General features: G+C 41.2%; 1 protein-coding gene across 4 annotated transcripts; it reads right to left on the bottom strand.

The window, feature by feature from the left end:
* Positions 1-1813: 1813 nt before the first annotated feature.
* On the bottom strand, positions 1814-41464 carry LOC126292300 (uncharacterized). Of its 4 annotated transcripts, none has more exons than XM_049986233.1 (4): positions 41302-41464; positions 40936-41037; positions 20330-20449; positions 1814-1997 (listed from the first exon to the last, which is right to left on the bottom strand). In XM_049986233.1, the coding sequence occupies exons 1-4, from the start codon at positions 41431-41433 to the stop codon at positions 1944-1946; spliced, it is 408 nt and encodes a 135-aa protein (XP_049842190.1). In that variant the 5' UTR covers positions 41434-41464; the 3' UTR covers positions 1814-1943. The 4 variants fall into 4 exon arrangements, with proteins under 4 accessions (XP_049842190.1, XP_049842191.1, XP_049842192.1 ...); XM_049986234.1 differs by lacking the exon at positions 1814-1997 and adding an exon at positions 19043-19262; XM_049986235.1 differs by lacking the exons at positions 1814-1997; positions 20330-20449 and adding an exon at positions 19043-19262.
* Positions 41465-55039: the final 13575 nt, after the last annotated feature.

A 55039-nucleotide genomic window follows, 5' to 3' on the forward strand; every position in this document is an offset into this window, starting at 1 on the left:
ACATTACACAAGTAGTTCTCCACAGATGTCCGTAGCTCGTGGTCTCGTGGTAGCATTCTCGCTTCCCGGATCCTGGGTTCGATTCCCGGTGGAGTCATGGGGTCAGGGATTTTCACCTGCCTCAAGATGGCTGGGTGTTATTTTGTCGTCTTTATCGTCATCACTCATCCCCATTACGGTCAGAGGAAGGCAATGGGAAACCACCTCTGCTAGGACCTTGCCTAGTACGGCAGTGCACGTCTCCTGTATCGTTCCCCTATACTCTGTCAAGGAGTATGGGACTTCATCATCTGCACAGATGGTCCTTTGTTGCTCTCTATGGTCTTCTGCCAGGCTATGAGGAAAGGGTGGACGAGTGTTTCAGCACTGGCAACAAAGACATGAGAGTTTCCGCCACGTTCCAACATTGCAGGGGTCACAGCTGTGTGCAGTCAGCTGGCACGTGAGAGATCAGAAAGGTTTGCGCGACCAAGTCGCAATGATGACAGTCGCCTTGTCCAATGACTCACTGTGCTTTTGTTGACTACCAGGTATCCGTAGACATTCTGCAAGTGCCTATGAATATCTGCGATGGTCTGGTTTTCCATCAAAGGCAACTCAATGCACCTCTCTACTTAGAATGCACCTCCATTACAGACGCCATTTTGAATCTGGCATATAGCACTGCCACCTATTGGAAGTACTTGAAACAATAGGGCCAGAGGCACGAATATTCCACGTCGTCCAACAACAACAACTACTGCATTTTTTCAACCGAAATTGGTGGAGAAAAGAATGTGTTGCATTACTTATTGAATGCCCCTCGTAACTGGACAGTGGTAGTAAGAAAACTGCCACAAATTCTAAAATGCAGTTCCTGTATGTTGTGTACATAGTTCCACGTAGTCAGCGTGTACACAACTTTCCCACTAGAGCGCGCCCCGCTAAGCACAACAGCGCAGGCGCAGCGTTCGTCCGTCTCCACACTACAAGATGGCGCTGCCATATAGACAGACCAAATTTTGCTTCCACTGATCTGTGTATTAATATGTAACGCAGTCAATGAGATTGCTGCTAATATAGAACCTTTTTTCCTTGCGGATCACACTCGCACAGTGATTCATGAACGTGCGAGGTATTATAACGAGTGTACAGACTTCCGATGACCAGTCTGCATTTGTCTGCACCAGTCTCTAGTCTAGTTTCAGTCTGCACCTAGCAAGATTATCAGATTCCTGTACATAGCCATGAAGATAAATGTATAGACACTTTTGTCAAGTATCAGAGATATATGTGAGAACAAGATTAACGTACCAATACCAAACGAACTTCAGATTGTCAGTTGTAAATAGCATCCAGAACCAAGTTAAGTAATTTTTTATGCTTGTTATTATTTAAAAATGTGTGTGACAATTAATCAAGTTCTGTTTAAAATTGGTCACCGTCAGTCTGCAACTCTAAACGTACAAGTGGCATTTCTATCGTCTGACCCAACGGCAGAAATAAACATGCCACGATAAGACCACGAGACATATATCTGACACTCGCCTACTTCGTTAGAACGACAAGTCAAATAATCTGATGGTGTGTGTACTGAATGTCTACAGTACGCACACCACACTGTAAAATACTCCTAAACAGCTGAAGGCACTCGTCTCTTGATTTATATGTATTGGTAATTTGTGGAATATCTTAGAACTTTACACTAAATTATACACTGATATGCAAAATCTGGATGGTGTTTGAACCAATTTGGATGCAATTGGAGGACTGGGTATTAATTGTCGAGGCTGGATTGAATGAAGTCTCTTTATATCTTTAAACAATTCCGAGTAATAAGAAGATCAAGCTCTCCAGGATGGTCGGCAGATGCTGGTTGATTAGAAGATGGAAAGCACCCTCTCGTTGTTCCTGCAGCCGGAATCCTGAATGTCGGTCGAATCTCAGGGAGGCAGCCCACAGGACTAACTGGTAAGAGTTGACCCTGGCCAAAACTGCCAACACGCTGCGGCAGGGCCCTGAAATCACCATCTCAATTACTACTATAAACCTGCAAGTGTCTTACCACAATCAAAAGTCTGGCGCCAAACACCACGACGACAACAAAAAAATTTGAAATTCCTGTAACATAAACATAAGGACTTAAAATTCAATAAGCGTATGATTATCATTCAACCTGCCCTCCTTTAAAAATTACGAATATGCCCATTAAGGCCTGTCTGCGCTGGAAACCCAACAGATCAACACTACTACGGAGTGTTCAAACAGTCTCTCCGCAGTGCCGTTTGATTGTTAGCCACGCTTGCCGTATGCCGCAGTGAATATACCGAAATGAAACTCAGATACAAGTTATAAATTTATTGAACATTCATTTTTACTTACAAATTTTCACATTAAATGTTGAAAGTGTCTTCCCTGTTGTTGAAAACGCAATTCAATCGTCTAATCATGTTTCCAAACACAAGCTGTAACATTTCTTCTGTAACAGAAGCAGTGAATGTGGATATTATAGCTTTCGATGGATTTTGGACGGTTTTTATAGACAGTTGCTTTCGCTGCACCCCAGAAGAAAAAGTCAGGTGGTGTTAGGTCAGGCGATTGTGGAGGCCAAAGTCCCTGTGAAATTGAGCGATCACCAAAAACGTCAGCAAGAAGTGATAGTGAAACGCGAGCTGTATGCGTGGTTGCACTATCTTGTTGACAATAACGGTTCAGTATTTCACTTAACACAAGTTATCCTATGAATGGGTACAGAATATCACTGCAGTATCGTTGTGCGCTTATTGTTTCGCTGAAAAATATGAGACCCACAATCCGACGTCTAGAAATTGCAATCCTCCTATTTTCACAGAATGAAGTGGTTCCTCAATAATACACAATGGATTTGCAGTACTCCACATACGAGAATCTCCCGAGTTCACGTACCCGGATGAATGAAACCACGCCTCATCAGTGAAAAACGTTTCATTACGAATATCCCTTCCATTTTGATGAACGAAATTTTGAACCATTGAAAATAATGCAGTCTCTTGCCATGGTCAGTATTTTTTAGTTCTTGCACGACTGCCACTTTGTATGCGAAAAGATCTATTTTTTCCTTACAGCTGTGTGGGCCGTTCAGACACTAACATCGATTTCCTGGGCGAGTTTTCTTACTGACTTGTTCGGACTCTTGGACATTTTATCGGAAATATCGAGTATTTTATCCTCAGATAAAACGCTAGGACGACCACTTCTCGGTGCATCTGTCACTGAACCGTACTTTGAAATTTGTTAGTCAAATCTCGCACAGTATCGCGATGTGGGAGTGTTGTCTCCGGGAAAACTGAATTATATGTTTGACGAACAGGAACTGTGTATTTACCGCCAGCTTTGAGCACTTGTTCGACTAAAAAAACACGTTTTTCAATTGTTAGCATTGTAACAGTGACAAAAACGAAACAAACGCTCAAAGGTACTAAACTTTAACGTTCCCGTCAACACGTAACGACACACGCCAACGATACTGCTGCACTGGCTGAGATAAACGAAACAGTGGAATGTTGGGAGAGTCCACTTGAAGGGAAATAACCCAGGCAGGCGAACAATCATACGGCACGCGCGGCTAACAATCATACGGCACTGCGGTGAGACATTAGAACACCCCGTATATGTTTATGTATGGCGGATCTCAAGGGCGGCAGGCAGTTCAAATACCAAGACTTAATGTTATCAATCAAACAATTTAAAATGCATCTAAAGTTTTAGCAACAAAACTTTTAAAACTTACTATACATTAAAAAAAGGCTTGGGGGTGGCCAGGCTCATAGCTACTCTGTTCAAATACAAATGCACTACTGGCCATTAAAATTGCTACACCACGAAGATGACGTGCTACAGACGTGAAATTTAACCGACAGGAAGAAGATGCTATGATATGCAAATGATTAGCTTTTCAGAGCATTCACACAAGGTTGGAGCCGGTGGCGACACATACAACGTGCTCACATGACGAAAATTTCCAACCGATTTCTCATACACAAACAGCAATTGACCGGCGTTGCCTGGTGAAACGTCGTGATGCCTAGTGTAAGGAGGAGAAATGCGTACCATCATGTTTCCGACCTTGATAAAGGTCGGATTGTAGCCTATCGCTATTGCGGTTTATTGCATCGCGACATTGCTGCTCGCGTTGGCCGAGATCCAATGATTGTTAGCAGAATATGGAATCGATGGGTTCAGGAGGGTACTACGGAATGCCGTGCTGGATCCCAACGGCCTCGTATCACTAGCAGTCGAGATGACAGGCATCTTATCCGCACAGCTGTAACGGATCGTGCAGCCACGTCTCAATCCCTGAGTCAACAGATGGCGATGTTTGCAAGACAACAACCAACTGCACAAACGGTTCGACGACGTTTGCAGCAGCATGGACTTCCAGCTCGGAGACCGTGACTGCAGTTACCCTTGACGCTGCATCACAGACAGGAGCGCCTGCGATGGTGTACTCAACGACGAACCTGGGTGCACGAATGACAAAACGTCATTTTTTCGGATGAATCCAGATTGTGTTTACAGCATCATGATGGTCGCATCAATGTTTGGCGACGTCGCGGTGAAGACATATTGGAAGCGTGTATTCGTCATCGCCATACTGGCGTATCACCGGGCGTGATGGTATGGGGTGCCATTGGTTACACGTCTCGGTCACCTCTTGTTCGCATTGACGGCACTTTGAACAGTGGACGTTACATTTCAGATGTGTTACTACCCGTGGCTCTACCCTTCATTCGATCCCTGCGAAACCCTACGTTTCACCAGGATAATGCACGACCGCATGTTGGATACAGAATATGTTCGACTGCTGCCCTGGTCAGCACATTCTCCAGATCTCTCACCAATTGAAAAAGTCTGGTCAATGGTGCCCTAGCAACTGGCTCGTCACAACAAGCCAGTCACTACTCTTGATGAACTGTGGTATCGTGTTGAAGCTGCATGGGCAGCTGACCTGTACACGCCATCCAAGCTCTGTTTCATTCAATGCCCAGGTGTATCAAGGCCGTTATTGCGGCCAGAGGTGGTTGTTCTGGGCACTGATTTCTCAGGACCTATGCACCTAAATTGCATGAAAATGTAATCACATGTCAGTTCTAGTATAGTATATTTGTCCAATGAATACCCGTTTATCATCTGCACTTCTTCTTGGTGTAGCAATTTTAATGGCCAGTAGTGTAAGTTACACAGGCTTCCCAGTGCGCGCACAGAATCACAAAATCAGCTTTATAAACTTAACCATAAATGGATGTGGCCGTGCAAGCAAGGGCAAACACCGGACAGGCTTTAGCATAACTGGTTCTAGGGCGCTGTGCAGAACAAGTCACGTAAGACAGAGCGACCGTATCCATATCAGTTCAAATGGTTCAAATGGCTCTGAGTACTATGGGACTTAACTGCTAAGGTCAACCGCCCCCTAGAACTAAGAACTACGTAAACGTAACTAACCTAAGGACATCACAAACATCCGTGCCCGAGGCAGGATTCGAACCTGCGACCGTAGCGGTCGCGTGGTTCCAGACTGTAGCGCCTAGAACCGTTCGGCCACACCGGCCTGCTATCCATATCAGTGCTTACAATCAAACATCTTTAACTAAAATAACTAACTACCGTGGTGCATCATTTCATCATTCTACTCAAGCCAAGCGTCCTACTTAACACAAATGTGCTCCGGAACAACATCCTCAACAAAAGGCAAAAAACAACACTACAATAGCCTTTGAAATCAACGCAACAAAACCAATACTATTGACAAACAAGACAGCTGATCTCACATATCCCTGCGCTGCCGGGAACAGTATGGTCACGTGACAGCACATCGGAGTGATGCTTCAACGTTTCGCACTCTGTCACCGTTTTGCAAACTTTACCTTGGTGGCGGCAGCTTGCCGGTTCTTCCCTTTTTTAGTAATACAATAACGACAACAAGACAGAGAAAATCGACGTCTATTACACTCTTGATAGGTGACAGTCGTCACTTTACGACGGGAAGTACGGGTTGTAACACTCGTTTGCAAATGACAGACTAAAATAACCCATGTTACTGTCGCGGCAGTCCTTATGGCAATCTACAACAGCAACACAACACTACTACTTGACAGCAGAGAACTACTGGGTGGCTGCAATTAAACTTACCTATTTAACAGGAAAACTAATTACCATACAGCTGGCCGGGGTAGCCGAGCGGTTCAAGGCGCTTCAGTCTGGAACCGCGTGACCGCTACGGTCGCAGGTTCGAATCTTGCCTCGGGCATGGATGTGTGTGATGCCCTTAGGTTAGTTAGGTTTAAGTAGTTCTAAGTTCTAGAGGACTGATGACCTCAGAGGTTAAGTCCCATAGTGCTCAGAGCCAATTACCATACAAGTATCAAACTTGGCAGCATTAAGGTCAAGGCATGGGGAAGAGAAATAATGCATTATCAATTCAATTGAAACACTTTTAATGTGCTGCTACAGTACATCATACTACAACACAGTGACACAATTACTGCTACAAAAGGAGCTCAATATGGCACCTATCAGTGTCCAGAAGAGTCTTGAAAGTGCAGGGTTGCGTTCTGTACAGCAGAATAAACCAGAAACCACAGAGAGTGAGATCAGGTGATCATGCCACGAAACGCCGGCCAGAGTGGCCGAGCGGTTCTAGGCGCTGCAGTCCGGAGCCGCGCTACCGCTACGGTCGCAGGTTCGAATCCTGCCTCGGGCATGGCTGTGTGTGATGTCCTTAGGTTTAATTAGTTCTAAATTCTATGGGACTGATGACCTCAGAAGTTAAGTCCCATAGTGCTCAGAGCCATTTGAACCATGCCACCAAACATTTGGAAACGATCAGCTGATAATTCGATCGTTTACAAATATGTTTCAGAGAAGGTGGCGAACTTCAAGAGCGATGTGCAGTGAAGCCCATCTCGTATGAAAAGTGTTGAGTTCGCTCTCCTCTAGGGCGGGTATGACATGGTGGCAAAGCAAATCACAGTAACGCTGGCCATTCACACTGCACGCGTTTGGTCCTTGAGTGCCAACTTGTTCTAAAAAGAATGGGCCAATGATCATAGTCACCGTAAGCCATAGCATATGGTGACACATTCACCATACAGAGTAACTTCTTGCACAGCGACTGGAGGTGAAGATCCCCACACTCGGCAATTCTGTGTGTTCACCTCACCTGTCAGAGAAGGAGAGCGAAGCCAACACATCGTTATGCATCCTGTGGTGCAAGCTGCTGTAAGATATGGATCTTGTACAGATACCATTTCAGCATGGTTCAAAGTAACTTCTGTACAGTGGGCCACAGGATCTTCAGCTGTCGTGAAACAGCACGGGAATTACGCACAGTGTTGTCTGCCATAGCAACAGCGACTTCATCAACCACCTGTGGTACAACCGGTCGTCATCCTCTTCCCTGAATGATGCCCAATTCTCCAGTTGATTCGAACTTCTTTAATATGTTCCACACAGCAGGTGGAGAAAGAGGACCCTTTTGTAATCCTTTCAGTCGGCGATATTTTCGAAGTGCAGCTGCAGCATTACTGTTGTTTTGAGAACAGAGCTTCGCCAATAATACCCTGCTCCTTTTGTCCAAGCTCATGATGCTGCACATCAACAAGTGCACTGTGACTGAACAGGTGTACGGGGCTATGAATCACGATGACTGATCATGGCACCTGGTGACCATAGCTGGAACTGGACAGTGGTGCTGTGATGCATGGAAATCCTCCATCACATACTCTGGACATTAATGCTACCAAGTTTGGTACTCATACAGTAATTACACTGGAGTACCAAAGAAGCGTATTCAAATACAGAGATAACTGAATCTGAACGTAGTGCTATAGTCGGCGCGCGAGCGATGGGACACAGCATCTCCAAGGTAGCTATGAAGTGGGGATTTTCCCATATGACGATGTCACAAGTGTACCGTATATAACAGGAATCCGGCAGAACATCAAATCTCTGACATTGCTCTGGCTGGAAAAAGATCCTGCAAGAACGGATGAACGACGACTAATGAGAAACGTTCCACATCACAAAAGTGTAACCTTTCCGCAAGTTGTTGCAGATTTCAAATCTTGGCCATCAACAAGGGTCAGCGTGCGAACCATTCAACGAAACATCATCCATATCGGCTTTCGAAGACGAAGGCCCACTCATTTATCTTTGATGATTGCATGACGCGAAGTTTTACGTCTCCCCTGCATCCATCAATACCGACGTTGGACTGTTGATGACTAGAAACACATTGCAAGGTCGCACAAATCTCGTTTCAAGCTGTATCGAGCGGATGGACGTGTACAGGTATGGGGACAATCTCATGAATGCATTGACTCTGCATATCAGATGGTGGATGCTCTGTAATGGTATGGGGAATGTACAGTTGGGGTGATATGGGACCGATGATGATACGTCTAGTCGACTCTCACAACCTGGTGACACGTATGTAAGCATCCTGTTTGGTCACCAGCAACTGTTCATGTTCACTGGGCAATTCCAGCAGGACAATGCGGAACCCTACACGTCCAGAATTTTTACAGAGAGGCTCCAGCGACACTCTTCAGACTTTAAACGCTTCTGCTGGCCGTCAAATTCCCCAGACATGACTTTATTGAGCATATCTGGGATGACGTTCAGAAGAGATCTACACTCCCTCTTACTCTTACGGATTTATGGACAGCCCTACAGGATTCATGATGTCAATTCCCTTCAGGGATACTTCAGACATTAGTCGAGTCCATGCCACGTCGTGTTGCAGCACTTCTGCATTCTCGAGGGGGGCCTACACGATATTAGGCACGTGTACTAGTTTCCCTGGGTCTTCAGTGTAGTTTCTGTGTTAAAATGTGTTAAAACGGGAATGTTTAATCATAAACACCTGGTATATGTAAAATAGGGTATAATTTCATGTTTAATATTACCTATAACAATATCTCCCCCATGAACCATGGACCTTGCCGTTGGTGAGGGGGGCTTTCGTGCCTCAGCGATACAGATAGCCGTACCGTAGGTGCAACCACAATGGAAGGGTATCTGTTGAGAGGCCAGACAAACGTGTGGTTGCTGAAGAGGGGCAGCAACCTTTTCAGTAGTTGCAGGGGCAACAGTCTGGATGATTGACTGATCTGGCCTTGTAACACTAAACAAAACGGCCTTGCTGTTGTGGTACTGCGAACGGCGGAAAGCAAGGAGAAACTACAGCCGTAATTTTTCCCGAGGGCATACAGCTTTACTGTATGAATAAATGATGATAGCATTCTCTTGGGTAAAATAGTCCCCCATTCGGATCTCCGGGCGGGGACTACTCAAGAGGATGTCGTTATCAGGAGAAAGAAAACTGGCGTTCTACGGATCGGAGCGTGAAATGTCAGATCCCTTAATCGGGCAGGTAGGTTAGAAAATTTAAAAATGGAAATGGATAGATTAAAGTTAGATATAGTGGGAATTAGTGAAGTTCAGTGGCAGGAGGAACAAGACTTTTGGTCAGCTGAATACATGGTTATAAATACAAAACCAAAGAGGGATAATGCAGGAGTAGGTTTAATAATGAATAAGAAAATAGGAATGCGGGTAAGCTACTAAAAGCAGCATAGTGAACGAGTTATTGTGGCCAAGATAGATACGAAGCCCACACCTACTACAGTAGTACAAGTTTATATGCCAACTAGCTCCGCAAATGACGAAGAAATTGATGAAGTGTATAATGAGATAAAAGAAATTACTCAGTCATACAAGGGAGGCGAAAATTTAATAGTCATGGGTGACTGGAATTCGACAGTAGGAAAATGGAGAGAAGGAAATGTAATAGAAGAATATGGCTTGGGGGTAAGAAATGAAAGAGGAAGCCGCCTGGTAGAATTTTTCACAGAGCATAACTTAATCATAGCTAACACTTGATTCAAGAATCATGAAAGAAGGTTGTATACATGGAAGAACCCTGAAGATACTAGAAGGTATCAGATATATTATATAATGGTAAGAAAGAAATTCATGAACAAGGTTTTAAATTGTAAGACATTTCCAGGGCCAGATGTGGAATCTGACCACAATCTATCGATTATGAACTGTAGATTAAAACTGAAGAAACTGCAAAAAGGTGGGAATTTAAGGAGATGGAACCTGGATAAACTGAAAGAACCAGAGGTTGTATAGAGTTTCAGGGAGAGCATAAGGGAACAATTAACAAGAATGGGGGAAAGAAATACAGTAGAAGGAGAATGGGTAGCTTTGACGAATGAAATAGTGAAGGCAGCAGAGGATCAAGTAGGTAAAAAGACGAGGGCTAGTACAAATTCTTGGGCAACAGAAGAGATACTGAATTTAATTGATGAAAGGAGAAAATACAAAAGTGCAGTAAGTGAAACAGGCAAAAAGGAATTCAAACATCTCAAAAATGAGATCGACAGGAAGTGCAAAATAGTTAAGCAAGGATGGCTAGAGGACAAATGTAAGGATGTAGAGGCTTATCTCACGAGGGGTAAGATAGATATTGCCTACAGGAAAATTAAAGAGACCTTTGGAGAAAAGAGAACTACTTGCATGAATATCAAGAGCTCAGAGGAAACCCAGTGCTAAGCAAAGAAGGGAAAGCAGAAAGGTGGAAGGAGTATATATAGAGCCTATACAGGGGCGATGTTCTTAAGGAAAATATTATGGAAATGGAAAAGAAGGTAGATGAAGATGAAATGGGAGATATGATACTACGTGAAGAGTTTGACAGAGCACTGAAAGACCTAAGTCGAAACAAGGCCCCAGGAGTAGACAACATTCCATTAGAACTACTGACAGCCTTGGGAGAGCCAGGCCTAATAAAAATCTACCATCTTGTGACTAAGATGTATGAGGCAGGCGAAATTCCTTCAGACTTCAAGAAGAATGTAGTAATTCCAATCCCAAAAAAAGCAGGTGTTGACAGATGTGAAAATTACCGAAATATCAGTTTAATAAATCACAGCTGCAAAATACTAACACGAATTCTTCACAGACGAATGGAAAAACTGGTAGAAGCCGACCTCGGGGAAGATCAGTTTGGGTTCTGTAGAAATGTTCTAACACGTGAGGCAATACTGACCCTACGATGTATCTCAGAAAATAGATTAAGGAAAGGCAGACAACAATACAAGACTAGCCATATTTCCTACATGGGTTACAAGATTGCATTGCTCAGATCTGGTCTCCCATGCCCTGCAGGCATCATATGCCAGCATGGCATGAGAACGACTTGTTGCATCACAATTCAGAAAGTTGCTCATGTGACATGCTCTGGGCTGTCAGTGTCAAGAGACATTTGCAGTCCCCTCACATCGGCCCGTATCATGTCTTAAGAAGAAATACGCAGATGCTGCACAGTGTTGTAAATTACATTCCTGGAAATTGAAATAAGAACACCGCGAATTCATTGTCCCAGGAAGGGGAAAATTTATTGACACATTCCTGGGGTGAGATACATCACATGATCACACTGACAGAACCACAGGCACATAGACACAGGCAACAGAGCATGCACAATGTCGGCACTAGTACAGTGTATATCCACCTTTCGCAGCAATGCAGGCTGCTATTCTCCCATGGAGACGATCGCAGAGATGCTGGATATAGTCCTGTGGAACGGCTTGCCATGCCATTTCCACCTGGCACCTCAGTAGGACCAGCGTTCGTGCTGGACGTACAGACCGCGTGAGACGACGCTTCATCCAGTCCCAAACATGCTCAATGGGGGACAGATCCGGAGATCTTGCTGGCCAGGGTAGTTGACTTACACCTTCTAGAGCACGTTGGGTGGCACGGGATACATGCGGACGTGCATTGTCCTGTTGGAACAGCAAGTTCCCTTGCCGGTCTAGGAATGGTAGAACAATGGGTTCGATGACGGTTTGGATGTACCGTGCACTATTCAGTGTCCCCTCGACGATCACCAGAGGTGTACGGCCAGTGTAGGAGATCACTCCCCACACCATGATGCCGGGTGTTGGCCCTGTGTGCCTCGGTCGTATGCAGTCCTGATTGTGGCGCTCACCTGCACGGCGCCAAACACGCATGCGACCATCATTGGCACCATGGCAGAAGCGACTCTCATCGCTGAAGACGACACGTCTCCATTCGTCCCTCCATTCACGCCTGTCGCGACACCACTGGAGGCGGGCTGCACGATGTTGGGGCGTGAGCGGAAGACAGCCTAACTGTGTGCGGGACCGTAGCCCAGCTTCATGGAGACGGTTGCGAATGGTCCTCGCCGATACCCCAGGAGCAACAGTGTCCCTAATTTGCTGGGGAGTGGCGGTGCGGTCCCCTACGGCACTGCGTAGGATCCTACGGTCTTGGCGTGCATCGTGCGTCGCTGCGGTCCGGTGCCACGTCGACGGGCACGTGCACCTTCCGCCGACCACTGGCGACAACATCGATGTACTGTGGAGGCCTCACGCCCCACGTGTTGAGCAATTCGGCGGTACGTCCACCCGGCCTCCCGCATGCCCACTATACGCCCTCGCTCAAAGTCCGTCAACTGCACATACGGTTCACGTCCACGCTGTCGCGGCATGCTACCAGTGTTAAAGACTGCGATGGAGCTCCGTATGCCACGGCAAACTGGCTGACACTGATGGCGGCGGTGCACAAATGCTGCGCAGCTAGCGCCATTCGACGGCCAACACCGCGGTTCCTGGTGTGTCAGCTGTGCCGTGCGTGTGATCATTGCTTGTACAGCCCTCTCGCAATGTCCGGAGCAAGTATGGTGGGTCTGACACACCGGTGTCAATGTGTTCTTTTTTGCATTTCCAGGAGTGTATATGTCAAGCATCACGATTCCACAACCTTCACTGGAGTTGCAACAAGTGGCTGATGCAGAACAACGACAAGGACACACAACCCAGTTTGGTCGATATGTGCATTTTCTCCAAGAAAGTTCTCCACTTCCAAGGAGCTGATGTAGCAATTGCTACATGGGTCATGGCGTCATGTAAGATTAGCACTAACCAGTGATGTTATATATATATTTGGTGGTGGAGGGTCATGTACGAGTGGCAACAAGTGAATCACAGCTTTCAAGCAGTCTCTGCACGACCCACCAGGGACGCTATGTTTTGTTTGCGTCCTTATGTTTCTTAGAAGAAAGCTTAAGGAAAGGCAAACCTACGTTTCTAGCATTTGTGGTCTTAGAGAAAGCTTTTGACAATGTTGATTGGAATACTCTCTCTCAAATTCTAAAGGTGGCAGGGGTAAAATACAGGGAGTGAAAGGCTATTTACAATTTGTACAGAAACCATATGGCAGTTATAAGAGTCAAAGGGTATGAAAGGGAAGCAGTGGTTGGGAAGGGAGTGAGACAGGGTTGTAGCCTCTCACTGATGTTATTCAATCTGTATATTGAGCAACCAATAAAGGAAACAAAAGAAAAATTTGGAGTAGGTATTAAAATCCATGGAGAAGAAATAAAAACTTTGAGGTTCGCCGATGACATTGTAATTCTGTCAGAGACAGCAAAGGACTTGGAAGAGCAGTTGAACGGAATGGACAGTGTCTTGACAGGAGGGTATAAGATGAACATCAACAAAAGCAAAATGAAGATAATGGAATGTAGTCGAATTAGATTGGGTGATGCTGCGGGAATTAGATTAGGAAATGAGACGCTTAAAGTAGTAGATGAGATTTGCTATTTGGGGAGCAAAATAACTGATGATGGTCGAAGTAGAGAGGATATAAAATGTAGACTGGCAATGGCAAGGAAAGTGTTTCTAAAGAAGAGAAATTTGTTAACATCGAGTATAGATTCAAGTGTCAGGAAGTCGTTTCTGAAAGTATTTGTATGGACTCTAGCCATGTATGGAAGTAAACGTGGACGGTAAATAGTTTGGACAAGAGAATAGAAGCTTTTGAAATGTGGTGCTAAAGAAGAATGCTGAAGATTAGATGGGTAGATCACATAACTAATGAGGAGGTATTGAATAGAATTGGAGAGAAGAGGAGTTTGTAGCACAACTTGACTAGAAGAAGGGATCGGTTGGTTGGGCATATTCTGAGGCATCAAGGGATCACCAATTTAGTATTGGAGGGCAGCGTGGAGAGTAAAAATCGTAGAGGGAAACCAAGAGAGGAATACACTAAACAGATTCAGAAGGATGTAGGTTGCAGTAGGAACTGGGAGATGAAGAAGCTTGCACAGGGTAGAGTAGCATGGAGAGCTGCATCAAACCAGTCTCAGAACTGAAGACCACAACATCATCATCATCATCTTTTTGTATAAATTCTGAGATAACATACTCCCATTATGTTCCGATTCCATGCCTGGTTTCTGAGCTTCCTTCCATGCTGTCTTCAATGTACTCCTCTGTGCATAATTTTTCATTATCTACTCATGTGCTTCTGTTACTCTGAGTCCATTGATATACGGAATATCTTTGAGTAATCGGAGAAGGGTGTTAGCATATTAAATATAAAAACAAATTATTTATAAGGGCATACTTCCCTTCTTTCTCATGTCAAATGGGATGGTGGTAACAGCCAGTACTACTCAGAAGAAAGAACTCACTTTGGTTTCATAGTTTATCTGTTGGCCAATGTTTGGTGATTTCTATTTCAGGCTTCACAAATCAGTTATCAGTAATGCAATGGTATATTATTAATATATAATTTCTTACAGCCTTTCCTTTAAATTTGTCGTAACAAATCCAGATGTGAATGGAACTTTACGTCACACCAGTTACACACGAGTACAATATTGTACATTAATTTAATATCTTACAGTTTAAAACTTACGCAGGCACTGAAGCCCGGTAATCTGTGTGTATTACTCGTTCCAGTCACAGTCCTGTAAACCCTTAATTTCTTTTTCTAAAGCCTTGTTTGTCATTTATTCGAAAGGTGTAGGATAGTTAACAGAAATTATAGTTTTAATGAAGACAACACAAGGGCAAGGGTACATTATGCTGCATCCTCGCTGTTGAGACACCGCTACTAGCTGGTAGTGTGGTACATTTATGCTGCTCGTCGAAAGTCAAACCTTATGATGCTGCAATGACTTTGAAGTAGCCAATCATGTCTCAAGTTTCACGACATATGCCGATTGTTGCAGTGAGAAACACAAACCAATTCGATATCATTGCTTGGAGAGGATCGCAGGGAGAGGTGGTGGTGCACGTTAAATGGACTGGTAAGATGCTGGAGGTTAGATTCATCACTGGCAGGCAATGCCGGCATGCAGCAAAAGGCAGTCAACACACCCTAAGAGACTGTTATATGGAAATCTAGATGTGAAACAGTGTGGCAGACTACTAAGCGCATAGTGGGGATAAGTCTGCTTAGTCCACCCAGAATGTGAACTTACACTATGTGATTAAAATTATCCAGACACCTGGCTGAAACTGATTTCCAAGTTCGTTGCGCCCCCCATCAGTAATGCTGGAATTCAATATGGTGTTGGAGTACCCTTAGCCTTGATGACAGTTTCCAGTCTTGCAGGCATTAGTTCAACCAGGTCCTGGAAGGTTTCTTGGGGAATGGCAGCCCATTCTTCAAAGAGTGCTGCACAGAGGAGAGGTATCAATGTCGGTAGGTGAGGTCTGGCATGAAGTCGGCATTTCAAAACATCCCAAAGGTCTTCTATAGGATTTGGGTGAGGACACTGACAGGCCAGTCCATTACAGGAATATTGTTGTGTAACCACTCCGCCACAGGACGTGCATTGTAAACAGGTGCTTGATTGTGTTGAAAGATCTGATCGCCATCCCCTAAATGCTCTTCAACAGTGGGAAGCAAGAAGGTGCTTAAAACATCAATGTAGGTCTCTGCTGTGATAGTGCCACGCTAAACAACAAGGGGTGCAAGCCCCTTCCATGAAAAACACGACCACACCAGAACACCACCGCCTCCAAATTTTACTGTTGGCACTACACACGATGGCAGATGACGTTCACAGGGCATTCGTCAAACCCACACCCTGCCATCGGATCGCCACATTGTGTACCATGATCCGTCATTCGACACTACGTTTTTCCACTGTTTAATCTCCAATGTTTAAGCTACTTGCAACAAGGTGTCGTTTGGCATTTACCAGCGTGATGTGGCCTATGAGCAGCCGCTCGACCATGAAATCCAAGTTTTCTCACCTCCAGTCTGAAAGTACTTGCAGTGGATCCTGATGCAGTTTGGAATTTCTGTGTGATGGTCTGGATACATGTCTGCCTATTACACATTACGACCCTCTTCAACTGTCGGTGATCTTTGTCAGTCAACAGACAAGGTCGGCCTGTACGCTTTTGTGCTGTGTGAGTCCCTTCACGTTTCCACTTCACTACCACATCGGAAACAGTGGACCTAGGGATGTTTGGGTGTGTGGAGATCTCTTCGTACAGATGTATGACACAAGTGACACCCACTCACCTGACAACGTTCGAAGTCCATGAGTTCCACGGAGCTCCTCATTCTGCTCTCTCACCATGTCTAATGACTACTGAGGTCGCTAATATGGAGTACCAGGCAGTAGGTGGCAGCACAATGCACCTAATATAAAAAACGTATGTTTTTGGAGTGTCCAGATAATTTTGATCACATAGTGTATTTGAGGATATTGATGCTTAACTAGTATTCCTCTGTACCAGTGTGGTATCAAGAATGTACCCTAGGATTCATTTCTGGATTACATCAATCGAACTGCCCATCTCAGTTTTTTTAATACACACATCAAAAAAAGTTTTACATCTCCCCGGTAACCAATTCGCGCCCCCATGGTGTACATATTGTGAATGACTTCTTTAAGCCTAACAACATCTCGCGACTAGAGTGGCCATCCTGTTCTCCAGACATGAACCCTATCAAACATGACTGGGGTAGAGTGAAAACTGTTTATGGACGACGTGACCCACCAACCACTCTGAGGGATCTAAGCTGAATCTGGATCAACAGTGTCTTGATGAACTTGTAGACAGTATGCCATGATGAATACAGGCCTGTATCAATGCAAGAGGACTTGCTGCTGAGTATTAGAGGTACTGATGTGTACAGAAATCTGGACCACCACCTCTGAAGGTCTTGCTATATGGTGGTACAACATGCAATGTGTGGTTTTGATGAGCAATAAAAGGGCAGAAATGATGTTTTTGTTGATCTCTATTCCAATTTTCTGTACACGGTCTGGAACTCTCGGAACCGAGGTGATGCAAAACTTTCTCTGATGTATGTGTACGCATGAGGTCATTTGCATTCATCTTCAAACCTACCTTGTTGTTTTCTTTAAAATCACCAAATACTTCAAATCTGTGAAGAACGTAGCGTAGAGTTCCAAGGGAAATGTATAATTAATTTTGTTTCTGTTATTTTTATACATAATCACTTTTACAAATGTTATCATTAAATCACCGATACTAAATCTGACGAAAACGTTAAGATAGGTAATGTAAATTAATACCAAAAGGACTCAGCAGTCCTCTAAATCAACACTAGACGATAGCAGGTAACTTAAACCTACACAATTATCGCAAAATTGTTGATTACAATCTGTCAGATAAATGTTCCACCAGTTAAACTGTAGTCGTTCATGAAACCAGATAATATTTCCCAAGTAGACTTATTAGAAATGACGTCTGTCAAAGGAGGTACATTAATAATAAATTTATCATCCTGCTGCGGATTTAATTCGGATAAATAGTCGTTACATGCTGGCAAAGATGACAAAGCAGAATACAAAACATCTACCTGTATCTTGGATTGGAGAACCTAGACTGACACATGTCTGAATTTAGTCTCTTTCGTCTAGTGTCTTTGTTCCACACAGTCAGTACGGTTATTGGCGGATTTGGCATGGTTATTTTCAAATGGTGGCTGGATGCCCTGCTGTAGCCGCCCACACACGTCCTGGGGCGGAATATGTGTACCTGCGACTGTCTGCATGTAATGTTATTCATGTGGAAGTGACCAAAAGTTTTCTAAATCTGAGGCATAACTGCGGTCCCGGCATGGTATTCACCTAGTGGGATGTGGGAAACCGCAACAAAACAACATCCAGGCTGGCCTGCACAGACTCTCATCGTCAATCTGCCGGGAGGATTCGATCTGGGGCTGGCACACCTCCCTATCCTGGAATTGGCGCTTTAACATGCACGGCTATCCAGGCGGGTTCGTGTCTGTAGTTGTTTTTAACTTAATAGTCACGTCTACAAATTCCATAGTTAATAGGCCTGGAACAGACTCAAACTATTCAGCTACAAGTATAACAGCGTCTAATTTCCATTTCATCTGTATCCCCACAAGAAAGAGGTGTACTTTTTGCAATTTTTTTTCCGGTTAACTTGCTAGCTCGCTCCTCCAAACAAGCAAAAATAGAGCCTTCAATGGCAGCGACATCAGAATTTTTGCTTTGTTTCAACAATTTTGATCTTAATTGTGCGTTTCAGATTTGTTTGAGTCCTGTTTTAAACTCATGTGCAGTTACTTCTTTTAACTGTGTTAAGTCCTCATTACACCTTTAAATTGCTCATTCACTTCACTGCAGACTAAATCACACGGTTAAATTACCTTAGAATTTAACTCCTTTGTTAAAGTGGAAAATGTTGTTTGTAATTGAGATATTTTATCATTAATGTCGTTTTTCCTTATGTGACTCTTTAAGTTATTAAGAGGACATTGTATGTCCTATGTTGCCAATGTTAACTTATCGAATTTTGTGACCCACTATCTTGGAAACTTTTTAAGAGACCAGCTTACAATTTTCCATAATTATTGAATGCACCTTTCTAGATACACAGAACTAGGAGTATTACTGAAATTGTATTGTGGAGCATGTTATCCTTTTTTTTCAAACACTCAATTTTTTGACAGAATTTTGTAAGTAAATGAACATAAAAACAAAACAACTCAGGATATTTTAATTATTCTAGTTCTACATGTGTTGAATCTCAGATTTACCATGCTGTGAAAATTTCATGTCTCTACCATCAGTACCTTTTTAGAAAATGGGTCATTTATTATAAAAAATGTAGTTCAGAAGATATTGAGGTTTAAAACTGTTTTATTACAAATTCTTATACAGACTTAAAACTCTTACCCCTAACTTCTCCAGAACCTTAAGTATTTTGTAGTTCCCACCATTAAAAGTTATTACAGCATCAGCCACTACTAACTTTAGTCATAAAGTCAACAAATACATTTTTAGGTACACAACACCACAATCTTTGAAGGACTCATTCAAATTCTGTGTCTTCCCATGTAAACACTTCTTTAGTATTTCAGGATTTGCCAGTCTCTGTAAATAGGTTCCATCACCTCCCTTACTGCCAAAGGAAGAGAATGTTTATGTGTAAATTCATGCAGGGTGCCAGAAAATTCAGTTTGTCTATATTTACACCAAGTTTTTAATGGAGGTGGACACAAAGCATGACATGACTTTTCATTGGTTGATATTCGATGAAATTAGTACTTCAGAAGAAAATGTAGGTCTCACATACCTGTTACCCGCAAATTTGCGTTTCTTGAAGTTACTTTTACGCTTAGTCATTTTACTTACGTATAAAAAGAAATAAAAGTTAGCTTAAGACAAAAATAGATAATCATACTAATTTCCACGAAATCTAGTATCAGAAACAAAGGACTGATTTGTTTATTCATAATGCCAACTTCTGAGATGTAGTAGTAGTCACTAAACAGAGCAATTCACAGACTTCCAGACTGTGTGGTTCCCAAAATATGACTGCTCAACTGTGGCAGTAAATGTGTAGCGGCAAAATTTGATAGTCACACGTCAACATTCAAAATATTATTTGAAGGTCTCACAATTGTCTGATTTTTATGTATTACATATCAAAATGTTCAGGAAAGTCTCAAGTACATTAAGGAGTCGAAAACAGAAAATGTCTAATTTCAACAAAAACAGAAAATGTTTAACTTCAACAAAAACAGAAAATGTCTAATTTCAACCAATTTTACATACAATGTCCCCTAGTTATTACATGTACAATCTATCATATCTGCACGTTCATCCCTATCAGCTTTTATACTAGCATTATTATTGTCTAATTAGCATGTAGCTTCTTATTTTAAATCTGCATTTGCTTCTGCAGTAGCCTTTGTATTGGCGCTGAAATATGCACTAAGATCTTTCAACCACTCTTGTGCATTCACGTCCATGGCTCCCACCATGACGGGCACACAATTACTATAAGAATACATTTATAGTTTACTTAGGTTCCTGCTATGACAGAGCCAGCCTGCACAACACCCCCAAATTTGGTTGTCAAATCACTTGTAGTTTACCCCAAAAGACAAACACACCACTACAACCAACCACAAAGATCTCTCAGTGAGGGCTGAGTACAGCTCACTGAATTTCATAAGCACTCACCAGGTTGTGATGCCACTGGAGAGCTCGACTGATATGACGTACTGCGTGACCGGAGGCTGCGACATCACAGAAGCCAATGCTGTCGGTTAACGAACCACAGTTGTGATCTTGTGATGGTTGCTGTGGAGTTGTCATGGGACTTATCACACAAGTGAAATCCTCGAGAGTTGCGGTCAACAATCATACAACACACTGCGGTGTTAACATGGGATTCTTTGAAATAACATGTTCCACTTTTATCCTCTTAGGCTGAAGAAAAATGTTTGTGAGAAAGGAAAACATAGTTCAGGTAGTTATTAGTTGGAGAATGTACAATTGAGCACACACTCGTTTTATGTATGTGCAGTAGAACTGTAAGTCATGTCAGCTCCGGGCAAGGCGTGACTGCGAGGAAAGCTTGGTTCACACACACAACAAAAGTTTTGCCATAGCTAGTGTCCTACTGCAGTTGCACATGTGAACTCCCAGTTTTTAGTGGCACAACTTGGGAGATGTGACATTTGCCATACCACAAAATTTTCAACTCGGTTGTGAGACCAAGCATTGTATGAATTAAGGATTATATGCAAGAAATAGCTCCGTAGTGTAATGTGGCAGCTGTAAAACTAAAAATTAGTTATTCGAATACAAGAACATTCTAAAATCTTCACACGCCAGCTATTGGGTAGTTTGCCACTGCAGACAGCATTTTTGGCTCTGAGTGTCATTTCTTTTATAACTTTGTTTTCTGGCCCCTGATTTTTCCTGAGCGACACCCTTTTTAGATCCGAGATTTGGCTTCCTTGTGTTTGACTCTTGTCATAGCTATAATGCCATAACCAGCACTATAATATTCACGCCCACTCCTATGATTTCAACTAAAGTCATACTGAAAGCTGGGAAACTACATAGAATTTGTGACACCCTGTGTGAATGGCAGCTCAGGATACCAGTACAGAAAGCCACAAGCTATGGCGCCACATTAGTTGTGTGTGTTAACTCCGCTTAAATCTCTCCAACTGCTGTGGTGGAGCGCTTTGTCTACAGGCGTTGCGGCCTACAAGTGCACACAACAATTTAAACTATGACAAACACCAAAAAATCAATATAAAATCCGTCATTCGTTCAGCTGATAATATCAAAACTAGACGTTATAACGCTACAGCCTCTCCCGAGATTATTATGAAGTGTCTGATACCACCACTACTTTATATATATATATCCTTGTATTTATTGAACAATTCAGTGCTCCCTAAGGCCTTTTATGTGTACCTTTATAGGTATCATTCAGTTCAATTTGCCAAAAAACCTATTATTCTTTGGAAACACATGAAGAATATTCTGGACAGATGTACATTATCGTGATTCCAGAATGAGATTCTCACTCTGCAGCAGTGTGCGCACTGATATGAAACTTCCTGCCAGTTTAAGGTAGGAGACTGAGGTACTGGCAGAACTAAAGCTGTGAGGACGGGGCGTGAGTTGTGCTTGGATAGCTCAGATGGTAGAGCACTTGCCCGCGAAAGGCAAAGGTCCCGAGCTCGAGTTTCGGTCCAGCACACAGTTTTAATCTGCCAGAAAGTTTCATTATCGTGATTGTCAAAAAATGTTTGCATTAACAAAATTATGTACATATGCAAAATTATATATTGAATCAAGAAATTTAAGTAATAAATATTTAGCAACAAATATTATTAAGAGAGAGTGGAAATGTTGTCATAAGTAACTAATAACTCTAATTACCATAATTTTCAATTGGCATGTTAGTTAACACAAAAAAATGTTATTCCGATTCAAATGAAAATAACAATTATCATCCAGTAATGCAAATTCATTCGTTATTCATTTTTACATAATTCATTGTAATTAATAGTGCTTGTAAATTATGCTGATAATTACCTCCTTTTCGTTACACTACAGAAAATTTACCAAACTCCTGCATATAAGACAAATGTGTATTTAATTTATGTAATCTGGCGAAGCACGATGTGTATACTTCGAGTTCAATTCGTACAATCACTAATTACGAAATTAAAGTAAAATCAAAATAATTGTTGAAATCAGATTGTAAATTAATTTTCACACAAAAGACCAAATATGATAAAAAATAATATGTTATAATCTGTACAAATGCAACAGCAGTTAGTTTTGAAAAAAATTGTTTTTAATTGTTAGTTATGTTTTGTAATAAATTAACACTGTATCAATTCTTAAAAATTGTATTTAAAGCGATGCAGCAAGGCTGTAGGGAGGTCAGTCAGTCAGTGTGTTTTGTTTATCTCAGGAGCCTGTGTACTTAAATTGTCAATAAATAATTTTGTGAAGCTTGAAACTTTCGTGATGTTCTTTTCGATCATCAATGAACCAGGCAAACGCAAAGTTAAGTAACATTCAAAAATAAAATCGTTACAACGTGTGATTATTGTAATAGTCTGTCATGAGCTGAGAGATTTGTTTAGCCATCATTACAATTGAAGCTGTATACGAAGAACAGTATGCAATAAATAAAAAATACTTGTTTACTCCATTTAGTAGCTTGGACAGATAGGAGCTCTCTTCTGGCACCAGCACATCGCAAACAAGGTGCGAGTCCAACAGACCTGTCACTTGGCACTGCATACCAGGACGACGAAAGGAATGAACTTTGAGAATGGTGACCACAAAGTATTTTCAAGGTGAAGTTGACACTTGCATCAAGGTGACATATCATACATGGAGTTACAAATTCACCATGTAACATGTCATTTTGACTTATTCCTGCAACGGGACAGTTGTGTTACACTCCAGCGTGGACTCATTAATTTCGACTGATTTATCGATTGTTCATCGACTACTCGAATCTTATCACAATCCTAAAGATGCAGTGTTGTAAATTGCTTTAGACTAAAGCGGGATAGTGGATGTCATCCTTCGTTGCTGCAGACAACCGTACGATTTACTCAGAATTCCTCCCGATGAAATTTATTAATTTCTTCTTCTGATTGAATTCTTACAGCTTTCCCACACAGAAATGTTCTCGCAAAGATGAGGTGCTATTCCATATATTACGTGGTGTGACATATTCGCCGATAAACTTGTGTTTGCCGTTAATGAATAATTCTGACCTCATGTTGGAACCAGTAAGTCTGACTCCGCACGAGTTAAGAACTGAGAAGTCAGAATAACCACTTTTTCTTTGTTAATGTAGATTTTGTCTCCTTTTGCGATTTCTTCTGTGCTTGAAGCTGAAAAGGTCTCTAACAAATCTCAACTTTCAAAAAAATGATGCAGAGGCCTTCATTAATATAAATATATTGATTTATTCGGTTCCACAGTTGAATACCTCATACAATATTTTATGACAATAGCGTGTGCTCAATACAACTTCATTTGATAGCAACCGATTCTCATTTGCTCTTGAATGACAGCTACCAGAAAATCCTCTAACTCTCCAGATATCTGTGATGTCACCTTGACTGTCACTGACATCCTCCTTCCACAGAAAAGGCAACATCTGATTATATGCAAAAAGAAATTAACAAAAAATACCTTTCATGGAGGCAATCAACATTTGTTCATTTGGTAGACATTGTGCAACACATCACTTCACCAAAATGATATTTTATACTTCACGGTATGTAAGTGTAATTAGCCCCATATCCCTGAATAGGCTTCTCCAAGTTATGCCATGGACTTCACACAACCTTCTTGTTGCTTGCTTTTGTAAAATAAATACCTTTTATCTTAGGTGCACTGTCCCACAAGATTAAGCAATAGGACACTACAGTGTAAACATATGTAAAGTATGCTATCAATTTTGTCTGTAAGATCATCAAAAAGAGAGAGAGAGAGAGAGCTAAATCTGAAGCAACTAGAACTGAGCTTTCTGGTTAACTTATCCACTTCTCATGAGACTTTATTATCCATCTGGAGTCTCATCCAGTGTATGCGCATTGGTCTGTATTTCTGGTACCTGTAAGCTGTTTGCATGATGAACCGTTGTGAATTACTACAAAAGTGCCGTTCCAGCTGGTATGAGTGTCAGTTGCTAGAACATGCTTGTATAAGTGTTTGACGAGTGGTTTTGAGAATTCGTATAAGCTGGCCAATAATTACAATAAAATGTTTTATTTACATAAGGGAAAACCTGCATTTACTGGAAGGGAAAAATTAATAGATTTTTATGTTAGGGGGGAAATTAAAAATATAATTGTTGTCACCTCGTAACTTGAGAATAAAATTGTGGGCAAATTTATGCTTACTTTTGGTGGACGCATTTGTGTTTGACCGGGAATGCAATATCCTATTTATCTGCTGACACTGGGCAAGCAACTTTTACTTACTTACTTACTTACTTACTTACTTACACACACACACACACACACACACACACACACACACACACACACACTATCCATTTGTTGGAGACTCATAGAACATACTAAAAGGTTGAACGTAATGATGTATTGTGAATAGAGTGACCTCCTCCTGCCAATCAAAATGGCAAGATGGAATATAGGAACACTGATCATGAGAATACTCAACTTTTATCACGTGGTGTAATGAAAGTTACAATGCATCTGGAGAACATTTATTTTCTTTTGTTGTAGTGCATCAGAAACAGCAGACTGTGTCCAAAGTTTACTTTTTCAAACAATGTTGTTGTTGTGGTTTTCAGTCCTGAGACTGGTTTGATGCAGCTCTCCATGCTACTCTATCTTGTGCAAGCTTCTTCATCTCCCAGTACCTACTGCAACCTACGTCCTTCTGAATCTGCTTACTGTATTCATCTCTTGGTCTCCCTCTACGATTTTTAGCCTCCGCGGTGCCTCCAATACTAAATTGGTGATCCCTTGATGCCTCAGAACATGTCCTGCCAACCAATCCCTTCTTCTGGTCAAGTTGTGCCACAAACTTCTCTTCTCCCCAATCCTATTCAATACTTCCTCATTACTTATGTGATCTACCCATTTAATCTTCAGCATTCTTCTGTAGCACCACATTTCGAAAGCTTCTATTCTCTTCTTGTCCAAACTATTTATCGTCCATGTTTCACTTCAATACATGGCTACACTCCATACAAATACTTTCAGAAATGACTTCCTGACACTTAAATCTATACTCGATGTTAACAAATTTCTCTTTCTCAGAAACGCTTTCCTTGCCAATGACAGTCTACATTTTATATCCTCTCTACTTCGACCATCATCAGTTATTTTGCTCCCCAAATAGCAAAACTCCTTTACTACTTTAAGTGTCTCATTTCCTAATCTAATACCCTCAACATCACCCGACTTAATTCGACTACATTCCATTATCCTCGTTTTGTTTTTGTTGATGTTCATTTTAAATCCTCCTTTCAAGACACTATCCATTCCGTTAAACTGCTCTTCCAAGTCCTTTGCTGTCTCTGACAGAATTACGATGTCATCGGTGAACCTCAAAGTTTTTTATTTCTTCTCCATGGATTTTAATACCTACTCCAAATTTTTCTTTTCTTTCCTTTACTGCTTCCTCAATATACAGATTGAATAACATCGGGGACAGGCTACAACCCTGTCTCACTCCCTTCCCAACTGCTACTTCCTTTTCATGCCCCTCGACTATTATAACTGCCATCTGGTTTCTGTACAAATTGTAAATAGCCTTTCGCTCCCTGTATTTTACCCCTGCCACTTTCAGAATTTGAAGGAGACAATTCCAGTCAACATTGTCAAAAGATTTCTCTAAGTCCTAGAAACGTAGGTTTGCCTTTCCTTAATCTTTCTTCTAAGATAAGTCGTAGGGTCAGTATTGCCTCACGTGTTCCAACATTTCTACGGAAGCCAAACTGATCTTCCCCGGGGTCAGCTTCTACTAGTTTTTCCATTCGTCTGTAAAGAATTCGTGTTAGTATTTTGCAACTGATAGTTCGGTAATTTTCACATCTGTCAACACCTGCTTTCTTTGGTATTGGAATTATTATATTCTTCTTGAAGTCTGAGGGTATTTCACCTGTCTCATACATCTTGCTCACCAGATCGTAGAGTTTTGTAAGGACTGGCTCTCCCAAGGCCGTCAGTAGTTCTAATGGAATGTTGCCTACTCCGGGGGCCTTGTTTCGACTCAGGTCTCTCAGTGCTCTGTCAAACTCTTCACGCAGTATCGTATCTCCCATTTCATCTTCATCTACGTCCTCTTCCAATTCCATAATATTGTCCTCAAGTATATTGCCCTTGTATAGACCCTCTACATACTCCTTCCACCTTTCTGCTTTATCTTCTTTGCTTACAACTGGGATTCCGTCCGAGCTCTTGATGTTCATACAAGTGGTTCTCTTTTCTCCAAAGGTCTCTTTAATTTTCCTGTAGGCAGTATCTATCTTACCCCTAGTGAGATAAGCCTCTACATCCTTACATTTGTCCTTTAGCAATCCCTGCTTAGCCATTTTGCACTTCTGTCGATCTCATTTTTGAGACGTCTGTATTCCTGTTTGCCTGCTTCATTTACTGCATTTTTATATTTTCTCCTTTCATCAATTAAATTCAGTATTTCTTCTGTCACCCAAGGATTTCTACTAGCCCTTGTCTTTTTACCTACTTGATCCTCTGCTGCCTTCACTACTTCATCCCTCAAAGCTATCCATTCTTCTTCTACTGTATTTCTTTCCCCCATTCCTGTCAATTGCTCCCTTATGCTCTCCCTGAAACTCTGTACAACCTCTGGTTCTTTCAGTTTATCCAGGTCCCATCTCCTTAAATTCCCACCTTTTTGCAGTTTCTTCAGTTTTAATCTACAGGTCATAACCAATAGATTTTGGTCAGAGTCCACATCTGCCCCTGGAAATGTCTTACAATTTAAAACCTGGTTCTTAAATCTCTGTCTTACCATTATATAATCTATCTAATACCTTTTAGTGTCTCCAGGGTTCTTCCATGTATACAACCTTCTTCCATGATTCTTAAACCAAGTGTTAGCTATGATTAAGTTGTGCTCTGTGCAAAATTCTACCAGGCGGCTTCCTCTGTCATTTCTTTGCCCCAGTCCATATTAACCAACTACATTTCCTTCTCTCCCTTTCCCTACTGCCGAATTCCAGTCACCCATGACTATTTAATTTTCATCACCCTTCACTATCTGAATAATTTCTTTTATTTGATCATACATTTCTTCAATTTCTTCGTCATCTGCAGAGCTAGTTGGCATATAAACTTGTACTACTGTAGTAGGTGTGGGCTTCGTATCTATCTTTGCCACAATAATGCATTCACTATGCTGTTTGTAGTAGCTTACCCGCATTCCTATTTTCCTATTCATTATTAAAGCTACTCCTGCATTACCCCTATTTGATTTTGTGTTTATAACCCTGTAGTCACTTGACCAGAAGTCTTGTTCCTCCTGCCACCGAACTTCACTAATTCCCACTATATCTAACTTTAACCTATCCATTTTCCTTTTTAAATTTTCTAACCTACCTGCCCGATTAAGGGATCTGACATTCCACGCTCCGATACGTAGAACGCCAGTTTTCTTTCTCCTGATAACGACATCCTCTTGAGTAGTCCCCGCCTGGAGATCCGAATGGGGGACTATTTTACCTCCGGAATATTTTACCCAAGAGGACGCCATCATCATTTAATCATACAGTAAAGTTGCATGCCCTCGGGAAAGATTACGGCCGTAGTTTCCCCTTGCTTTCAGCCATTCGCAGTACCAGCACAGCAACAACCAAAGTCTAATTACACCTACTTGTGATCTTGTGTATTCAGAGCAAGTAATACTTTAACACAATGGAATGGAAATATGTCAACTTACTGATTTGCCTCTCCCCAGGATTTGCAATGATTTTAAGCACAAATGTGCCTGAACCAAGTTGTTTTCGAAGTCCCAAAATGGGCTGCTTCTAGTTTAAAGTCTCATAAATACGGACACCTAACAACTCTGAAGTTCCCACCCTATTTATTATTTCCTCCCCACATGTCTCAAATTCATCATTGATGTAGTACTTCTAGATGTGCAGAAGTGAATATGCTGTGTCTTTTTAAAACTGAAAAAAATATTTTCAATCAATGGTGTGAATTTATTATGAAACAGATAAAATTTTATCTGTCTGCTGGAATCGTTGCCATAATCTTGAGATCACACTTTGTGGCACACGGAGGGCCCGTGCTACGACCTGCTGTGTTTGACCAGCCTACAGTCACCCTAGTATTCTATCCCTCCTAACATCATCAATATGTGTTCTTTGAGCTATTTTCAACACACAGTCACCATTAGCATATCTCAAAATGTCTGCACACTTACTCGCTGCACCGTACTCTGACATGCACCAACACACCTCTGCATATGTGGACTGCTGCCAGCACCATCGTGCAACAACCACAGGTCAAATGCACTGCATGGTCATACCCAGAGGTGATTTAAACCCACAAACCGTCCATCAGAGCTTTGTTTCACCATGTATCAGCATTATCCTTAATTTATGAGCATGAGTGTATATGTTTACAATTAAAAGCGAATTATTTTTCAGTATAATTCACAAGTATACAGTTATATGTGCTGATCATTGCAAAATCTACTTCTCTCATTGTTTTTGAGCGTAACATTCTGCTTTAATATATTTAACAACTCATTTTCCCATATTAGTTCTACATGAGTAGGATGCTAGAGTGTAATCTTTTATGTTTATCTTTTCAAACCCTTTAATTATGTGGTGTTCACATAGGCACAGGATATATCTTTTCAGAACTCTCTACATTTTCCTAACAGACAAGAAGCTCTTCTACCTTATAATTCAAGCCTCTAATATTCTGGTGAAATAAGCTAACCTTCCATTTCTGTGAGCTCTTAAGCACTTTGTGCGGCACTCCTGTTAATTTAACTTCTTTCATAACAGCAGGGTGCCTGAACCCTGATTCTAACCTAAAACAGATACCTCTCTGACACCAGTAACCACAGGGATCTTGGCTCATGTGATGGTGGGCTCCATAAAATTTCTGTAAGCAGCTTAGCAGACCTTCCCTTTCTTAATCAAATGTAGGCCATGTCTAGTATATCCCCATACCTCAATTGTAGCAACAGGCACTGCACTCATATACGATTTCATTTCAGTTCACAACAATGTTAACCCAGCTGGTTATGGCAGTGGAGGGCTTCCACAAAATTCGTGTGTGTGTGTGTGTGTGTGTGTGTGTGTGTGTGTAAGATAGATAGATAGAGAGAGAGAGAGAGAGAGAGAGAGAGAGAGAGAAAATTTTCATTCTTTCAGTAACTGTAATATATACAGTGCTACAGTTCCTGGACAATTTTATATGACAAAATTTGAGACAGACTACATAACATATATGTAAAAAGTTCATTTCATGTCAGTCAGTCAAATGTTTTTGTTCCCTATTATCTCCCTCGCAATGTGTATGAAATAAATCAGAAAGAAAATAAAATAAAATAAAATTTAAAATGGAACTGGTAATGTGATGGTCATCCTCTTTACACTTATATATTTTAAGCTATAATGATAAAACAGGAAAACAACCACGATAACTTTTGTACTGAATTTGTACACAAGACGCTGAATGTTCTAACACGTGGAAAATAGCATACTAGTATAGCTACATTGTTCTGTATAACTTTGTACACAATGGTAAGGAGAGGTACGCTACAGATTGGTGCAGCAACTGCTGTTGTAGGATAGCCGGACAGGAGCAGAGATGATCAGTGACCAAGTTAACATTACAAGAATCCCTATGAAATCCCCAAACCACCCTCTGGCTCCTACCCTTGCAACCGCCCCTGGTGTAAAACCTGTCCTATGCACCCTCCCACCACCTACTCCAGTCCTGTAACCCGGAAGGTGTACACGATCAAAGGGAGAGCCACGTGTGAAAGCACCCACGTGATTTACCAACTGACCTGGCTACACTGTGACGCTTTCTATGTGGGAATGACCAGCAACAAACTGTCCATTCACATGAATGGACACAGGCAGACAGTGTTTGTTGGTAATGAGGATCATCCTGTGGCTAAACATGCCTTGGTGCACGGCCAGCACATCTGGTCACAGTGTTACACCGTCCGAGTTATCTGGATACTTCCCACCAACACCAACCTATCCGAACTCCGGAGATGGGAACTCGCCCTTCAGTATATCCTCTCTTCTCGATATCCGCCAGGCCTCAACCTCCGCTAATTTCAAGTTGCCACCGCTCATACCTCACCTGTCATTCAACAACTTCTTTGCCTCTGTACTTCCGCCTCGACTGACATCTCTGCCCTTACTCTTTGCCTTTAAATATGTCTGCTTGTGTCTGTGTATGTGTGGATGGATATATGTGTGTGTGTGTGTGTGTGTGTGTGTGTGTGTGTGTGCAAGTGTACACCTGTCCTTTTTTCCCCCTAAGGGAAGTCTTTCCGCTCCCGGGATTGGAATGACTCCTTACCCTCTCCCTTAAAACCCACATCCTTTCGTCTTTCCCTCTCCTTCCCTCTTTCCTGAAGAAGCAACCATCGGTTGTGAAAGCTAGTAATTCTGTGTGTGTGTTTTGTTCATTGTGCCTGTCTGCCGGCGCTTTCCCGCTTGGTAAGTCTTGGAATCTTTGTTTTTAATATATTTTATTACAAGAATAAGATTTACTTAACTTTTATTCCTCCAAGTGAATGAAGACTCTTTACAAATAAGCAACAAGAACTAGAATCCACCTCTTAAAACAGTGACTAGGATGAGACATACTGTCCTAAGCATGAACAAAGTTGTCTCAGTGTACTGGTGCCAAGCCCAAGTGGGCTGAGTGGCTGCTGCCGGCTTTCCTACATTTTGGCTGCAGACGGCTGCTGGAGGTGTGGCAAAGCAGACACGCACCACTGGGACCGACAGATCCCAAGTGAATATAAGAATTGGGTGGTATTGATACATGATACTGTAAACACATTGATACTCTAAACTATTTTTTGGTGTAATATTGATACCTGCTTTGAGTGATTATATGGCAAATATTAGCTTGAGACAGTTTTCTTTTGCTTACGCATCTGTATTACTGTTCTGGGTACTTTTAATTTCTACAATAGTGCAGTCTTGTTTCAAAAGGGCAAAATTTCACAGCAAAAAGTGATATGCTTCATGCTGAAATCAATTTGCATGTGCACATGCTGTTTTTTAAAGCTGTTCACAGACTTATTTTCATTGCTAGGTTTTATGAAAATAACATTCACATAGTGAAGTAAATTAGAAATTATCCTTTCTGCTGTTGGTGCTTTAGTTGTTAAAATCAGTTTATGGACGGTACATTAACAGAATTTTAAAAATAAGCCAGTTGTGTGTAATTTCATTTATTTTCAAATCATCCTCAGTATCTGCACAATGTCACATTACAAAACAATATGCAGATCTTTATTCTGACTCATTTTTTACATTTAGTTTTTAAAGTTTGTTTCTGTTTTCAGGTTGTATTTTGACACAGTTTACCTTTTTTCTATTTTGATAATCTTAACTTCAATCATTCAAATAATGAGATAAAAACGTAACATAATGAACAGAAGCATGCACTAAAAACTGAAAAAAACTTATCCTCACTGTAAATGTAAGTAATAGGTTCAAAACTGCCAATCACCTCCTTATCTCCATACTACTAAATACATAACTGAGTATTTTTGTTGTATCAAAATTCACACCACTTTCAGGTAGAGTCAATTTTATTGAAAAGCAATGAAGATCACTGTTTATCTGCATGATGGAAGTTATGAAAATTACTACTGCTTTGAAGTGTAGTGGATTATCAGCAACAAATTTAACTAAAAACACAATTTACTGTAAATCTGTGATTACAATGGATAATTCGTTTAGAATATTTATTTTAGATTATTGTTGGTTAGCATTTATCACTTATTTAGTTTCTTTTCTCTGGGAGTCACAATGCAGTGTAGGAAAGTTTCTGCTTATCATATTGCTTAAATTCTCACCTACATTTAAACTCGGAAGTTCTGGAGCTTTGATCTACTTGTAAGATCCTTGATATGTCTTGTGTTTACCGTGTCTTGTGTGCCCTCTTTATGTAAAAGCGAATATCTGTCAGTATCTGCCGTCATTTGACCTATGTCAGTACTACCTCTTGTAACGAGAGAGTTTTGTGTTTTACTTGTTCGAGACTGCGAAACAAGGTACTAGTTGATGGAAAATTTTACACTTTAATACAATGGTGGATACTCTGAGCAAAATATTAATGTCAGACAAATGACTGAGATAACAGTTAAGCTTCTTATACCTGTTAACGAGATATTACCCATAAAAAAAATATTTTTAGAAAAATAGCAATTCCGTACGCTTCCTGACACATGAAGGTCATTCATAAAAAAAATTTATAACTAAAATCATAAATTACAGACTTTGCTCTATTACATCTATCCAAAACAATATTCACAACTGTTGCAATTTGCGGTCTACAATTCACATTGCAAAAATATTTGCATGTAATGTAAACCATACCTATTTCCATTATGGATGAATCATTCACAGAAAGCAGTGAAACGGACTATGCCAATAGTGAACAATATTAAAATAACTTTTCTCTCCAAGGAAGAAACACTGAAAAATAATAAACTAAGTACCTAATATAGTGATTTGTTAGTCATGGCGTCATTTTAATGTGAAATTACAACTTTTCTATGATTTAAAGCTTATTGAGTAAGCATAGAAGTAACAATTCTCCAAATAATCTGGAGATGTGACTCAGAATTGGTTGTGGTGCAGTTAGTAAGATACTATTTGATTATGCTGCATTTGATGCTCTTGCACACCAATTCTTCTTGATGCCCAATCATCACAAACTCAGGACAACCTTTGCTCATAAACTGTTCACTATTTTTTTAAAGTTTATTTTCTGCTGCTGAAAAATGGTATAAAGGAAAGAATAAACTCACAACACATTCAAACAAAAATGTCTACAGCAAAGGTAAATGATAGAAGGTATGTCCAGAAATCAAGTGCTATTAGTATTTCTTTCCACAAAGCATTAGAGTCATAGCTTTGCAGATGTGTTGTGGTCGTGTTGAGTCAAGGAGAAGGAAGTGGAGAGTACAATCTGTGTTATTTCTACTGTATAGTGCCTGTTTAGAATGATGTTAATTGAAAATCCCACCACGTAATAGATTAGATCTGTAATTTGTTTTGTGAATACAAGATCATTAAATCAGTCAGCATTCATCAAAAGATTTCAGAGGTTTACACATGTGAGTACTAAAATCCTAATGGTTAATTGCAGAATTATTCGCAACAAAGTGCCAGAGTTTGAAGCACTCATGAAAAGCAGCAAAGCTCAAACAATACTAGGTGCAGAAAGCTGGTTGAATTTGATAGCAGTGAGATTTTTGGGTAAAATTTACATGTATATCGAAAGGATAAGCTAATGGGAAATGGAAGTGGTGTATTCAGAAACTTAAATCCAGAGATAAAAACAGAAGCTGCTTGTGAGATCTTTGGGTAAGACACAGTATCAAGTGGGCACAAAATGGTAACTGGATCCTCCTATCGCCCACCAATCTCCTGATGGAACCGAAGACTTTACAGAAAACCTCAGTTTACTAGTAAGTTCCCCAATTGTACTGTAATCATCAGTGGAGGCGTTAATCATCCAACAATCACTTAGAACAATTACAGTTTTGTTTGTGGTAGGCATGATAAGACATCCAGTGTAACAATACTAAATGTGTCATATCTCAATGAGGAACTAGAAACTTACAGGGGCAGAGTATGTAGGGAGACTATAGCTCCATAGATTATAGTTAGAAGAAGGGCTAACTCAGACACAAATTCAGTGTAGAATCTGATGGAGATTTCATTGAGCCTTGAGTTTTGTTTGCACAAGTTTTAGTTTCTTCAGCTTCCTTCCCCCTTCGTGGTATACATCCACTGTAAAGAAACTTCTAAAGAAACAGACTACTGCACAGTAGGTGTAAAACAAAGCATAGTGCTATAGATAAAGAGGTGCTGAATGAAACACATTTGGCTGTCAAGAGAGCAATGTGTGTAGCCTTCAATGACTAACTGCCTGTTGGCTTCTGTCTCGGGTTCTTCGGCTGATGTTCATTTGATGATTTTTCTGACGTTTCACTAGAATGAGTGGCTGGCATTGTCAAAGTTTCACCCTCCATTGCTGGTGGTGGACTGGAGCTGAGCTTGTGGCCGCAGACTGTACCTGGTGCACCAACGCCAGAGGTCTTCTCTGGGGTCATTTCTAGTGCGGGTCTCTTGCTGCGCATGACGATCGTTTGGTGCAGCACAGGAAGCCAGGATCCTTTTACTTTGAGGCTGTCCCCTTTCTTGTTGAAGCTGTTCTCATGATTGTGTATTTCTACAGCTTCTCTGAACAAGCAGGTGTGGTAGTTGTTCTCTACAGCCAGAACTTCTGTGTTGGCGAATTTTACTACTGTGGCTGGTCTCACACAGCGTGTGCTCTGCCACACCCTATTTCCTCCACCTGCCCCAACCTGCAATGTTGTTTACGTTCTCTAATATTGGTGTTGATCGATCGTCCAGTCATTCCAATATAAGCTTTGCACACATGTGCAAGCTATGCGGTATATTCCTGGCATTTCTGATTTGTTACTTTGCCGAGTGTTTGGCTCTTTTATACTTTTAATGTCACTTGTGGAGTACCTGTGCTCTGTATTTCACGTATGAGGTGCCCTTTTCAAGCTTGGGTGGCGATTTGATAGTTTGTGCAGGTATTGGTTCGTGTGTGTTGGTTTTCCATACATGCTGTGTCCCAGGTTTTCACCATCCCTTGTGACCAGCACATCTAGAAATGGTAGATTTTTATCCTTCTCTACTTCCATAGTAAATTTTATGTTGGCATGGAGACTGTTCAAGTGTCTTAGGAAGTCACTGAGTTGTTCTTCACCATGGCTCCACACAACGAAGGTATCATCAGTGTACCTGTACCACACTTTAGGCTTACAAGATGCCACGGCCAGTGCCTGTGGTCCGAAGTGTTTCATGAAGAAGTTAGCCACCGCTGGACTCAGAAGACTACCCATGGCGACACCTTCCAGGTGCTCAAGAAACAACACCAAAGCTGATGAGGATGTCATTCAGCGTGCGAGTTTTAGTTTCTTCACCTTCTCCATGGAATGTCCTGAGTCCTTCATTGGGAAGCTGAAGAAACTAAAACTTGCACAATAAAAACTCAGGGCCCGATGAAATCTCCATCAGGTTCTAGACTGAATTTGTGGCCGAGTTAGCCCTTCTTCTAACTATAATCCATTGTAGGTCCCTTGAACAAAAAAAACATGGCCTGTTGTTGGAAAAAAACACAGGTCACACCAGTCTGTAAGAATGGCATTATACATGATTCACAAAATTACCATCCAATATCCTAGACAGTCATTTGTTGTAGAATCTTAGAACATATTCTGAGCTCAAACATAATGAGATATTTTGAACAGAATGACCACCTCAATGCCAACCAGCATCAATCACGTGAAACCCAACTCACTTTTCTCATGTGAGATACTGAAAGCTTTGGATCAAGGCAGTCAGGTGTATGCTGTGGTTCTTGATTTCCAAAAAGCATTTGACTCAGTACCACACCTATGCTTATTGTCAACAGTTCTATCATATGGCGTATCAAATGAACTTTGTGATTGCATTGAGGACTTGTTGGTGGGGAGGACACAGCACATTATCTTGGATCAAGAGTCACTGTCAGATGTAGAACTAACTTGGGTTGTGCCCCCAGGGAAGTGTGTTGCGACCTTGACGTTAATGTTGTAAATGAATGACCTTGCGGACAATATTAATAGTAATCTCAGATGTTTTGCAGATGATGCAGTTATCTATAATGAACTACTGTCTGAAACAAACTGCATAAATATTCAGACAGATCTTGTTAAGAATTCAAAGTGGTGCAAAGACTGTCAACTTTGTACACTATTCAAAAATGAAAAAACTTAGTATTCTATGACTATAATATCAAAAAGTGACTGTTGCAATCTGCCAATTCATATAAATACCTGTTGTAAGGATATGAAATGGTATGATCACATACGTTAAGTTTGGGTAAAACAGGTGGTAGACTTTGGTTTATTGGTAAAATACTGAGAAGTGCTGAAAGTCTACAAAGCAGATTGCTTACAAATAATTCATGCGATCCATTCTAGAATGCTGCTCAAGTGTGTGGGACCTGCATCAATAGAACTATATGGGGATATTGAATGTATATGTAGAAGAACAACACGAATGGTCACAGGTTTGTCTGACCCTTGGGAATGTGTCAGAGTGATGCAGGAGCAAACTGAACTTGTAGATAGACATAAACTATCCCGAGAAAGTCTATTAACAAAGTTTCCAGAACTGGCTTTAAATGAAGCATCTAGGAATATACTAAAACCCCCTCACATAAGGGTCATGAGGACAGGATTAGAATAAGTACAGCATGCACACAGCATTCAAATACTCATTCTTCTGAAGCTCCATCTCAGAACTGAATGGCCAGAAACCGTAATAACTGGTACAATGGAACATACCCTCTGCCATGCTCTTTGCGGTAGTTTGTGGAGTATAGATGTAGGTGTAAAAAATCAGATGAATGATTCAATGGTAATGGGATCGGTTTGGCAGTTCACTGAAGGTTGAAATCACGTGCACAATTGTGAATGAAATGGGCTGGTATTTTTTTTAAATGGTCAACTGTTTTTGCTACCCCCATGAACCATGGACCTTGCCGTTGGTGGGGAGGCTTGCGTGCCTCAGCGATACAGATGGCCGTACTGTAGGTGCAACCACAACGGAGGGGTGTCTGTTGAGAGGCCAGACAAACGTGTGATTCCTGAAGAGGGGCAGCAGCCTTTTCAGTAGTTCCAGGGGCAACAGTCTGGATGGTTGACTGATCTGGCCTTGCAACACTAACCAAAACGGCCTTGCTGTGCTGGTACTGCGAACGGCTGAAAGCACGGGGAAACTACAGCCATAATTTTTTCCCGAGGGCATGCAGCTTTACTTTATGATTAAATGATGATGGCGTCCTCTTAGGTAAAATATTCCAGAGGTAAAATAGTCCCCCATTCGGATCTCCTGGCGGGGACTACTCAAGAGGACGTTGTTATCAAGAGATAGAAAACCGGCGTTCTACGGATCGTAGTGTGGAATGTTAGATCCCTTAATCAGGAAGGTAGGTTAGAAAATTTAAAAAGGGAAATGGATAGGCTAAAGTTAGATATAGTGGGAATTAGTGAAGATCGGTGGCAGGAGGAACAAGACTTTTGGCGAGCTGAATACAGGGTTATTAATACAAAATCAAATAGGGGTAATGCAGGAGTAGGTTTAATAATGAATAAAAAAATAGGAGTGTGGGTAAGCTACTACCAACAGCACAGTGAACGCATTATTGTGGCCAAGATAGAAACGAAGCCCACACCTACTACTGTACTACAAGTTTATATGCCAACTAGCTCTGCAGATGACGAAGAAATTGAAGAAATGTATGATGAAATACAAGAAATTATTCAGATAGTGAAGGGTGATGAAAATTTAATAGTCATGGGTGACTGGAATTCGGTAGTAGGAAAAGGAAGAGAAGGAAACGTAGTAGTTGAATATGGATTGGGGGTAAGTTATGAAAGAGGAAGCCGCCTGGTAGAATTTTGCACAGAGCACAGCTTAATCATAGGTAACACTTGGTTTAAGAATCGTGAAAGAAGGTTGTATACATGGAAGAACCCTGGAGATACTAAAAGGTATTAGATAGATTATATAATGGTAAGACAGAGATTTAAGAACCAGGTTTTAAATTGTAAGACATTTCCAGGGGCAGATGTGGACTCTGACCAAAATCTATTGGTTATGACCTGTAGATTAAAACTGAAGAAACTGCAAAAAGGTGGGAATTTAAGGAGATGGGACCTGGATAAACTGAAAGAACCAGAGGTTGTACAGAGTTTCAGGGAGAGCATAAGGGAGCAATTGACAGGAATGGGGGAAAGAAATACAGTAGAAGAAGAATGGATAGCTTTGAGGGATGAAGTAGTGAAGGCAGCAGAGGATCAAGTAGGTAAAAAGACAAGGGCTAGTAGAAATCCTTGGGTGACAGAAGAAATACTGAATTTAATTGATGAAAGGAGAAAATATAAAAATGCAGTAAATGAAGCAGGCAAACAGGAATACAGACGTCTCAAAAATGAGATCGACAGAAGTGCAAAATGGCTAAGCAGGGATTGCTAAAGGACAAATGTAAGGATGTAGAGGCTTATCTCACTAGGGGTAAGATAGATACTGCCTACAGGAAAATTAAAGAGACCTTTGGAGAAAAGAGAACCACTTGTATGAACATCAAGAGCTCGGACGGAATCCCAGTTGTAAGCAAAGAAGATAAAGCAGAAAGGTGGAAGGAGTATGTAGAGGGTCTATACAAGGGCAATATACTTGAGGACAATATTATGGAATTGGAAGAGGACGTAGATGAAGATGAAATGGGAGATACGATACTGCGTGAAGAGTTTGACAGAGCACTGAGAGACCTGAGTCGAAACAAGGCCCCCGGAGTAGGCAACATTCCATTAGAACTACTGACGGCCTTGGGAGAGCCAGTCCTTACAAAACTCTACGATCTGGTGAGCAAGATGTATGAGACAGGTGAAATACCCTCAGACTTCAAGAAGAATATAATAATTCCAATACCAAAGAAAGCAGGTGTTGACAGATGTGAAAATTACCGAACTATCAGTTGCAAAATACTAACACGAATTCTTTACAGACGAATGGAAAAACTAGTAGAAGCTGACCCCGGGGAAGATCAGTTTGGCTTCCGTAGAAATGTTGGAACACGTGAGGCAATACTGACCCTACGTCTTATCTTAGAAGAAAGATTAAGGAAAGGCAAACCTACATTTCTAGCATATCTAGACTTAGAGAAATCTTTTGACAATGTTGACTGGAATACTCTCTTTCAAATTCTAAAGGTGGCAGGGGTAAAATACAGGGAGTGAAAGGCTATTTACAATTTGTACAGAAACCAGTTGGCAGTTATAATAGTCGAGGGGCATGAAAAGGAAGTAGCAGTTGGGAAGGGAGTGAGACAGGGTTGTAGCCTGTCCCCGATGTTATTCAATCTGTATATTGAGCAAGCAGTAAAGGAAACAAAAGAAAAATTCAGAGTAGGTATTAAAGTCCATGGAGAAGAAATAAAAACGTTGAGGTTCACCGATGACATTGTAATTCTGTCAGAGACAGCAAAGGACTTGGAAGAGCAGTTGAATGGGAGAAGAGGAGTTTGTGGCACAACTTGACAAGAAGATGGGGCTGGTTGGTAGGACAAGTTCTGAGGCATCAAGGGATCACAAATTTAGCATTGGAGGGCAGCGTGGAGGGTAAAAATTGTAAAGGGAGACCAAGAGATGAATACAGTAAGCAGATTCAGAAGGACGTAGGTTGCAGTAGGTACTGGGAGATGAAGAAGCTTGCACAGGATAGAGTAGCATGGAGAGCTGCATCAAACCAGTCTCAGGACTGAAGACAACAAAAACAACAACAACAACAGCTTTGTGCAGTTGAAGGAAAACCATTGACAGTATCCACTGACAGAAGGTGGTGGGGGAACCTCTGCCTGAACAGGCCATGAACATGAAGACCCAACAGTACTAACCAGCCACCATGTCATCCTCAGCCCACAGGTGATGCTGGATGCGGATATGGAGAGGCATGTGGTCAGCACACCACCCTACTGGCCGTGTATCAGTTTACGAAATCGAATCTTTCTAAGAACGTATCTCACATTTCACAATGACCTGTTCATGAAACTGTTTCTGAAAAACTAAATTTTGGAAAATTGTGTTTCTTGTGTAGAAAAAAAACCTTATAATGTCAGAGCAGTGCTCGTGATTTTTTGACATGTAACAACAAAGACAGTGATGATTTTCTAAGCAAGCAGTGACAAGAGAAGGGACTTTGTTTGCTTATGAAACCCCTCACAATCAAACAATGGAATGGGGGAGGGCGGTCACTGCATCACGGGTAAAGTCTTAAAACAAGCAAATTGTGACACCTCTAAAAGTTATGATCACAGCCTTTTGGGATGGACATGGTATTCTACAGGTGCGTTTTTCTACCAAAAGGTGGGATAATCATTGCGAATGTTTACTGTGATAAGCTTATGAAATGTGTCATGCAGTACAGAAAGAACCATAGAAAGCTCACTAATGGTACTGTTTCATTTCACACTGTGAACAATGACAACTCTTACTGCACTTTGGCTGGAGCCAGACTGAACATCCTCCATATAACCCTCACCCCACCCCTAGCAATTTCACTTTTTCTGTGCTTGACAGTGTTCTTTGGAGGTAAAAAAATTCAACAATGATGACAAACTCCAAGAACATATTACCACACATTGGCATCATCCTATGAGGAAAACTACAAAACTTGTGCCATACTATGACAATTGTCTACAAAATGGTATGAGCTATGTAGAAAGACAGTTTGGATTCATAGCTTTTCCCACTAAATAGTTTTTCCATTTGTGTTCTTGTCTTTTGTTTACTACCAAATGGAACTCATTTTCTGGATGCACCAAATAATAATAATAATAATAATAATAATAATAATAATAATAACAATAATGATAATAATAATAATAATAAAGGCAATAACAACAACAACAAAACAACAGTAGTGTCATGCATATAGTTACCAGCCAATCTGGAGGGACAGGAATTTCAGGCATTTGTATTTCAATTCCAAGCACACATCTGATAACCATCTGGAGATTATCCAAAACAGCTGTGCTTAGGTGCTAAAACAAGAAAAGAGAACAGCAGTCAGTTTCATCCCTAATATTCACCTTGCATCAGAATTTATCAGGTGTCAAATTACTTAAAAAAAAGACCTTCAAAACTTCTGTTAACCTCTCTTTTGGATAATTATTTGACACACTGTACCATAAAAACCTGTTTACAAACTGCTAAAAAAGTTGCAAATTCAACAGAAAAATAGCTTAAGTTTTAATCACCATAAAACTGTTCGATGTAACTACTACCAGTCCAATGGAAAATGTTACCTGAAACATATTTTCTGCGGACTTTCCCTGCAATGTTTCACACACAGAGGAAAGTGGAACACCTAAGGCAGTTCTTGCCCAAACTCTTCCATTCACAGTGCACGTCACAAGCTGCACTCCACAATCAGACATCACTGCTTGTCAATGCGTAAGACTACTTCTTAGCCGCAGGACCTTGTAAGAAGCTCTGTATAAGATAAAATACATTAATGTGTATAATGGCATTACAATGTTGAAATCTTATTACCCTCACAGTCTACAATAGTCAGCAAACACAAATGAATAACTACTCAGTTTTAAGGACCTCATTCAGCAGCCTACAAATAAAACCTCTTTTCTGGTGTTAAATTATAAAACTCACACAAGACATATTCAACTAAAGTTATGATAGTTACAAGAGGTGAGGGTTCGACCTAATTTTTTGAGAGAGAGTTTTTATTTCACTGGCACAATCCAATGGAAGACAAACGGCAGTAACAAAGTCTAACTCAGGGGTTCCCACACTTTTTCTCTGACAGAAGTCTTTAGAATCCTAGCACTTTGATGGCACATTGTTTGTGCTGAAGGTTAATAAATTTTTTTAAAAAAAGAATAAATTTTGTTTTATTTACTGATTGTTTCAATTTTGAAAAAGTTACAACTGATTTCGTCAGAAACACAAAATTCCATGTTCTAAATAGTTTTTCTTGGATCAATTATTCAATTCCCACGAAACACCAAAATTCCGCAGAACACAGTTTGGGAAACCTTGGGCTAAACTAATGCAACAGATTTCAAGCTTGGATGTATGCCTTTCATTTAGCATCTGAGGATGTTCCTCTTCTCACAGCCATGGTATTTCAGTGGATCAGTAACACTGAAATATAAACAGAATTGTCTTCTGTGCGGACGTTTGTCCATATATCTAGCAACAACTGCTACTAAAGGAAATGCATTGACCGGTATTTCAAAGAGCCTATGCAACAAACACTTTCTAACAGGAAAACTGAAGTTAGTAGAAATCATGCTTCTAACCAAGGAATAGTAGTAGGTTCAGTACTAGAAGTAGTGTGGGCGTATGCATCCGGTACATTCAATGTAAGATCAAAATCAGTATTCAATGTGGTATTGAAATATCGCTATACTAATTTCATACAGAAATAGCGCTTTCCTTGACAGTGCTGCTGATCTAACAAATGTGAAAGGTGCACACTTCATTTTCAGTAAGAGGCCACAGCACCATGCATGCACTTGAGGAGTCTAGAAAACAACTGCATTTAGTACATTGAATGCATCCCTTCTTGAACTTCTCAGAGACATAAACTTCTCCTGCTACACAATTAAAGATTACATAGAAGATTCAGAACAGTGGTTAACAATGAAAGGGAATGACAAGAGCACCCTCTCACATTATAATATCTGGTAGGGTTGTAGGTTGTTTGGAGGAAGAGACCAAACATCGAGGTCATCGGTCTCATCGGATTAGGAAAGGACGGGGAAGGAAGTCGGCCGTGCCCTTTCAGAGGAACCATCCCGGCATTTGCCTGGAGGAATTTAGGGAAATCACGGAAAACCTAAATCAGGATGGTCGGACACGGGATTGAACCGTTGTCCTCCGGAATGCGAGTCCAGTGTGCTAACCATTGCGCCACCTCGCTCAGTATAATATCGGGTGGTTATAATTAAAGTGCGATTCCTCACACAGGTTCAATGTACGCTGTAATTATTGTATGGCTGCAAAAATTGGTAAATATGCTAATGTATGTATATGGAACCAATTTATGCTGGTGGGCGATTGTTACATTTATGGCCACCAGGTGCAAATCTGGTGCTGTATGCAGTTTGAGTGGCAGTATGACATCCTTGCTGTCATTTGACAAGCTATAATATGAGTGAACAGGAAGCTATCAAGAACAGAGACCATGTGCTGCTAGTGAAACTGTTTTATGTGAATGGCAGCAATTACAGTGTTGCATTGAGAGAGTATCACTGAGTGAAAGGTGTTAGGAGAGGCCAGATTACATTAAATGGTTTAAGAAATATGATAATGAAATTCAAAAATACAGGTCGGCTTGGGTAGTACACGGAAGAGGAAGGCATCCTATCCTGGGGGAAGTTATTGACAAGGTTACTGTTGCTGTAACTGACCACGCAGCACGTGCCCCCAATACAGCTAATTTTTGTGCAGTGTTGTAAGAATTGTCCTTCTCAGGGTCAAAAGTACAGAAAGTTCTGCAGGCTGTATTACAATGATACCTGTACAAGATCCGGCAAGATGCAGAAATTCAAACCTCATGATCAACAGCAACTTCTGACATTGCTCTTTGGTTTCCAGCACAAACGAAAGTTTAAGTGTGGCCCGGCAATATTCTATCGAGTAACAAGGCACATTTTACACAACACGGTGCACCGAATACATAAAACTGCAAAATTAGCGGCACTGTTAAATCGTATATCATACACAAAGAACTACTGCACTCGCTTTATGTGACTGTGTTGTGTGGATTCACAAGCATCTTTATTCTTGGTCTGCTTTTCTTTGAAGAGAATATAACTAGAGGGCTTGTCAGGTGTACCGTAATGTTTGCACATTATTGAGACCTCGTTTTACTGCACGATTCCTGATTTGAAAGAGCACAACTGTATTGAAACAACTGTTTTCAGGCAATATGGGGCTACACAGCACATCGCTAGAACAGTGAAAAATCTGCTTAATGCAACCTTCCAAAAATGTGTTTTCTCCAAAGGTTTTAGATGCATGGCCTGCCAGATCAGGTGATGCGAATCCATGTGATTTTTGGCTCTGCGAGTACCTACCATAAAAGAATGTGTTTACCACAGACACGTTCGAACCCTACCTGATCTGAAGGCCTGTATATAGGGAATACGTTACTCAGATCTCACTAAAACAGCTGTGGGCAACTGCTGTACAGATGCAACATCCTGTCAACGTCTCCAGTGCTCATATTGAATAAGTTCTGTAACCAGAAGTTAGTAATAAACATCAACATTGTGTGTTTCTCATTCATTTGAACTTTTCCACCCGTGTACCGCTCCTAATTCATTACATACAGAAACATTTATGTACATCTTTCTTGCATTCACAGTGCCAGATTTGCACTGGGTGGACAAAACTGGAACTGTTTAATTTCCCAGAATAAATTGGTTCCACATTAGCCCATTAAAGTACCTACCAAGTTTTGGTGCTATGCGATAACTACAGCCCCCACTGTACCTCTTGAGAGCAGCTGCACTTCAACTATAGCCACCTGGTATGTGATCACAATGTAATGCTTTTAAAAGCAAATGCGTCAAGGATACTAATGTCTTGTCATTCTCCTGAGCTCAACATCTCATTATCAGTGGAGGGTGCTGACTGGACTCAATTTACCAGACGGACTGACGGGAGGACCTGTAGACATGCACATTTTTGGTCTGGGAGTCACCATTAGGTGTCCATAGTATGTACAGTGCAAAACTATGTTTTGTATTATAAGTTATCTGGTGCAAATTGTTTATGATAAAAAGCACACGGTACAACAGGGACCAGAGAACAAGGCACTGCTGTCATTAAGACACTGACCTCATATTCTGGGAGACAGAGTTTCTCTGTCTCGCCATCCTAATTTAGATTTTCCTAAATTATTTCAGGCAAAAGCCAGGATGGTTCCTTCAGCAAGGCCGCAACTGACCACCTGTCCTATCCTCGTGACACATACTTTTATCCTGGATGTGTGTGTATATTAGAGTTATTTATTTTCAATGTACTGTGATAACAAATCTTACATCACCGTGAGATGACCCCTAGGTGAATAAATACATCAGTTCCAAAGACAGCCTGCACTGGATCTTGTCCGACACAACTACATACTGCCATTCGAGTCAAACATACTTCTATCATTTTTTGATGTGCCTTTAATTTAGACATCTCATAAATGTCACATTAATTCTTCCCCCACCCGAAAGCAACCACCTTCAGTAACTTTGCATACGCAAATTGAAAGAGAATATTTATTCAGAATGGTATTACAATGCGTTACTTACGCACATCACCAATATTGAAAGTAAAATTAAGCCCAGTACAATAAAGACATGAAATTCCACTGAGGTTTAATCATTTTTTGTACATGCCAAATGTGCTCTATTCTCTCTTGCACTTTGTGGAAAAATTAACTGCAAGGTGGCAGTCTGGTGGAGCCTTTTGAAAAAAGTAAACTTATTTTGTGCAGATGTAACAAAGTTGGAATTTTGTAGTTCATGTGAGCACATAAAATACGTATTCACGTGGAAGTTGCCTATTATTGCTGAACCAGTTAGCTTAGAATTTTATATTACAGAAGCAAAAAAGGACTCAGTATTATTACTTTGTCACTGAAGTGACCTAACAAATCAATGGCTTTCAATTAAAAAAAAAAAAAAAAAAATGACAAACACCTGTGCAGTGAATTCATCATAAGATAGTTATTGATTATTAAAATGGCATGTTACAGTTTATATATCAACCATTCAACTCAACTGCAATAGTTCATGCGTATCCATGATAAGTGGTGCAAATGTGGAGCAACAAAAGGATTCATGAATTGTGTGTCTAACACAATACTTGATCAAAAACATCTCAAGACTTGTAGAAGGGGGGTGAAGTAAAAAAAAGGAGGCAATAGAATCATTTCTTTTTGAGAGGGTTCAAATGACACAATTAATTAAAGTCTCCCTCTTTCTTTCTTTCCTTCCTTCCTTCCTTACCACTTGACTGCCTGCCTTGCTTCCTCCTCACCATACAGCCCCTGTAACATTATTCACGGTATGAGACTATTTCCATAGTTTTTGTATTGTCTCTATGTGGGTTGCTAAACAATGTGAACAACCCAATATAAACACCTCATTTCCAAACTTTGGTTCCAATCTTTCTATACTGAAATTACACAATCTTTTTTTTAATAACTGCATTTTTGACACTATTCTGAGCAGACAGAATGCATGTGATACGCATCCTGTTACGTCACGACACCAATCCAAAGTGAACTCCATTAAAAATACATAAATAAAGGTTCTAGTAGAGATATTACTGTCAAATGTCCTCTAAAGAAGACAAATGAAAAGGAGAGACTCTTGTGGAACACAGGAGTGTTTGTAACGTGGTGTACCAACAAATGAAAATGTGTAATGCAGTCCCACGAGTTCATGTTTATCCACTTTCCTGTCAAAGGCAGTGTTTATTCATGGAGAATAGCAGAGGTCAAGTACATTTCAAACAGTAGTCTTTCAGCTGAGAAGCATGGCACAAGTTATGTAATTGTAAAGGTAGCTCTACCATCATTCCCATAATCTTGTGGTTACACAAAATGTCATCATGACTATATTTAAAAATGTTGAAGTTTATATGATTGGCATAAAGAAGAAACCATGTTTCTTTATTGCCTATATGACTAAAATTTTTGATGTTCATTGTGCTGTCATGCATCATGGGCCGTCTTAAGAACCTAAAAGAAGTAAAATTTATTATCCTTCTCCAGTATCTCTAAGGCAATGGATCAGTTTCTTTGTGGATGGTATATAATCACACTGATGTAAATGCTTCAATCCCCGAGAGAACTCGGGTTTATTTATTTTTGGCCACAATGGCTATGTTTGTGAACTGTGACTGTGTAGTATAATTATTTATTTGTAATTTCTGCTACCAATCACTTTTTTATTTTATGTTCAATCTAATATAATACAATGCATTTTGGACATTTCTATTCATCAACAGGCGTTTATACAGACATATATACAGAGAAATGTAACTTACAAATAAATTGTCTTAAACTAAATTAACCTAGAACTCTTTGTCCATAGTGGCTGGTGTGGCATTGACATTGATTTCTGGCCATTCACTGTCTCCACCCCCCCCCCCCCCCCCCCACCTCCCAAATGGCACTATATGATGTACAAACAGTTCTAAGTCAATGTAATTTAAGACAATTTATTTTTAAGTAACATTTTTCTGTTTGTATAAACACTGGTTGATGAACAGAACATGTTCGAAACGTGTTGTATTACGTTAGATTAAACATAAAAATAAATAAAAAAGTGATTGGTAGCAGAAATTACAGTTAAATAATTAGGACTTGGGTTGTTTTGGAAGTCTGCACCATATAAAGTGGCTGTTCATGTATTTCTGTCCCATCTTTACACTGACACATGAATATTTTGGGGTTGCCATAGTGACATGGGTCAGTTCCTCTCCACCACCTGAACTCGTTGATTAGTTCCCCAACTTTGATTAAATTTTCTATAGTGCTATTTTGAAAAGTAGCATTGTGTTACCTGAAGTCTTGTCTTGCAGAAGATTAAGAAACTAGTTCTTTTACCACTGTGTATGTGTGTCTACAAGCTTATGCATCACTAACTGCTGCATGAATTGTATTTTATTTCTTTATTTCATTCAAAGTGAGTATACGCAACTTAATGCTACGCAGTATTTAAATGCTAGTATGAATAAGTTTTTATTTGGAAACATTTGTTTGAAGAAAACCTGTTAAAATGCAGCACAGAATCTGACCAACAGAGAACTATTTTGGAACACTCACCTTAGAAGTTGTAAGCTATCAGTTTGAGAATATGTCAAACCTAAATTATTTGCGTCTGAAAGAAAAATATCATTAAAATTATCAGAAATGCAGGGACTTTCAGTGGCAGGCCCATTTTTTTCCGATTACAACAATTTTCCTCACTTCCATACTTCGTTTTTAATCACAATTTCAAAATGCAGCAGTACCTAAGACTAAATTATGGAATTTGTTCTCATCAGTCAGTATTCTCAAAGAGGATACCGCCAACAAGACAATAAGCTGCGAGATGTTCTCCATACTAAAATGGGGTTGTAAGTACAATTCAGCAAAACCTGCAACCCTTAAAACAAAAACTGTCTCCAATAATGGCCCACAAGGATCAACCTGAGACCCTGTGTTGTGAGACATGTTAGCCCCATCCCCTATACAGCAGCAACATAATGAAACATTTACAGGAGTGAAAGAATGAGCCGTTGGTATCATTAGAGATACAAAAATAATGAAAATAATAAGTTTGGCTAGACATAATTACAAGCTATCAATGAAAACAGTGAGTGCAATTGTCTGGAGTCTCAGGCTGCCATTGATAACTTAAGTACAAATGGTAAACAAGAGCACAAGGATTACCACTCTAGTTATCAGGAGCTCTTGGTGCAACAAAGGAGTTGGTTCACATAGGCAAGGCTCATAATTAAAGGTTCTGAGTCTGATCCACTCCAAAATATGTATTAAAATAAATTTCTCAATAAAGTATTACAGATTTAAATTATCATGTAAATAAAACAGAAAGAAACTTCCACATGGGAAAAATATATTAAAAACAAAGATTCCAAGACTTACCAAGCGGGAAAGCGCCGGCAGACAGGCACAATGAACAAAACACACAAACACACACACACACACAGAATTACTAGCTTTCGCAACCGATGGTTGCTTCTTCAGGAAGGAGAGGGAAAGACGAAAGGATGTGGGTTTTAAGGGAGAGGGTAAGGAGTCATTCCAATCCCGGGAGCAGAAAGACTTCCCTTAGGGGGAAAAAAAGGACAGGTGTACACTCGCACACACACACACACACACACACACACACACACACACACACACACACACACACACATATCCATCCGCACATACACAGACACAAGCAGACATATTTAAAGGCAAAGAGTAAGGGCAGAGATGTCAGTTGAGGCGGAAGTACAGAGGCAAAGAAGTTGTTGAAAGACAGGTGAGGTATGAGCGGCGGCAACTTGAAATTAGCGGAGGTTGAGGCCTGGCGGATATCGAGAAGAGAGGATATACTGAAGGGCGAGTTCCCATCTCCGGAGTTCGGATAGGTTCGTGTTGGTGGGAAGTATCCAAATAACTCGGACGGCGTAACACTGTGCCAAGATGTGCTGGCCGTGCACCAAGGCATGTCTAGCCACAGGGTGATCCTCATTACCAACAAACACTGTCTGCCTGTGTCCATTCATGCGAATGGACAGTTTGTTGCTGGTCATTCCCACATAGAAAGCGTCATAGTGCAGGCAGATCAGTTGGTAAATCACGTGGGTGCTTTCACACGTGGCTCTCCCTTTGATCGTGTACACCTTCCGGTTTACAGGACTGGAGTAGGTAGTGGTGGGAGGGTGCATAGGACAGGTTTTACACCGGGGGTGGTTGCAAGGGTAAGAGCCAGAGGGTAGAGAAGGTGGTTTGGAGATTTCATAGGGATGAACCAAGAGGTTACGAAGGTTAGGTGGACGGCGGAAAGACACTCTTGGTGGAGTGGGGAGGATTTCATGAAGGATGGATCTCATTTCGGGGCAGGATTTTAGGAAGTCGTATCCCTGCGGGAGAGCCACATTCAAGGTCTGATCCAGTCCCGGGAAGTATTCTGTCACAAGTGGGGCACTTTTGGGGTTCTTCTGTGAGAGGTTCTGGGTTTGAGGGGATGAGGAAGTGGCTCTGGTTATCTGCTTCTGTACCAGGTTGGGAGGGTAGTTGCGGGATGCGAAAGCTGTTTTCAGGTTGTTGGTGTAACGGTCGAGGGATTCAGGACTGGAGCAGATTCGTTTGCCACGAAGGCCTAGGCTGTAGGGAAGGGACCGTTTGATATGGAATGGGTGGCAGCTGTCATAATGGAGGTACTGTTGCTTGTTGGTGGGTTTGATGTGGACGGATGTGTGAAGCTGGCCATTGGACAGATGGAGGTCAACGTCTAGGAAAGTGGCATGGGATTTGGAGTAGGACCAGGTGAATCTGATGGAACCAAAGGAGTTGAGGTTGGAGAGGAAATTCTGGAGTTGTTCTTCACTGTGAGTCCAGATCATGAAGATGTCATCAATAAATCTGTACCAAACTTTGGGTTGGCAGGCTTGGGTAACCAAGAAGGCTTCCTCCAAGCGACCCCTAAATAGGTTGGCATATGAAGGGGCCATCCTGGTACCCATGGCTGTTCCCTTTAATTGTTGGTATGTCTGGCCTTCAAAAGTGAAGAAGTTGTGGGTCAGGATGAAGCTGGCCAAGGTGACGAGGAAAGAGGTTTTGGGTAGGGTGGCAGGTGATCGGCGTGAAAGGAAGTGCTCCATTGCAGCGAGGCCCTGGATGTGCGGGATATTCGTGTATAGGGAAGTGGCATCAATGGTTACAAGGATGGTTTCCGGGGTAACAGACTGGGTACGGATTCCAGGCGTTCCAGAAAGTGGTTGGTGTCTTTGATGAAGGATGGGAGACTGCATGTAATGGGTTGAAGGTGTTGATCTACGTAGGCAGAGATACGTTCTGTGGGGGCTTGGTAACCAGCTACAATGGGGCGGCCAGGAAGTAGGTAGAAGGTAGGAGTGCTTCCTAAAATTCACAAACCCAAACATCCTGGCCGCCCCATTGTAGCTGGTTACCAAGCCCCCACAGAACGTATCTCTGCCTACGTAGATCAAAACCTTCAACCCATTACATGGAGTCTCCCATCCTTCATCAAAGACACCAACCACTTTCTGGAACGCCTGGAATCCGTACCCAGTCTGTTACCCCGGAAACCATCCTTGTAACCATTGATGCCACTTCCCTATACACGAATATCCCGCACGTCCAGGGCCTCGCTGCAATGGAGCACTTCCTTTCACGCCGATCACCTGCCACCCTACCCAAAACCTCTTTCCTCGTCACCTTGGCCAGCTTCATCCTGACCCACAACTTCTTCACTTTTGAAGGCCAGACATACCAACAATTAAAGGGAACAGCCATGGGTACCAGGATGGCCCCTTCATATGCCAACCTATTTAGGGGTCGCTTGGAGGAAGCCTTCTTGGTTACCCAAGCCTGCCAACCCAAAGTTTGGTACAGATTTATTGATGACATCTTCATGATCTGGACTCACAGTGAAGAACAACTCCAGAATTTCCTCTCCAATCTCAACTCCTTTGGTTCCATCAGATTCACCTGGTCCTACTCCAAATCCCATGCCACTTTCCTAGACGTTGACCTCCATCTGTCCAATAGCCAGCTTCACACATCCGTCCACATCAAACCCACCAACAAGCAACAGTACCTCCATTATGACAGCTGCCACCCATTCCATATCAAACGGTCCCTTCCCTACAGCCTAGGCATTCGTGGCAAACGAATCTGCTCCAGTCCTGAATCCCTCGACCATTACACCAACAACCTGAAAACAGCTTTCGCATCCCGCAACTACCCTCCCAACCTGGTACAGAAGCAGATAACCAGAGCCACTTCCTCATCCCCTCAAACCCAGAACCTCTCACAGAAGAACCCCAAAAGTGCCCCACTTGTGACAGAATACTTCCCGGGACTGGATCAGACCTTGAACGTGGCTCTCCCGCAGGGATACGACTTCCTAAAATCCTGCCCCGAAATGAGATCCATCCTTCATGAAATCCTCCCCACTCCACCAAGAGTGTCTTTCCGCCGTCCACCTAACCTTCGTAACCTCTTGGTTCATCCATATGAAATCCCCAAACCACCTTCTCTACCCTCTGGCTCCTACCCTTGCAACCACCCCCGGTGTAAAACCTGTCCTATGCACCCTCCCACCACCACCTACTACAGTCCTGTAAACCGGAAGGTGTACACGATCAAAGGGAGAGCCACATGTGAAAGCACCCACGTGATTTACCAACTGACCTGCCTGCACTGTGACGCTTTCTATGTGGGAACGACCAGCAACAAACTGTCCATTCGCATGAATGGACACAGGCAGACAGTGTTTGTCGGTAATGAGGATTACCCTGTGGCTAAACATGCCTTGGTGCACGGCCAGCACATCTTGGCACAGTGTTACGCCGTCCGAGTTATCTGAATACTTCCCACCAACACGAACCTATCCGAACTCCGGAGATGGGAACTCGCCCTTCAGTATATCCTCTTTTCTCGATATCCGCCAGGCCTCAACCTCCGCTAATTTCAAGTTGCCGCCGCTCATACCTCACCTGTCTTTCAACAACAACTTTGCCTCTGTACTTCCGCCTCAACTGACATCTCTGCCCTTACTCTTTGCCTTTAAATATGTCTGCTTGTGTCTGTGTATGTGCGGATGGATATATGTGTGTGTGTGTGTGTGTGTGTGTGTGTGTGTGTGTGTGTGTGTGTGTGTGTGTGTGTGTGTGTGTGTGTGCACGCGCGCGAGTGTACACCTGTCCTTTTTTTCCCCCCTAAGGGAAGTCTTTCTGCTCCCGGGATTGGAATGACTCCTTACCCTCTCCCTTAAAACCCACATCCTTTCGTCTTTCCCTCTCCTTCCTGAAGAAGCAACCATCGGTTGCGAAAGCTAGTAATTCTGTGTGTGTGTGTGTTTGTGTGTTTTGTTCATTGTGCCTGTCTGCCGGCGCTTTCCCGCTTGGTAAGTTTTGGAATCTTTGTTTTTAATAGATTTAAATTATCAAACGCATTCCACTTACTTCCCACAAGATTTAAATAATCCCAGTCAATGTTTTTGGAACTGTTGATATGCAACACCAAGTGATGTTTTTTGAACAGGTAGCAGCTAGCCTAATGGCGGCACCTTAAAATGCCCCTCAGAAATTTAGCACAGGTTTGGGAGCTTGGCTCCCTCAGAGTACAGCTCTTATGCATGACTTGAAGGCTGTGGCGTTTTCAGCCTAAGGGTGTCCAACCAAGCTGCACACACTTTTCACATTCTACTGCTCACATCCAAAGGGAATGAACAGAGTTGCTGAATCTTTGCTATTGAATCCCTGTCTCTGTATATTTCTATTATGCATTGATGCATCATTAATTGATGTTTAATGTTACTCTTTTAATAGGGTTTTAGACCATTGAAATAAGATTGCAAATGTCTTGCCAGAGTACACTGGAGTATCGTAATGTATGTATCATCACCTGGTGAAAATTTCATGATTATTAGAGGAAAAAGTGTGTGAAATATACCCTGTGTGTGAAAGATGTCCCATCACTTTAGTTTCCTTGCGTACTGACTACAGGTAATGTGTTTTATAATAAAAGTTTCTTTTTGTGAGTGTGTTATGCAAGAGTTTAGAGAGGTTCACTTTCTTGTGAACGACAACAGCATATGACAAGTTTGGAAACACCCACAATATGAATTCAGTGTGCAATTAATAAAGCAAAATTTTGGAACAAGCTGTTAGGATGAAATGAGGAACTCTGTGAGCCCACATTCAATGTAAACATGAATCAACATCAAAAACAGCCTAAATCCACGCAAGGGGTACATGCAATTTTAACAGAGCAATGTAGAATGCAGCTGAATAACTGTGTGCTCTAGTAATACAAAAGTACAAATATGACAAATACAGCAGCTGCTTGCTCGGGTTGCTCACATCAACAAATCACAGCACAACATCCATAACATCACTGTTTCATCACGTGAACTCATAAACGCATTGGTTTAAGTGCACAAAACATTAGATGTCTGAAGTTTACAAATGAAAATACCAAAAACATTAAGCATGCAGTGAAGCTAACATACACCACATTAAAGAGCTCTCCAAAACACAACTTTTAATACCATTTGCTGTGGTAAACTGTTGTAAACATGACACTTGGGGATAAATAAGTTACCTATAAATTTTATCTTTGAGTTAGCTTTTGATATTATTTAGTAGTTGATTATGAAATGGAAGAAGATACAGTATGTAAACATTTGGCTAGAGTGTGATATTGTCTCCCCCCCACCCCCTGGAATTTTGGTTGAGGTGACAGAGTGATCTGTAGCATAACCCCAGGTCCAGATAAGTTCTGATCGATAAATGTTGCAGCCTTCCCCAGTACGGAAACTACGAGCCGAACCTGAGTTCCGGAGATGTTCAAAATAGATACACCTGACATACAAATACAATTATGGAAGAAAGCAGCTATGTACTGGATGAAGATCAAAGAGTACACCAGTGGAAATTCCTTTTGTATGAAGAAGTGGCTGGTGCTGAATGACGACTGACCCAGTGGAACAAAACTGTTGACAAAGTATTCAGAAAGAGATGGAAGGCACATCACTTCAGAATCAACTCACAACTCCTGGAAAGGCAGCACTGCTGAAGTATTGGCCTGTACAAGGGGGAATCTGTAAGACCACAGTCACACAGGTAGACATCCAAATTCAATACATTGGATATGACAGTATGTACTCTCACCAAAGTAGGCTCACTGCAGCCAGGGAGTTGAAGTTAAGATGTGCACACAAAGACTAAAGCTATAAAGCAAAGATCATAGAAAGCAGCTTCTCTTGCAGTGTCCCTATGGGCTACAGCACTCTCAGTCCGTGGACTAGGATGCAACCGATGCAACAGCATGGTAATAAATTGAGTAAGCAGATGCAATTAGCTAAATATCCTGGAGATAGAAAGCTATAGTTAGGGTTAATAATTATTGTTTAGGTAAAAACAATAACAAATAAAAAAGGAACAAGAACAACACTGATAACAATGGTGGTAATAAAAGATAACTAGCAGTAAGGGTAGTAGTCATAGTATTAATACTTATCAATCCTTTTTTTTCCTTTACAAAAGCAATGTTACTTAATCTAATGATAATTAAGACCGAGGGTTGATGTATGCAGTATAGATAACAGACTACAACTAGAACAAATAAAAAGATATAAGAATGGTAAAACACATTATAAAATAGTGATAGGAAGAAGTGCTCACTCATCCATTTTTTTTTTAAGTGTGGGATTTGCTGCAGAATTTCGTGATCACAAAGTGATGGTTCTCCAAAAGGTCTGGCTGCTCATG

Source organism: Schistocerca gregaria, chromosome 9 (genome assembly GCF_023897955.1).
Source record: "Schistocerca gregaria isolate iqSchGreg1 chromosome 9, iqSchGreg1.2, whole genome shotgun sequence".
Lineage (NCBI taxonomy): Eukaryota > Metazoa > Arthropoda > Insecta > Orthoptera > Acrididae > Schistocerca > Schistocerca gregaria.

What these genes read in the sequence shown, in the direction of transcription:
- LOC126292300 (XM_049986232.1), bottom strand. Translation starts at nt 41,433, where the DNA reads ATGTCTGATTGTGGAGTGCAGCTTGTGACGTGCACTGTGAATGGAAGA. An exon ending in CCGCAGAAAATATGTTTCAG is followed by an intron (nt 41,038 to 41,301) that starts GTAACATTTTCC and finishes TTCTTGTTTTAG; the next exon opens with CACCTAAGCACAGCTGTTTT. An exon ending in CTGTCCCTCCAGATTGGCTG is followed by an intron (nt 23,802 to 40,935) that starts GTAACTATATGC and finishes GCATATAATCAG; the next exon opens with ATGTTGCCTTTTCTGTGGAA.